Source organism: Gossypium raimondii, chromosome 6, assembly GCF_025698545.1.
Source record: "Gossypium raimondii isolate GPD5lz chromosome 6, ASM2569854v1, whole genome shotgun sequence".
Lineage (NCBI taxonomy): Eukaryota > Viridiplantae > Streptophyta > Magnoliopsida > Malvales > Malvaceae > Gossypium > Gossypium raimondii.
Genome location: NC_068570.1, coordinates 4,920,487 through 4,992,575, shown reverse-complemented (window position 1 = coordinate 4,992,575; position 72,089 = coordinate 4,920,487). Strand labels below are relative to the sequence as shown.

General features: G+C 32.3%; 3 protein-coding genes, 3 long non-coding RNA genes and 2 pseudogenes across 7 annotated transcripts; 4 read left to right on the top strand and 4 right to left on the bottom strand.

Annotated features, from left to right (window-relative positions):
• Positions 1-1,210: 1,210 nt before the first annotated feature.
• LOC105773820 (beta-1,3-galactosyltransferase 7) lies at positions 1,211-4,992 on the bottom strand. Of its 2 annotated transcripts, none has more exons than XM_012595961.2 (11): positions 4,691-4,992; positions 4,403-4,499; positions 4,247-4,305; positions 3,928-4,148; positions 3,777-3,840; positions 3,154-3,226; positions 2,945-3,065; positions 2,744-2,831; positions 2,506-2,631; positions 2,029-2,138; positions 1,211-1,849 (listed from the first exon to the last, which is right to left on the bottom strand). In XM_012595961.2, the coding sequence occupies exons 1-11, from the start codon at positions 4,783-4,785 to the stop codon at positions 1,701-1,703; spliced, it is 1,203 nt and encodes a 400-aa protein (XP_012451415.1). In that variant the 5' UTR covers positions 4,786-4,992; the 3' UTR covers positions 1,211-1,700. The 2 variants fall into 2 exon arrangements, with proteins under 2 accessions (XP_012451415.1, XP_012451416.1); XM_012595962.2 differs by having other exon boundaries at positions 3,928-4,139.
• A 9,508-nt stretch (positions 4,993-14,500) lies between these two features.
• Positions 14,501-17,642, top strand: LOC105772959 (probable eukaryotic translation initiation factor 5-1). Its single transcript, XM_052632363.1, has 2 exons — positions 14,501-14,664; positions 15,756-17,642. Exon 2 carries the CDS (start codon positions 16,074-16,076, stop codon positions 17,409-17,411), a length of 1,338 nt encoding a protein of 445 aa, XP_052488323.1. The 5' UTR covers positions 14,501-14,664; positions 15,756-16,073; the 3' UTR covers positions 17,412-17,642.
• A 10,838-nt stretch (positions 17,643-28,480) lies between these two features.
• On the top strand, positions 28,481-28,995 carry LOC105773738 (uncharacterized). The gene is made up of 3 exons (XR_001127137.2): positions 28,481-28,545; positions 28,807-28,859; positions 28,948-28,995. It is a non-coding gene; the product is annotated as an uncharacterized LOC105773738 (long non-coding RNA).
• Positions 28,996-36,939: 7,944 nt separating this feature from the next.
• On the top strand, positions 36,940-38,100 carry LOC105773739 (uncharacterized). Its single transcript, XR_001127141.2, has 2 exons — positions 36,940-37,384; positions 37,527-38,100. It is a non-coding gene; the product is annotated as an uncharacterized LOC105773739 (long non-coding RNA).
• Positions 38,101-39,253: 1,153 nt separating this feature from the next.
• LOC105771688 (dof zinc finger protein DOF5.4-like) lies at positions 39,254-41,637 on the bottom strand (annotated as a pseudogene).
• A 5,834-nt stretch (positions 41,638-47,471) lies between these two features.
• Positions 47,472-49,742, bottom strand: LOC105771687 (double-stranded RNA-binding protein 4). The gene is given in 5 exon segments (XM_012593095.2): positions 47,472-47,809; positions 47,938-48,148; positions 49,097-49,286; positions 49,288-49,357; positions 49,661-49,742. Coding segments are annotated over 5 exon segments (891 nt in total).
• Positions 49,743-63,344: 13,602 nt separating this feature from the next.
• On the bottom strand, positions 63,345-69,010 carry LOC105785127 (double-stranded RNA-binding protein 4-like; annotated as a pseudogene).
• On the top strand, positions 66,546-67,528 carry LOC105772284 (uncharacterized). Its single transcript, XR_001126678.2, has 3 exons — positions 66,546-66,962; positions 67,065-67,105; positions 67,250-67,528. It is a non-coding gene; the product is annotated as an uncharacterized LOC105772284 (long non-coding RNA).
• Positions 69,011-72,089: the final 3,079 nt, after the last annotated feature.

The window sequence follows — 72,089 nt, the reverse complement described above, 5'->3', positions numbered from 1 at the left end:
AAACTTCAAAGTATAGGTTTCTGAAACCATAAGGTGACCTTGGTTTCGAGGGTTTAAAATATCGTATCCTAACATGCTGGGTGTGATATTCCTTCAGAACAAGAGAATCTTAAATTTCAATCCATGTTATTCAAATTTTTTTTAAGGATCGTATTTTTTAAAACTCTTCAAAGTTTTCAATCTTCGACATTAAGACACTAATTAATTAACTAGGTACCAATTTTTGGCCGTTACAAGGGTGCTAATCCTTCCTCGTACGCAACCGACTCCCGAACCTGTTTCTTTGAATTTCGCAGACCAAAAGCATTGTTTTGATAAATCTAAACTGTTTATTAAAAACAATCGTTTTACGAGGTGACCCGATCACACCTCATCAAAAAAGATTGGTGGTGACTCCCATTTTCGTTTTATTTTCAAAATCCAAGTCGACATCGTTTTATCAAAAAAATGGTGTCAACAATGGGACCAAACCAACTCGTGAAATAATTTATTATTCTAAAATACTTTCAAAACAAAATTAAATTAAGAAGTCGATAAAGCACCACCCACTTTTCAAGAGAAATTGTTGGTGGCCAATGAAATTCTAATGATGATAGTCACCATCATTTGTCCATCACAACTTGCAAAGAGAGAGAGAGACGTTGGTGGGAAGGACAAAAAGGCAGCTGCCACCCGACTGGAGGTTGGCCCTACCACTAGACAAAAAAAAAACAAACGGTTTGGAGAAAAAAAGAGAACAATTTTTTTTTGGACAGTACATTATTTGAATGCACTTATAACTTAGGCTCTAAATATTAAACTTGGATTATCTCGAATGATTAGGTACGATGTATTCTTGATGCTCTCAATTGTAATTTTTCTCTTTTTACTGAAAATGAGATAAAAATACGAAAATCATGTAGTAAGGTTTAGATTATCATTTACTCTCTTTACTCAAAAAATGAACAAATTAATCTCTGTATATTAGATAAAAAAATCAATTTTTCTGTTAAAATTTAGTCCTTATACATCAGCATAACATATGCGTGGTACGTCTCTATTTAGTTATTCCATTAACTACACCAGTTTTCAATAATAAAACTAATTTATCTATATTTTTAACAGAAAAGACCAAATATAATTTAACTCCTAGAAAAAACCCTATATGGGACTAAACACACACACAAAAATGGCACATACAATTAGAAAAAAAATTATTGATACAATGATGTAAAGTTCTCAACTGTCTGCCTTCCATATAAATAACAAGCGTGTAACATTGCAAGATCAGCATATCACTTGCAGCCTATTTTACAAACCTTTCTCTATAAATATAACCACATACATTAGGGTTTTCCTTTTGGAGTTTGGACCACCATTTTTGCACCTCTTAAAATTACAACATTACCTTAATAATTCTAAAGTATAAATACAATCATCTCTCCTATCAAACCCAAAAATGAAAAGAATGGGAATATACGTTGAAATGCTACTATCATAATATGCTTTTCTGATTAAAAAAAGTGATTTCTATCTTTAATCTCCATTTCTTTCCAATACGATTTCCTGCAAATGTTGTTGGAGATGGGTTTGCAGATATGTATTGAAACCAGATGCAATGTTTTTCTCCTACTTCGCTGGACGAAATCTGCTTTCTCGATCATCAAACCACGAATGTTTGATCTTGTTTACAACAAGAAAAGCTTAGTATCCGAACTAATTTAGAGTAAAGTGTTCCAAACCGCATCATCTCCTTCACCACACCTTTTGTGAACGGTTTTGAGCTTCTCAACAGATTTGCAGATTCCACTGCAGCTCCAGTCGAAAGATGCAACACAGACATTACCTGCTTGTGCCTTCCACTCACAATCTGTGGAACAGGAAACAAACAAAGAGTTAAAACAGGAAGAAGACCGAAATAGCAAAGAGCGTTAAGCTTTGACTAAATCCAAATGAAATTATCGTATTAAGCATTAATTGAGATTTAGGATTGAGGTAAGAGTTTTTGGCATGTAGATATGTAGTTTGACACAAGATTTAAAGCATTACCTGGAGGAGTCCCACAGCACATATTCCTATCATCTATGTGCTCAACCTCAAGGCCAATAAACCATGCCCCGAGGGACACATCTTCATTAGCATACTTATGCAATATAGGCCTGCAATCATTCAGAATCACTCGGCATATTAGCGATACCTCTTTTAAAAGATTATTATCAGGGACAGAAACCGGAAGAGTAAAGGATATAAATTTGACCAGCATTTTAATAAGCTTGGGAATTTTAATGGACTTATGCAAGATTACAAAAGATTAACTCTATGCTTAAAGTGATAAACAAGGGCTAATTAAATAAACTGAAAGAAAAATTGAAGACAGAGAGAAAACTTAAGTCAAGGGGATGATTGCCAGGCATTGCCAAATGGGCACAAATAAAAGGACTATGAAAATTAAATCAGAACCCTCAATTGGCAAAGTAAATATAAACAAAGAACAGGCTAGTCCAAGACAAAAATCAAAGATCTTACTGGTTTATGGAGATGTATGTTGCTAGCTCCTTTGAAATTGCATATATCTGACCAGTTGCATGCCGGAAGTATTTGTTACCCTCTTCTCCAAATTTCCAGTACTCTGGTTCATGGTACTTAACATTCCTAATGAACATAAAGGAAAGGAACAGAAGTTATATAACAAATTTGCAGGAGGGAGCAAAGCAAATTGAAAAAGTAATATTATGAACAATAAAAAGGTCATGGGGAAAATTACTTGCTAGAAAGAACTGGTCCAGATTTCATGCACCCTATATAGACTCGGGGCTTGGAACGGTGACGGCCAAGGGTAGTAGCTAGCATACCTATGAGAAAATAAGCATAAGAAATTCATCATACAAAACAACCGAATTTTTTCTTTATTATTATGATGGTGTGATAAAATGTTTAAGATAAAGAAAAGAGATGGAAAACCAACCAAGATTAACATGGACATCATCATCCACCTTGACATAGAACTCAGCATCCCATTTTGCAACTGCAGTAGAAAAGAAAATTTTTGTTTTTGCTGATAACTCGTGATATCCTTCAACATGCTCCTGCATTTTAAGATTGAAACTAGATATCAGTAAGAAATGCTTGAATATCTCGCAAGAATATCCAAAAATTATAGGGGTGCTTTCTAACCAGTCTAAAAAAATCCTTATGCTGAGCCTCCTCCGAATCAATAGCTCGATCTAAAATGCTGTTGGATGTTGCACTGGATCAAACAACGTATATACAACTTATGTTAGTTCAAATATGTACTTTATATTTATCCCATGCTGATCACAGTGTAACAAATGTCATTTGCTTAACATTGCCATTTCTTTGGTTAAACAAATTTCAGTTCGAACTAAAGTTTTATCGGAAAAAGTACCATGGAGGTCCCTGTACTAGGAGTTAGAATGCATTTTGCCCTCTCTACTCAAAAATGGCAAATTAGTCCCTATATTTAGATCAAAGAAAAAACTGGTATTTTCTGTTACAAATTTCATCTTTTGTTCTATTAAAAACCAGAGTGACTAATAGAATAACCAAAAAATGACAACTGGCATGCCAGGTGACCTCATGCTAAGGTACAAGGGACCAGTTTTTAGCAGGAAAGTTAGAGGAAATTTTTAACCAATGACCAATTTACTCTTTGATTTAATGTATAGGGACTAATTTACCCATTTTTTGAGTATAAGTGTCAAAATACAATCCGACTTCTAAGTACAATGGCCTCCATGTCACTTTTACCAAGCTTTCTCTTGCGTGAAATGGTTTACCTATGGCCGATCATGAAACGAATGACGATCCCCTTCTCACGCTCCAATTGAATAAGCTTTTCCCCTACTCAAACATTAACATACGAATTCATTAAATACTAGCAAACTAATTGATATTAAAACCTCAAAAGGTTATGGAAAAATATGGAACCTTGTGGCATCCAAGTCTCCCGGACAGAATCGCGCCGTCGCCTACTACTAAAAGCAGTATTGATTCCAATGACCATGAACACCTTCTTCCTAGGTGGACCATCACGAGTCAAGGTTGAAACAACTTTAGATGCCTCCCCATTGTCCATTTCCTGAGAACTACGAGAGGCAGCTAACTGCATCTCTAGCATTGCAACCGACTTGTCTAGAGATCTGTAAGGCCTCATGAAAGATCATAATTTTTTACAAACAAATTAGCTAAAAAGTAAAAACACAGGTTAATCTTAACTGAAATAACAAGAACCCAATTCTGTACTCACTGAATTGCTTCATGGGTTTTCAAAACTTCACCCATTACATCATTATCTTGTCCAGGCGTCTGTGTAAACATGGTAAAAAACCTTCCTTTTAGAAATACAAATTTCGTTTTCAAAAAAGTAAAAGTAAACAAGAACCAAAAGAAAAAGAACACATACTTTCTTAGTATCGCAATCACCGGAGACAATCTGCAACTCCTGCTCACGTCGGCGTTGTGATAAAAGTTGACCGTTGGATTCAGGTGGTACCCACAACCTGTAACCAAAATCCAATGGCTAGAAATAAATCAAAAAAGAAGAAGAGAAAAACTCCATCCCAACAATTAGAGAGGAAAAACAAACACTGACCCAGTTCATCAATCTATCCAAAGAAAAGAAAAACACAAGAAATGAAATGAAATTTGAAAAACCAAAAAAATTTATATATATAGAGAGAGAGGGGGAGACCTGTTACTGAAGAGAATCCCAAGAGTGAAGAAGGAGAGACAGATGAATGGGATCCAATTAAGGGAGATCTTCTTGGGACTACGTTGCGGCTTCATGGCCGAGAGGGGAGAGAGAGGCGGAGCTGTAGATAATGTAAAAAAGAAACTGAGATATTCAATATTTGAAACGAAGAAGAAGATTCAAAGCTTTTATAGTTGTGTTAGGCTTGTCAAAGTTCATTTCATAAAGGGTGACTGGATTGGATGAATGGAAAATCGTAAGACTGTTACGCGCGTTGGACCGTCAAAAAGAATGAGGGAAAACAAAAATTAGGCATTAAACAAAGGGAAACTTGCCGCATTAGTATTTATTAAGGTTTTCAACATTGAACTTTCCGTCGTGCTTTGGCCCCCTCCGTGGAACTCACGTGCACGCCAGTCACGCCACCTGTCTTCAATCAAACACTGTACATGGCCCGACTTGTTTTCTCCTTGGATTTTAACCCGAATCCTGTTGATTTTTCTTTTCATCCATCACCACAGTTTTTGCAAAAAATTCCCAATTTTTCTGACACTTTATTTATTGTTTATGATTTAATTTGATTTCCAAATTTTGTCTGATTTTTGTAAATAATAATTTCAAATCATTTTTATTTTATAAAACAAATTAAGTTATATAAATTATAAAATATATTACAATATTAAAAATAGTTTGATTGGACTCGGGTTTGAAAGCTTAAATTTATCTCATATTTTATAAGAGTTTAATTTTTTGTATAATGATTTATTTAGCTCTTCAATTTCATAAAAATTATTTTAACTTTCCATTTATTTTTAATTTTTTAAACTTTTAAACTTGTGTTTTAGTCAAATCACTCCGAATAGATTAAAAGTTAACTTTTTTAACTTTCTTGATGTGATATACGTGGATAACACGTCAACATTCAATTAAATTTTAAAATTATATCATCCACATGAATGCCACATCAACAAAGTTAACAAATATTGATTTTTCCATCTATTTTGAGTGATTTAATAAAAAATACAAGTTCAAAAGTTAAAAGAGTCGAAAAATTAAATGGAAAATTAAAATGATATTTTATAAAATTGAAAGGCAAAAACGTCATTATACTTTTTCCTATCAAAACTTATTTTGACCTAATATTTTTTCCAACTTTCTCAAATATTATGTATAACATATATTTATAAAAAATTATGCTTTGAAGTTTATGATTTTCAAGTTGAAATTTTAACAAATGCTACTATGATTTTAAATTTATTTTAAGTTTAAATTAATTTTATATATTAATCTGTAAAAAATAATTTTTTATTATATATTACTGTTTGATTCCAATCAAAAACTCATAATTTCCGTCTTATATATTTATTTTTTTAGATTTACTAAAATATAAATATATATAAATAAGAAAAGAAATTTATATTATTTTATTGTTGAAAAAGTTATTACGTTAACGGTGGGTTTTAAAGTTCCATTTTTCTTTTACGACAAATTATTAGAGCCACGTGGGGCCACCATCATGTGAAATGACAAGAGTTGTCGTCGCTGTTTCTTTCATTACTAATTAACGGATTTGCTTTTTACTGACAGAAAAAATATAAAAATGTTGGAAATCCACCTTTTAATATTAAATTAATATTAAATAAATAATACAAAAAGTTAAAAAAATAAAACAATCTCTGCAATAAAAAAATAATTTTTTCCCAAAATTATTTGTTATTTTAATCACTAAACGTAATAGTAAAATACCCAAAATTTGTTCTAGAAGGAATTTGAGATATGTGGAGATTGATTATTTATTTATAATCGTGAAATGAATGAAAATAATTTTAATAGAAACGAGACTTCGTTTAACATAATAAAAATAGCATAAGCTAGCAATGAGTAGCTTTGAGCAAAATGAATGTTTAAAGACTTTGTCAGACTTATTATAGCCTATTATATTTTCTGTGTTACATCCCAAAAGTCCCGCCTACCTTCAACGAATTCATTTGCAATTTCTTTGCAATTTAAACACTTTGTCCACTTACCAATTTGCGATATCCTATGATGAATTCGAATTTCCATCCGAAGTTTTAAGAGAGTTTGAGTTAAATCCAATAAATAGGTCCGTTTAAAATATGTGTCGGGTTTGGGTTTTAAATTTATTTTCCAAAAATTTGTAAATGAATCTCGGTGTTTGTGGAAAGCATGTTATCACATCATAACGTTTTCATTCATGTCGTCAACAGTGTAACTAAAGGGGCTGGCAATAGAGGTGTCCATGGGTCGGGCCCAAAAAAAAATTCGGCCCGCTTCCTAGGTCCGGGCCAAGCCTAAAAATTTTGTCCAGGCCCGGCCCGAAAAAAAAATTCTAAGCCCGAGCCCGGCCCAGCCCGACCTATTTTTTAATAAATACCAAAAAATTATTTTAAAAATAAAAAATAAAAAAATTATTTTAAAAATATTTTAAAATATTTTAAAATAAAAAATATTTATTTATTATATATTCGGGCAGAGCCGAGACCGGGCCAAAAAAGTGGTGCTCGAGGCCCGACCCGTTTTTTAAACGGGCCTAGTTTTTTTTGCCCAAACCCATATTTCGGGCCTATATTTTTACTCGAACCCTCCCATATTTCGGGCGGGCCGTCAGGCTGGGTCGGGCCACCCGGCCCATGGACACCTCTAGCTAGCAAGGGCCCCAGTCCAATTTTTTAAAAACTTTTAAATTAGTAAAGATAAAATTACACTTTGGCCCCCTAAAAATGATAAAAATTTGATTTAATTATTTAAAAATTATAAAGACATAGGTTATTTAAATGTTGAAATTGCATTTTTACTATTGTAAAAATTAAAATTTAATTTTGGCACCCTAAAAAAAATTTCTGTCTTCACCCCTGTGTGTCGTCACGACATTGTTTGTCATTGCAACATCAGGAAGTTTCTCGTTGTGACGTCGCCGGCTAACTTTAGTAAGTACCTGCAAACTGTTCGATAAATGCGAGGTACACCCCACAAATTGGTACTCAATTGGCAAAATTAAAAATACTCGAGCATGATGATTGTTACTTTATGCCATAGAGAGAGCTTCGCCACGACCCATAATCTCAATAATAATTCCAACTTCTCAAGTTTACTAATTTCGAATCAAACTTCAATCTAGTTTAAAATAGATTCTATTAAAAACTCGAGTCACATCCTCCTAATTGTGTTGCTTCTTTCTTCTATACCAGTATGATTTTGACATCCTTCAATTTTTAAACCTTATTTGTGATAAAAGTCAAGTTCATGTCAAAACAATTTTCATGGTTGGTTAAAGGAATTAAACTTTTTTCATGTCAAAATTCCTCACTTCAAGCCACAACTCATGGACTTGACTTGAATGGAATTTACTTTTATTTTTTGTTAAATTCTAAGAATAGTCCTTGTATTTATCTATTTCTGTTGGTTTAGTCCCTCCACTTTTATTTGCTCAAAATTAATCTCTTTATGTTTCGATTTGTTCATTTTTAGTTGATCGGTTAACTTATTCCATTAACTATGTTACAAAATTATCTCCTTAACTTTTATAGCTTTTGTCAGTTTGATCTCTACTCTTTTTATTTCTTCTTTAATTATTGAAATTTTAAAAAGTTATAAAATTTTCTCATATGTGATACGTGTCAACTAATTAAAATAGAAAAAATAAATAAAATTTACTATTAATCGTTACTACTAAAGATTTTAAATTGTAATTCTTATCTAGCGACAATAAATATCGTGTATATTAAATAATTTTAAGAATCAAGACTCTCGCACCAAAGAAGGTTGTGAATATCTGGAAAATCAAAGGAAACCATGCAAAAAAAAAGACATGAAGACTTTCTTTCCTTCCTTCTTTCATGATATATATCGTTTTAAAAAAAAAGGAGATGTTAGTTTTGTTTATTAGGGGAAACCATGAGAGTTGAGGGAATATGAAAGAAGTAAAAAGAGTTAGAAAAGAGGGTTTTTCTAAAGTTTATTATCGAGAAAATTAGTGTTTTAATCCTGCAAGAATAAACTCATAATTAATTAAATAGTTAATGAATTCTAATCTAATGGTGATTAATATTAAGTTTTAGTGTTTTTTAATTTCCTATAATTTTTAATAATGAAAGTAAAAATAAAAAGAGTAGGGTCAAATTGACAAAAGTTGTAAAAATTGAAGGGCTACATTTGTGATTATACTTAATTTTTTAACAGAGTTAATGAAATAAGTTGTAAAAGTAGAGGGACCAATTTTAAGCAAATATAAATATAATATTTATTTTTATCCAATTCATTCCGCAAGAAATGGAAAAACAAGTAATCTTATTTTATTTTTTATTACATACAATAAAAATATAATTTAAAATAATTTTAATAACAATTAATTTTAAGCATATTCTAAAATATATGTCACTTATTACACGCCACACAACAGCATGATTTAATTTCACAATCAAATTATTAGTGAAATATAAAAATCAAATAGATTCGTAAAAATAATTAAATGTATTTTATTTAATGCATACAATTGATCCGTGCATCGCACAAGTATACAAACTAATATATATACTAGTTTGTATCATCCCGCCACGCCATAATTAATTGTATCCATAAATTAAGGTACATTAAATATATTTAAAAACGTGTACAATTTATTAGAGAAGTTTAGTTTTATAAAATTTGTTGGTTTACAAATAAAGTTAAAACATTAAAATTAATGTTTTGGCCTACTTTGTAGTATATATTTATATTTGGGTATTTGTAATATATATTTTAAAAATGGCGTAATTTATATAAAAAGTAAATACACAATACTGAAATATAAAAATAAAAAATATTAAATTATAATAAAAGAATAACATATAAAGTTAATAAACATTAAATTAAAACAATATAATTTTTTAAAAGTGTTAAAAATAATGAGTTAGAACTAAAATAATATTAGATTAATCATTTATAAATATGGACAAGTTTAAGTAATATCGAATCAAATTTAAGCAAATATATAATGTATTAATATCATATATATATATATATATATATATATATATATATATATATATAACTTGGCCCATCTTATAAACAACCTTTAGATGCAATTAAAGGTGTTCATGGACCGGGTTTGGGTTAGGCCTAAGTATTATATTAAAATATTTTATGTTTGTCTAAGATTGACCTAGTCTAAAATATGAACTTAAAATTTCGGCCAAACCCATATGCAAAAGACTAACTCAAGCCTATTTTAGGTCCGCCCATATTATTTTTTAATTTTTTAAAATATTTATATTATTTTATTTTAATATTTACTAATTTTATACATTTTTTTTATTTATTGATATTTTTTATATAATCATCTTAACATTATTTTAATGTTTACTTTAGAGTAGTATTATATATTTTGTATATGTTTATTTTTTTAGTGTATTCTAAATAACATAATATATAAAAATAACAAAATATAAAATATTATAAACTTAAAAACGGGTCAGGTCGGTCCTTGAATGTTCAAGCCTGAACCCGACCCATATTTAAATGGGCTTGATTTTTTTGTCTAAACCTATTTTCCAGGCCTAATATTTTTACCTAAACACCTCTAAATTTCGGACGAGCTTTTGAACCTAATTGAGTAACCTGACCCACGAATAGATCTAGATGCAATCCATGAATATACCGACTTAGCCTGGCTATAAGACTCCCAAAGTTTGGGCCATAAATTTCCAACATAAATCTTTTACTAAAGGAATGTCCCATTTTAAAGAATTTGGTATAACAAAGTTGGATTTCCCATTTTAATTTTCAATTTAACTAAGTTTATCCTGAAGACGAAGTAATCAAAGTAAAGCTCTCGTAATAAAATAAACCCTCAGATATATATAGCATCAAATAAAGCTTTTCTTCTAGTCAAAGTATTTTATTATAATATTCTTAACTAATAATAAAAAAGATAAACTATCAAAATAGTCACTTTTTTTGTTTGAAGATATATTTTAGTCACTTATATTTAAAATGTTACATTTTAGTCACTGAGCGTTAATTTCCGTTAACGATGTAACGGTAAGCTAACGTGACATGTTAAATCATCATTTTAAACGAAAATTTTAGGTTAAATTATACAATTGGTCCTATATTTTTTCGTTTTGAGCCATTTAATTTTTTTATATTCTTTGAACTTTCCTCTTTTTTTTTCATTCTCTTCTCCATCTGTTTTCTTCCTTTCTCTATTTCTTTTAATGTAATTTTTCTATACTTCTCATTTGTTAAAACTAGTCCTTATGCTTTTATTTTTTGAACAATTTAATTTTTAATTCTTTATTTTCCTTTTCTTATTCCCTCTAGTTTTCTCTCTTCTCATATTCTTCATTGCGAAACATAATATTTGCCCACCAAATAAGCCAAGTCCTTGTTTCTTTCACATGATTCATAAATTGAATTTCACTCAAAACGAATATCAATCATTCTTAATCAAATCTCGATTTTGAATATAACCTAATTTTGAAACTAAAATTGGATATAACTAATCAATATAAAAATCATATTCTTAATCAAATCTAAACATAAATTGAATTCTTTATATTCAAAACAACTTTTTCCCGTTTCCAAACTTTTACATTAATGTGTAAATTATTTATTTCCCTTTCTTTTAATTTCTAATGAATAAAAGTAAGCGAAACGATAAAATTGATCTAAACCTTGTTGAATATTCCCAAGTGATGCGGAAACCCGGATCTAGACACAAGAGAAACACAAATTAGAATAAAACGAGAATAAATAAAATTAGTTAAATAATAAAAAAAAAGAAAAAAAAGGATAGATTTGCCCTATGGAACCCTTGGTTAACTTGTAACCAAAAACGCCAATGATTGAGCGGCTCCCTACGAAACCCCTAGAAGAAAAACCTCTAGAAACACCGATGAACGGGAAAGAAATTTGAATATTTGTAACTCCAAAATACCCTCGAAAGTAACAAACTCCAAACTAAATAACAAGAGAAGAATCACTCTACTCTAAAAAATTTGCCTCACACAAATTTGGAAGAAAACAAATACTCTCTTTTTATTCGACCTCCCCCAATGTGTAGAAAGCAAGCCTATTTATAGGCAAAATACAAGAGTAATTGAACCCTAATAAAACTCTTTAAAATTATCTAAGAAAATAAATAAATAATAACCTAACCAATAAAATTACTTAACTCATAAGTGATGTGTTCCAACCAATGAGAATTAAGTAAATAATAATAATAAGATACATAAAAGATTAATCCACCAATTTATGGGCTTGCACTATTCCAAGATTGGTCCAGTGAATTGCATTCCCGTATTTGTCAACGTCACGAACATGATGAATTAAATTTGTAGCAACAAAGTCTTGGACAAAAGCATTCATCTTTGATTTTAATTGTCGTGCCTTGCTTCGAGTGATTGGACCACTAGGAAAAACAACCCCTTGAGTGTCACCACCTTGGCTCGTATCACCAAGAAAGCTTGATTGAAAGTTGATTATAGATGAACCAAAGAGAGAAAGGGAGTATGGAACCAAACTGGTTTGGGTAAAGTTGAGGGTAAATTTTGTATGGCGGTCATTTTAGTCATTGAGAGTGTAGAGCTTGTTTGAAGAATCCATGAAACAACGTAGTTTCGAAAGGGCGAGAATGTTGTAAGTAAGATAGATAAGGTGGTCGTGGAGGTTGATTAGGAGGTTAAGGGAACGGGCTCAGGAAACTTTGTTAAGGGTTGACTGCCATAAGTCACAACTAGCGAGGTCTTCAAGTGGGACGAGCTTGCAGACTAGGTCATTGAGAGATATAAACTGGTTCTTTAAAGCGATGATGGATGATGATGTTTTGTAATTGTGGAGTGAGAATATGCGAAAGAAGTTTTATTTTGGTTTCAACTGTCACCTTTTCTTTTTTCACGAACATAAAAAAAGTTTTAACAAATGAAAAACATAAAAAAAAAACTATGTTAAAAGAAACGGAGAAGGGAGGAAAATAGAGGGAGAATCATAAGAGAATGAAAAATAAAGAAAAAAAAGTTAAAAAGAACATAAAAGAAACAAATTAAATTGCTCAAAATGAAAATATATGGGGACTAATTGTATAATTTAACCTAAATTTTTTGTTTGAAATGATGATTTAATGTGCCACGTCAGCTTACCGTTATACCGCTAACGGCAATTAATGGCTCAATAACTAAAATGTTACAACACATTAATGAAAGTGACTAAAACATAACATTTCAAACAGAAGTGACTAAAATCTAACCCGAGATAAACAAAAATGACTATTTTGATAGTTTACCCTAATAAAAATATTTCAATATTTTTCATAATCCGTACATTGAGATATAAAAAATATTTTAATTTTGTAATTATATATATTTTAAATATTTTAATTTACTGCAAATATATTTCAGCTGGTATAATATTTTTTGGAGCAAAACTTTTCAACTATAATATTAAAGTTTAAAATTTAAAATTAAGCGCACTTAATTATCTAATTTATGTGCTGGCATTTGTCTTTTCTAAAATTCTTTATCATCTGATGATTTTTCTTAAAGAATTAAAAATAAAATTAAGATATTTAAAAAAGAGAGTAAAATTTTACTAAAAAACTAAAATAATAATCTGGTGCAGTTTTAAATGCGTGCATCCAGGAGATAATGAGTCAAAATTACAGATTTATTTTAGGAAGAAGAAGTATAATTAAACACGCAAATTTGAAAGCTTCAATTTGATTTTACTTGCGCTGTAGAGTGCCACGTAATTTTTCCTTTTTTCTAAATTTTAATTTTGAATATTCGATGGTTTTTTTTCTGTTGTTTAATTTCCATTTTCACCCTTTAGTATTCCGTTACATTAAAGAAAAAAGTTTGGTACTGATACTGACACTTAAATTTCTAACGTAAATCCTTTTAATTTTTATTATATTTTGCAAATTTTTATATGAGAGAAAAGGATTTAAAATTAAAAAAGGAAAGAAGACAAACTATACCATTATGAAAGCAGTTGGCAAGCTTTCTACAAACATAATAATTTTTAATATTATAATTTTCATTCAAATTTCATATAAGTTTCCGTTAAATTTTGTCACTTTATTTACTTATATAATTTTTTAAAAACAAAATTTAACTAAACCAATTACTTAAAGATTTAACAATCATTTTCCCTACTATTCCAAGATTCTCCTTTTACATCACGTTCTAAATTGACTCTTCTCGATAAGTTTAAATTATACATTACATTGTACTGTTTTGCTCAACTTACTGAAATATTAATGGTGTCCACAAAATTCCAAGATATACTTTAAATAAAGTACATACGGCTTAAATTAAGAATAATTATTTGGTACATTATCTGTGGAGTTTTTTAGACTCCACAAATGGATTGAGAACGCAACACATATTACATTGATTTATATTTATATTTTTACTACACTCTATAGGACACTTGTCATATCATTAACTCATTTGTGAAGTTTAAAAAATCTCCACAAACGGTATATGAAATGATTTTTCTTGAAATATTAAACACATACAAAGTTCGCATTTTCACTTAAGCAGGTTATCTAGTTCTTTAAATAATGGGAAATTTTTTGAACAATAATTTTATTAATTTAACTATAAAATATGAAAGATAGGATTAATTCCTCTTATATATTTTAGGTTTTTTTTTATAAAAATAATATTAAAAAATTAATTAATTATAAAAATTGGAAGCATAAAAGAGAAAAAGAAAACCGTAAATACAAAATAAAAGTAGGGGCAATAATGTAATAAGAAAGTCGGTTCCAGAATATAATAATATATTCGAAAAATAAAAGTTGAAAGATGCTGAGTTTGCCCTAAGCGTCACCATATAAAGCTGCGTGCTTCTCTCTCTTTTCCTCCACAACAAAAATCCGCTATATCTAAAATAAGGTTCCAACCTCTGTTTTTCTTCACAAATTCCCAATCTAATCTCTTCCTCCCCTTCTTTTCCACATCTCATAGAAGGTATGATATCTGTTTCTAATTACTGTTCTTATTTTTTCTTATCGATGAATCTGTTCCATTTCATAGAATATTTTATTCCTATCTGTTGATTTTAATCTCTTGTGTCTTTGTTCTATAGCTGGATTTACTTATTTTTCTGTTTTTGAATCTTTGTAGATCTATATATATATTTTAAGTTCCTATTTGTTTTGATTTAGAATGATCGGATCTATGTAGATTGGTTCTTGTCAGAGCCATTATTTTCTTATTTCTGAACTTGATTTTTAATTTTTTATTTAGATGATTGTAAATCGGATGCTGAATCCTATGATTTTTTTCTATTTATTTTTTATTATTTAACGTTGAATAAAATGTTTAAGTTATTTATTCTGATTTTGTGATATTTAATAATTTTTCATTAATGTTTTGTTGAATTTACCTCGTCTTTAACACTCATTAATATGATTAGGAGGTTTACGGTTTCCTCTTTTTTCTGTTTCTTTTAATCTACCCTTAATATAGCAAATCCTTTTTCCTTTCCACGTTTTTACGGTTTGATTGATGTTAGGAAGCTTGAGAATAACATTTTAATCTTAATTTTGATAGTATCATTTCTTATACTAATATTTTGTGTATATCCCCCAATTGGAGGACCAAATATTGGAATCTGAAGGCATTTAGAAATCATAGGCTTTCGACCTTTAGCAGATATTTAGTTTTTCTACTTTTGGATGTATATATGCAATATTGGAAAACGTAATGCACTTTTCAGGTGTTGATTTTAATGAAATCAACTTTATGTTGATGAGCTGTCTACTGCTTATAGATCGACTGTATGCTCTAACATTTGCCTGGATTGACTGTATGTTTTTAACATCTTAATCACATATTAGAATTTGAAGCCATTTAAGAAACAAAATAGGGTTTTGACCTTTAAGACTTAAGCATATATTGAGTTTGTATGCTTTTGGATGTATACATGTTATATTGGAAATTTTAATGCCGTTCTTAGTTGTTGATTTTATTGGAAGTGACAATGTGGATGAACTTCTACTTATCGTTTTTTATATGTTTTAACATTTGCCTGGATTAATTTGTTTGTTGAATATCAGAGTTGGCAGTTTGCTCTGCTGTGTCGACAGTTTGTCAAAGTGGAGGGCATTAATTTTGAATCATCTTTTATGTCTGAACGGGCCTCTCTCTTTTTATCATCAATTGGTTTGCTCGGTGAATACTGTCCCACTTCTAGAAAAAAGGAAGGTATCTGCATGCATATTGAGGTCAGTAATACAGAAAAATTTGGTTGCCATTTTATGCGACCTATTCCAAGTGCAAGAAAGCAGTCTGGTAAAGGATTTCTTACCACAATTGGAATCACTAGTATCTGATCCCTCCTTTGTGATTAAGTCTGTACCACAAGTTCGATCAAGATGGCTTTGCAGAATATTGGTGCTTCCAACAGTGATGATGCCTTTTATAGGTATAAGATGCCCAAAATGATAACCAAGATTGAAGGACGAGGAAATGGCATCAAGACTAATGTGGTTAACATGGTTGAGATTGCGAAGGCTTTGGCTAGACCTGCTTCTTACCCTGTAAAGTATTTTGGTTGTGAACTGGGAGCCCAATCCAAGTTTGATGAGAAGACTGGAACTTCACTGGTAAATGGTGCCCATGAAACTGCCAAGCTTGCAGGGCTTCTTGAGAACTTCATCAAGAAGTATGTTCAGTGCTATGGTTGTGGGAACCCAGAAACTGAGATAGTTATTACGAAGACGCAGATGATTACTCTTAAATGTGCTGCATGTGGGTTTATTTCTGATGTCGACATGAGAGATAAGCTTACAACTTTCATTCTTAAGAATCCACCTGAGGCAAAGAAGTCATCAAAAGACAAGAAGGCGATGAGGAGGGCTGAAAAGGAAAGACTCAAGGAGGGTGAGGCTGCTGATGAAGAGCTGAAGAAGATCAAAAAAGAGACGAAGAAGAAAGGTTCCACTACTACAACTAAGGTTGCTGCTGCCAAAGGTGGAGTGACCAAGAAGAAAGGTAAACATTCTGATGAAGATCACTCCCCTGAACATAGCCAGGCTGATGAGAATGAACGGGTTGCCAGTGATGACGACGACGACGATGTTCAGTGGCAAACTGATACTTCACTTGCGGCTGCCCAACAACGCATCCAAGAGCAGTTGAGTGCTGTTACTGCTGATATGGTGATGCTTTCTACCGACGAAGAGAAGAAAAAGTCGGTTAAGAAGTCTCCTGAGCCTGAGACCAAGGTTCATGAGAATGGTGTTGGTGCTCATGACAAACTTGTTGATGAGATAAAGGAATACTTCAAGAAGGGATCGTCTCCAAATCAGCTTAAATCCTTCCTAGGTTCACTCACTGGAACCTCCAAAGAAGTCATGGATGCTCAATTTATAGCACTCTTCAATGATGTTGGGAAAGGGTTTGCAAAAGAAGTAACCAAAAAGAAGAACTACATTGCAGCAGCAGTAGCAGCAATCAAAGAAGAGCGATCTCAGTTGGTGCTCCTCAATTCTATCGAGTCTTTTTGCAGCAAGGCCAGCCCCGAGGCAGCAAAGGAGGTGGCGTTGGTTCTTAAAGTGCTGTATGACGATGATATTTTGGAAGAAGAGTTTATCATGGAGTGGTACCAGAAGGGTATAGCTGGTAGCAATAAGGGTTCTCAGATATGGAAGAACCTCAAGCCCTTCATTGAGTGGCTCCAGACTGCCGAGTCTGAATCGGAAGATGAGTGAATCCCGAAGCTCTTCGTATGGTATCTTCACTATGTTAAGCCTCTACTTCTAGTAGCGTCGTCTTCTATTATATGTTTGTGTTTGGCTTTACCGTGTCGTGTTTCCTAGAATAAAAGACAGTGAGCTACATCCCGTACGTGCTCTCTGCTGTTCTGTGGTTTATTATGTTGTGAACTGGTCATTGTTTATTCCCCTAATGTGTTAATTGAGTTTATGTTTTATTTCTTTCTAGTTTTTTTTTTCTTTTTTATGTGATCTTAAACCGTCATTAAGCCTGGTTTAACTTTTCATTTTTTTAATTAATTTTTCCTGATTAAAGCAAAATTTAGAAACTTTACCGAGTAGTGTCTTTTAGTGGGAGAAGATGTATGCTGCTCGAGTGTATATATTGGAGCTAAAAAAGGGGTACTCATGTGGAACCTGATGTACTTGCCTCTGTTGGTTGATTTTCAATTTGGTTCTTCATACAGGTGAGATTCAGCAGTATTAGATACATTGGACCATGAACCTTGTTAGACAACAAAGCACCATACACAAGGTATAGGTGGGGTTCACAAACAATATGTTTTCTCACTTATAAATAGGTAAAACCAAATTTAAAACATCGATTAAGAATTATTATTTTTTTGAAAATGTTATCTACAAGTTTTCTTTCTTTTTAGATGGTGTACTTGTTTAGGATTGGGAAGTCCAAAACCCTCCTATACAGACAAATAAGTGAGGCATACATCGGGGAGAAGTAATTTTTTTCTAAAATATAATTATTCACGTCATATAATTTTACCTTGTGTGTTGACCTGATGGTCAAGATGTTCACCAACCCAAGTATGGCTTGAGTTTGAGTCACGCTAGTTGTCTCTGTGTTGCCTTCCTATTCTAATTTACCGAAAAGACTTTAAAAACCCAACTTTATTAAAAACATATTTGATTTGATAAAGGAGTTTATAAGTAAAACTACAAATAATTCATCTCCGATAAGCTAAAATTAAAATCTATTAAGTCTATGTGTTGGCGTAATAGTTAGGGTGTTTAACGCCTCATGTGTGGCTTAAATTTGGATCGCGCTAATCAATTTCTTCCTATTGTAATTCACAAAAAAAATAAATTAAAACTTACTGAATATAAAATATAACTGATTGAAATCAAAATGTATTCAAACTTAAACTAAGATTAAATCTAAACACAATCTACATATAATAAAATTTAAATTTGAAATAATTCAAAAGAGAACTTACACATAATACTTAAACATAATAATTCGTGCATCAAAATCCCAAAACCCCAACATTATCGATACAAACAAAGCATCATTTACATACTTAAAAATGAAGAAATGATTCATAATTGAGTACTCTGAAAAAAACATACCAAAGTCTGGAAAATGTAAAATGAAAATGCGAGGGACAAATCACATCAATTAAGCAGACGGCATTTTGTGGAATAGTGTTCTCATGACATGGCATTTTATAATTGGAAAACCCAATTTCCATTGTCCTTTCAAGTTAGCATTCATTTTACTTTAAAAACTCAAAACGCGAAATTTACAATTAAGTCTCTCATAATTCTTCACCTATTCAATTTGGTCTTAATTCATCTATTTTATTTAGTTTTTAGATCATTCTACCTTTAAAATATTTGCACTATTAGTCCTTCAACTTTTCATATTTACACTTTAACCTCTCAAATTTTGAGGGCAACAAAATTTTTCTTACTTTTACAATTTTGTCATTTCTTGAATTAATATATCATAATATACTTCCCAATGTTGACATAATTCAAAATTTTCCTTTTTGTCACTTTATGTCATTGTTTTACTATATCAAGGATAATATCTTACTTTCTTACTGTAGTAATGTTCGGGGTATTACAAATTGTTCCTTCTGTTAACAATTTCATTCATTTTACTATTAAAAACTAGTTTATGTATATCAACATAAGGTATACATGACGTACACCGGTTAGACTTGATCTTGGGCTGGTGCAAAATTTTAGGCCATTCTGTAAGCTCGAGCTTGAAAAATAGGTCTAAAATTTTGCTCAAGTTCAACCTAGATAAAAATGCTGAACCCGAACCTAGCCCACATTAATTTTTTTATATGAAAACAAATTTAACAATGTAATACATCAAATGCACTAAAAACATTAAAATAAATATTCTCCAACAAATTGAAAATACATTAAAAAAATTATACTTAAATAACACTAAGATAGTTGCAACTTAGCAAGCCAATGCCTCCAAAATAGTAGCAAAATTAACAATAAAATAAGAGTTATACAATATCCAAACAATAATAACAAAATAGTAGTAATATAATAGTAAAATGACAGTAAAACAACAACAAAAAAAAATTAGCCAGATTGGGACCGAGTCGAGCTCAGGCCAAAAAAACTTACCTGAGGCTCAGTCCGTTTCGAAAGCATACATTATTTTTGGTCTAAGCCCATTTTTCAGGCCTATATTTTTGTCCAACCCTCTTGCTTTTCGGGTTGGCCTTCAAGCCTAGATGGATGACCCGATCCATGATCAAGTCTAACGTCAATTTTTAATAGTAGAAATAGATAAAATCTTTAACACAAAAGACCAATTTACTTTTAATTTAATATATAGATATTAATTTACCTATTTTACAAGTAAAGGGACAAAATATAATTTAGGTGAGATTTTATGATAATTTTACCATAAAAATACTTTAAAATAGATGATGAAATCAAATATTAATTATATATCAACATGACCATCTTGATGAAGCAATTTCAAATGAAAATTAGTTGATGATTTAAATTGGATATTATTGAAGATGGCACTTGTAATAACTGAAGGATAATCGAAATGAAGTAAAATAAACAAGTAAATCAGAGTATTATTCCACTTATCTTTCACTCTTAGGCTGTTTAGTCTTGGGCTTTACATATATCTTAAAGTATTTTTATAGTGAGTTCACTTGGTCATATAATACAGAGATTTTATTTTTGCATGAAATTTCTTTTAAAATTATAGAAATATAAATACTATGTATTTGTGTAATTAAACAAATTATTTATATGTAATTTTGTCAATTTATTGTTCATGTCATGAAAAATAGCAAACTAATTTTGTCAATTTATATAGGTGAATATAAAATATAATGACTTATTTGAATAAGCTATTAAACTTTATGGAACCATTTAATATATAAACCATATAAATTAACTTTTTTATTTCTTTTAATTTTGCAAGGAAATGACTTAATTAAACCCATCACATCCAAAAATCCCTTGGCTAAATTGTCACAAAACTAAAGCCATCTAAACTCTAATTCTGCCATCGGATTACTTTAATAGTAGACTTGGTCATCGGCGAGTCGATGCAAAATTTTAGGCTTGCCTTTTAGGTTTAATTTGATCTGAAAAAATGAACTTATAATTTTATTCAAATTCGATCCATATTAAAAATGATAAACTCGAGCTTGATTCGGCCCGATCGTAATAAATTTTTTAGCTACTTTTTATATAAAAATAAATTTAAAAAATATAATACACTAAAAATATTAAAATAAATATTTACCAAACAAATTAAAAAAACAAACATTATTTTTTGTACCCTTAATCAAATCAAGTCCATGTTATCAGTGACCCTCAATCTTCTCCCTTCATTAAACATCTGCAAAACTGCAACAAGCTACTATCATTTCCCTTCCCTGTTATCAAACACCTTAGCTTGTCATCCACAAAAAAAAAAAAAGAAAAAAAGAAACAATGGGTGTTCCATCTTTTTATCGTTGGTTAGTGAATAAGTATCCTAACATAAGGGTAAAAGCCATTAAAGAACATATACATGGTCATTGTGTCGATACAAGCTCTTTAAATCTAAATGGTATTGAGTTTGATAACCTTTATCTTGATATGATCAATCGTATCATTCATCCTGAAGATCAGGTATGATCATCCATGTATATATTTCTCAAAATCTCACATACATGCACATATAAAAAAAGTGTTTGCTTTGTGTTTGTTTAAATGCAGTCTGTAATACGTCCAAGTGCATATGAAGATGTATTCACCAGTATCTTTGAATACATTGTTAGACCGAGGAAGCTGTTATATATGGCAATTGGTAAAGCTTTTTTTATTTTTGAATAAAGTTGGATAAATAGTGGTAAAAGCGTGGAGGCCTTACTCGTTCTACTAAAAATGAGGTAAATTAGTCCCTTAGATAAAAGAGTAGAGTAGCACGACACACAACACGTCATTGTTATTACTCTCCGGTTATTTTGTCAGCAAAACTATTTTTTAATAGTAAAAATGGATGAAATTTTTAGTGGTAAGGATTGATTTGCTTTTGATCTAACATTCAGCGACTAATTTGCTCAATTTTTTGATAGTGTTAAGTATAGATAAAGAGTCTGTTACATTGTTAGTAGCTGTTAGTTTAGTATCTGGTAAATTGTTATGCAAAACAGTTATGAGGTTAGTAGTTTATGAGGTTAGTAGTCAGTTACTCAAGGTACTCTATAAGTACTATACCGTTAATAAAGAAGAGATGTAACTCAGAATATTCATTCAATCACAATACAGTTTTATTAATTTTACCTCAGTTCTTTACAGATAGAGAAGACAAAATGCAATTTGACTCCTAGTATAGAGCCTCCATGGTACTTTTACCAATAAATAGTATATTAGAAGTTGATCTTATTGGATTTTGTAGATGGTGTAGCTCCACGAGCTAAGATGAATCAACAGAGATCAAGAGGGTTTGGCGCAGCGAACAACGATGAGATTGTCGTTTGTTTGTTTTTATAATGGTTTGATTTCATAGAATCTAGATATGGTTTACAAGTTTGTGTTCATTGTAGGAACCTGAAGAGGATTGATTACGGAAGCAATTTGAGATGGAAGGGAAACTGGTATTTTCGAAAGAGGAGTGGGAAGTTTTTGATTCAAATGTCATTACACCAGGAACAGGGTTTATGTATAGGTTGTCTAAGAAGCCTGAAGATTATATTGAGTCACGAATGAATGGTGATTCAAGCTGGAAGGGAATCCAGGTTTGAATTTAATGTCCTAGTCCTACTTGCATTCATGCATGCATGTGTGTGTATGTACGTATGAATGAACTGAATTTGTCATTCACGCTGGAAGCGAATTCCAGTTTGAATTTAATGCCAACTGGGGGTTGGATTTTGACGATCCGCGATCCACATCTGGATATTGTGTCTATTTTGGTCACACTCCTGTGTTGTGGTGTTCCAAGAAACAACCAGTAGTTTCCCGATCCACGGCTGAAGCCGAGTATAGGAGTCTTGCTGCGGTTACTAGTGATGTCATTTGGTTACTTTCGTTGCTTAAAGAGCTTCATATTGTGTCTACTGATATTCCTAATATCTGGTGTGACAGTTCGAGTGCCGTTGCTGTTGCGGCTAATCCTGGGTTACACTCAAAATTCAAACATGTCGAGCTCGATTTGTTTTTTGTTCGTGAAAAAGTTGTTGATGGCTCAGTTGTAGTTGGTGAAGTTCCTGCATGTGATCACGTTGCTGATGTTTTTACCAAGCTACTTTCGGTCTCATTGTTTACTCGTTTTCGACATTTTCTTCGGGTCTTACCCATTGGGAAGATGGATGAATGTTAAGGATAAGTATTTGTTAGTAAGGGTCAGCTGAGTTAGTTAGTAAGTTGTTATGGAGCGGTTATTTTCTACGACTCTATAAATACCTTAGGCTTAATGTACAGAAGCAGATTAGGAATGATAAAATACATTGTAATTCTTTGTCAATTTCTTAGTAAATAAAATTCAAAGTTATCTGTACTCTTTCACATACATACATACATACATACATACATACATATGTTCTAGAATTAGTATTGCTACGTGATGAGAGATCCATTAAAATGTTAGGTATTATCCCTACTATTATGCTCCATTTTCATCAGACATGAAGGGTCTTTCTCAAGTGAGTGTAAAGTTCCAGAAGGGTCAGCCTTTTAAGCCCTTTGATAAACTAATGAGTGTATTGCCACCCAGAAGGTATACCCTATTACCTCTTCTTATTTGGATACTAACTTCCGATATTTCGGTTTTCGTAATATGTTATTGGTTTTATGCAGTGCTCATGCACTTCCGAAACTGTATGCAAAACTTATCACCGATGCCGATTCCCAAATTATTGACTTCTATCCTACAGGTTAGTCTCGTTTTCTGGGTTATGGATCGTGTGGTGCTGGTATAAGTGTTCCTATTACAGATTCACAACATGTTTTCTCTTTTCTTACCCTACATTTTTCTTAGATCTCGAAATCGACACGGATGGAAAGCGCCATGCATGGCAGGTTGGTTGCTCAAAACATATGTCCTTGCCAATATGGTTCCCATTATTATAGAATCAGTTATTAATGCATGAATTTTTTGCATGAACTCTTCTTGTTAAGGGCATATGCAAGCTTCCCTTTGTCGATGAGGAACAGCTTTTATCGGAGACACTAAGACTTGAGAAGGAATTGACGGTGAGACTTTATTTCATCTATAGAACTCGGTTCGTGAACTTATATATATTATATGCATTCAATGAGATGGCATTTTACAATATCTTCAGCAGGAAGAAACTGAAAGAAATGCAGTGAAAAGTGATCAACTCTTTGTACCAAGCACTTTAGGATCAAAGATTTTAACACTTTTGCCTGATAATCAAAAGCTGCATAAAGGTTGGTCCGTCACGTTGTTTCATTTCATGTTTTAGCTATATTATTTATCTGACCGTTCATCGTACCTAATGTAGTGGTGTTGTTAGAGGATATGTATCATCGTCACCTATCATGTAAGCCGGTTCGAAACTATGCATGCAGAAATCATGGAAAGGTTGGATTTCATATCGTTTTTTTTACATCACAGGTCGTTGCCGTTCAAGATCCCTATCGGAAAACTACATATCCCACGCCCTCTAGAGGGTGTTGAATATCCTGAAAAGGTAATATAAACATCCTAAATCTTCTTCAAAAATTATTTACTCGATAATAATCATTGTAACATTTATATCGTATATAGGCCATAATGGAAGCTGATATTCAAAAAACCCAGCTATGGCATGTAGGGGTGAGCAAAATTCGATTCGACTCTAAAAAATCGAAAAAAAATTCGAATTTCGAGTTAAACGAATCGAGTTATTCGAATCAACTCGAATTTTTTTTCGAATTTCGAGTTCGAATCGAGTTGAGTTTTCGAATTCAAATAACTCGAATAATTCGAATAATTCGAATATCAAACTATAATATTTTACAGTTTTACCCTAAACTCTCAAACTTTTTTACTTTTCCCTCAAAACTTTTACTCCTTCCCACTTTTCCCCCAAAACTTTTACTCCCCTCCCCTCCCAACCCCCCAATCTACCCAAAATCTATTTCCCACCAAAATTTTACTCTTCCATTCATTTTTTTTCAAAATTTTACTCTCAAAAACCCTCAAAACTTTTTATTTTCCCCCAAAATTTTTACTCCCTCCCACTTTTCCCCTAAAACTTTTATTCTCTTCCCATCCCACCTCCCATCTACCCCAAACCCTCCCTCCAATTTTTTTAATATTTTCCCTCCAAAATTTTACTCCCCCTATTTACTTTCCCTCAAACTTTTATTCCCCAAAACTTTTTATTTTCCCCCTAAACTTTTACTTCTCACCCTTTACTCTCAAATAAAAAATCAAAATTATCCAAAAAAAATCACTAAACATAAATAGTAATAATTTTATTTATATATACTATTTATATTATTAAATTAAATTTCACATTTTATATTATTTATATTATTGAATTGTTTAGTCATATTGAATATTTATATTAAAATTGAATTCTTAATTATGCCATAAAATATTCGTGTTAAAATTTTATATTGGTATCAATTTCAAATTTTATTTTTAAAATAAATTTTATTAAAAATCATATTTTATATTTAATATATTTTAATTCCAAAATACATAGTGACAAGAATCCGGAGATAATTGAAACAACTAAGCAAACAAATAAGCTAACCAGTATATACAAAATTAATAAATAAATTATGAGGTAATGAAAGTTAATAAAAAATTTGATTAAGGTGGACAAATTTTATTACGATGGGTGACAATAGTTACAAGGACCCAAAATTATTTTTTAAAATTTAACTCAAACAAATATATTCGATTCGATTCGATTCGAATTCCATCTCACTCGACTCGATTCGAGAAAACTTCAAATAAAGTTAGGATGATAAAATGAGATTCGAAAACTCGATTAACTCGAAAATTTTCGATTCGATTCGATTCGATTCGATCAAATGCTCACCCCTAATGGCATGAATACCTTGGAACCAGACCGCCTTATAACAGGTTCGAGTTAATCCAAAAAACCAGAAATGATCTTCACCCATCGAACCAGACATCAAATACAAGGTTGCCATGGAACCCAAGGTTTGACACGTGCAAAGTGGGTGTTGTTGGTTCAAGCTCAAACATGGCTAAAGCCATTGACAATAAGAAAGGGAACTAAAATTTAACATGTTGCAGTTCAACAAACATTTATGGAAATGAGGTAAATATTGTAGTTATTTTTTAAAAATAACATTATATCTTTGTTCGAGCTTTGGCCTATTTCCAGGGGCGGAGTTGAAATTTTTTTGTAAGGGGATTGAAATTAAATTAAAATTTTATCATTTTTAGGGGGTCAAAGTGTAATTTTACTTTTATTAATTTAAAATTTTTAAAAGGCTTAAATAGAGAATTTTTCATTTTAGAGGGACCGAGCCCCTGCCAATCCCTTTGAATTCGCCTCTGTCTGCTTTTGTAATTCACCAAAAAAGGAAAGAAAAGTGATATAGGAATGAAAAGTATATTGAATATAGTTTTTTCAAGTTTTAGAATTAAAATTCAAAAATTGTGTTAAATATTGAATTAAATTTGAATAATTATGTTTATATTACTTGTTAGGATCACTAACCATTCTATTAATGCAGATGATATCAGTTACACCATGCATGTTCAAATTCCAAAAATTTATCATGGATGAAGAAGAAAAAATTGCTTTGAAGACAAAGAAAAAATTTCAGTGGAAGAAAAGTCGAAATCAATAATTACGATTATTGATTTGGGTATAAACGTGAATCATGAATGTTTTGAAGATAAGTACATATTCCTATTTTGGAATCCAACCACTTGAATATTCCATTTAAAAGGTATGTATTTTGATTCAGTTATTACTAATTTAATTTTTATAATAAAAATGATGATTAAATTGATATTTAATGCAAAAAGATTGTGGCTATTGAAAATTACACCAAAGGAAAGATGTTAACTAAAGCGACAGGATTTGTTGATTTCAATTTTCCGGAAGACCTCAATGGTCATGACACTGCATGTGCTTCCATTGCTGCTGGAGCTTTAATAGAACTAAAATGGCTCAAAGATATTTCTGGAATTTTCAATTCTAAAATACAAAGAGCAAACCCATTTGCCAAAATAGCATCCTACAAAGTTTTTGGTGATAAAGTGATAGTTGGTAAAAGTGTTGAAGTTTTAAAAAATTCTTTGCTTGATGCTATGAAGAAAGTTACTTTGGATAAGGTGGATGTAATAATGGTATCTTTGAACACTGATGATTTGTCAAATATTTCTTCGTATCTATGTGATCTAGTTAATATGGGAGGATATTTGGAAATGAAAGAAAATGTAGTTGTTTGTACATCTTCGTGTAATCATGGTCACGATTATTACACTCTATTGGGAGGGTTAGCTCCTTTGGGTTATTGAGGTCGGATCATGTAATTCTGGTGGAAGATTCATAACACAAGTTGAGCTAGGAGGTGGAACACAAATCAAGGTACATCATCATTATCTAATTAAATTACTAGCTTAATGATAAGGTACTAACTTATTATATATTTTTTAATTTAGGGGTTCGGTTCATTTATGGATAAAGATGTAGATTATTGCGAACTAATTCATTGGTCCGAGTATGTGTTCTATAAATTTCTATTTAGATTATATTGTAATTTTAATATTGGTATATAACAATTACGCTAACAAAATATTTGTTTATATGTTAAAAGCGCTGTTAAAGCTGTAGGAACAAGCAAAGGAAAAGAAGTTGAATCCAAAGCTGAAACATCTCAGCTACAAAAGAAAAGAATGGAGATTCGAAAAGATGTGAAGGGGAAAATTATTTATGGTGATGGGGAAATAAAAGGAAGAATAAAAGAGCTTTTAAATGCAAATGTTGCTGGAATATTGTGCTCATCTCAGATACATGATTATCAATCATATGAGCTTCATAGACCTGTTGTTTACGTGACGAAAAAAGATCGCATTAAAATTCAGAAGTATATAGACAATAGTAACAGAAGGTATACTTTTTAAGATTGTTTCATTATTTTGGATAATTTATATGTATGTCTATTAAATATTAATATTTTTTATCATATTATTTTTCACGAGAAAAAAAAAGTAAAATTTATTAAACTGTTAATGAGGAGCAAGATGGAGACCTTTGTAAAGTTAGCCTCATATCTGGAAAAGGCCCAAATCCATATGATCCGTATGTACTAAAGGTAATTATATCTTTTTTTATCTCTTGATAGAATACATAATTTATTGTGTTCATACAAATGATATTTTGGTTTCTACTTTCGCAGCTTGATATATGTGCTCCAGGATAAGATATTTTATGTGCTAACAAATAAGATGCTCAAAATATGTATGCTCATTACTAGGTGATGAGTGACACTTCAATGGTTAATGCAGTTGTTGCTAGCATGCTATCCTACATTAAGACATTTCACAAGGATTGGGGGATAGCAAGAATTAAAGTAGCTATAATAACTAGTGATAATTGAACATTTATTTCCCATCCATTAGTTTTATTAAAACCTTTTTAACTATTACAAGTTTGTTGGTGTGAAATTTTCTTTTATTCTTATGGAGCTTTGAGACAAACTTTCCAATATCCTTGAAGGAATTGGTCTTATAGAAAAGAAACTCAAGAACAGAATTCAGTGGAAGTGTGATCTGCATCCTTGCTAATCTACTTATTGGCATTGAACGGTTTCCTACTTAAGAAAACACCCAAATCTTTTAGTTAATGTCAGGGGGCTTGATGTCTCGAGGCCAGGGGAGGTTGATGAGAATGTTGCTACTTTGCAGGTATGCTTTGTGAAACTGGGAACAAATTGTTAATGAAATTCAAATCCTTTAATGATTGTGCTTCAGCTGTTATGGTTTGATCTGTGTACTGTTTTCACCTTGCAGCCTTGTGCTACTTTGCTTATCGGAATACAGCTTTGTCGAGTCATATTAATTTACGTGACTAATAATACAATACATGAACATGGCGGATTAAACATCTTGTGTTTTGTATCAGTTAAGTTTGTAGTGGAAGCTTCATAACGGTAACATTCCTTGCAGGCAGAGGTTGAAAACCTTCATAATCAGGAACACAGATTAGATGGACAAATAAGGTTAAAGCGATTACGGCTTCTGTTATTCTTACCTCAGTTAAATCGATTTCGTTTGCTAAAGTATTACCGATTTTTCTATACCGTACAGAGAGATGCAAGAAAGATTGAGGGACCTAAGTGAAGACAAAAATTAATAACAAGTAAATCTTTACTTACCCTCGAGATATTATTTTTACATTTTTTGCATGATTTCAGAAGAGTATTGCCTTTTTGTTACCAAGGAAGATATCAAGAGCTTACCTTGTTTCCAGGTTTTTTTTTATTGCTTGAATGTTTCATTAATGTTTTCGAGTTGGTATAAGGTCGCCTGGCATTGCTAATGCCGTTGCTAGGGATGCTTTCTACTTTCGGTTGTTAACTATTTGTTTTTGTTGCCTTGTTTAGAACGAAATGTTGATTGCCACTAAAGCTCCGCACGGAACCACTTTGGAAGTCCTTGATCCTGACGAGGTATTCTCAAAGGCTTGAAGAATTAATGTACAGTTTACATGTCCATGCTCGATCATAATTGCAAACCCTTCTTTTTATAGCAGGATGATGATTCTCTCTAAAGGAGATACCGGATTGTCCTTAGAAGCTCAATGGGTCCTATAGATGATTACCTTGTCAGGTAACCACGGCTTCTTGTCGATTAAAGTTTGGTATGATATAAATCTTGTCGTATAGCATGATAAATGTTCGTTCTAGCACTAAAGCTGTAAACTTTCCTGATAATTCCTCTTATCTCACTGTGCTATTCTAGTGAAATTGAGGAGAAAATTGAAGATATACAAGGTGTTGGTCTGCCATCAAACTTATCGTCTACTTCTGTTGAAATTGGCCAACCATGTCATTGCTTGAAGTGCATGCGACTTGATGACATGTCAAAGACGATACTTGCTGTATGATGGGTTTTCTCTTTAGTTTCTTTGTTAAGCTACTTAGTTGAAAATGAACTAAGTTGGTATTGTTTTGATGTTTTTAGGTGCTGATTGACATAATCAGCTTGTGTGCAAGTTTTTCTTTTTAGTTTCTTTGTTGATTAAACTACTTGGAAATGAACAAGCTGATGACATCTTGATATGTTTAGGTGTTGAATGACTAGTTTAGGTGGTTTGTTTGTGTACAAGCAATGTTTTTAAAGTTACTAGGCTACTTAGTGGTAGTAGGTAGTAATAACTGATGTAGTTGGCTATAAATGTATTGTTTCTCTTATTGAAAAATTAAGCATATCAGTTGTGAAACTCAGATTGCTTCCTTCTTTGCACGCTTGTGAGCAAGTAAATTGTTTTGTTTCTTCCTCCTTTGTTTCGTTTTGTTCTTTTCTAAGAGTCACGCCATTGTTCTTTCTTTTTCTTTTTTTCTCTTCATAACCGAGAGCTTATGCTCTTGATGCTTTATGTTTCGCTTCTTTGTTTGAAGAGCTTATGCTCTTAGTGTTTCATTGTTTGGTTGTTGCCATTGTTCCAACAAATGGTATCGAGCCAAAGTCTTAAGGGACCATTGATTTTGCTTCCCCTGCTCAACATCGGCTCAAACTTATAAGACCCCAAACAAGCTTGAATAAGCTGAAGGAGGAGTTTCAAGGAAAGGTGTGAGCTTTCCAAATGTGCAAGCTTAGCAAAGTGCGAGCCTGTTGAAGACACCTGTTGAAGACAATATGCAAAGATGTGAGTCTGTCAAAGGTGTGAGTTCAGCAACATGTGAAAGCTCAATGTGTGTTGTATAGTTGCAAGCCTATTGAAGACAATAAGCAAAGTGTGAGCCTATCGAATTGCAAGCCAAAATGGCAGAATGAAGGCAAGCAAACTATACTCACGAACTATTTGTGCAAGAAGAAGCAAAGAAACAAGGCAAGATGTGTTGTCAACCAAGGCTGTGAAGGAGGAGAAGACTCCATTTGGTGAACAAATCTTTGACACAAAGGACTGGGATAGTCAAGTGTGTAAGTCAGATTTGTTTGTGAATGAAGCCTGTTGACACTATTTTTTGGATGAAAAATGGGGTCGACTTGGGTTTTGAAAAATGAAATGGGAGTCGACACCAATCCTTTTTTATGAGGTGTGATTGGATCACCTCGAAAAGTGGTTGTTTTTAATAAACGGTTTGATTTTATTAAAGCAACAAGTTTGGTCCACGAAATTCAGAAAAACGGGTTTGGGAGTCGGTTACGCATGAGGAAGGATTAGCACCCTCGATACGACCAAAATTGGTACCTAGTTGATTACTTAATGTCTTAATGTCGAAAATTGAGAACTTTGGAGAATTTTAAAAATACGATCATTTTATTAAAACGTTGAAAATTTTCAAGAAAAATGAGATATTTCACGTTATTCGGGAAAGATAATCATATCCAGTAAGTTAGGACACAATGTCTCGAATTCCCGATACGCGAATAAAAAATGCTTATTTAAAGATATTTAATTATATTGGATTTAAAAAGGGATCACGACCAGTAAGTTAGGACACGATCCTTTTTTAATTCCCGATATTGTTTAAAACTTGAGTTTGAAAAAAAATTCGTGTAATAAAGTTTAAAAGAATATTCAATTGTTTAAATCAAATGAAGAAATCGCAACCCAATACTTTAGGGCACAATTTCTCAAAATATTGAACATTGAATATTGCATTTATTTCGAAAAATCCTCGTCTCGAGAAAATAACGTGTCACATCCAATGCGTTAGGATACAACGTATTGAATTCTTGATAACGAGCTTTTTATCATTTTTTAAAAGAGTAATCTCGATTATTTAGGTTCAACGAAGAAAATCGGAACCCAATACGTTAGGGCTCAATTCTCTAGAAGATCCCAAATACCGAGTATTACTTATATTTTTAAAATTTTCCGTTTTTGATAAATCCGAGTAAAAGTAGGTGTAAAATAACAATAATGATGCAATGTAAATAAAATGAAACAAATAAACAATAAACAATAAAAAATAATCATACGGGCAAAATAACAAATAATATGAAACTAAAGTAAGAAAATAAACAATAATAGACATATGAAAAATGAACAAAATTAACACAATCATAAAAATACAAAAGATATATAAATACGTATATATATGTATAAAATTATGAAAATATGGAAAATATATGCATGTATACATTTTGAAATTATTATACATGAAAATTATGTAAGTATGTATATATGAAAATTAAAACGTATATATAGGACATACATAATATAAAGTATAAAATATAATATATATTAGGGAAGTATGTAACACCCCTTAACCCTAAACCGTCGCCGGAATAGGGTTACAGAGCATTACCGGATATATCAGATAACTTATAACTAGTTTAAACATCATTCTACAACCGTAATAACAAAACTTTTATACTTAACCTATACATCACCTAGGTACATGCCACATTATCAAACAAAGGTACATCAATAAAGTTTCTCTGAGGTCGGGCCGACCGATAATCGACTTTCTACTAACTCGCATGACGAAACAACTCAGACGCTGAGTATAGGAATACTCAGTGGTATTACCATAATTCAAATTAATAACATTAATCGATAAATTATACACATTTAAATTTATGTCTACAATTATTCATTAATTATCTCGTACTTTAAATTAACTTGATAATTAATAATAATAAGCAATATTTCAATCTTATACTTAATTGTATTCATACCTTATTTCACTATCTAAATTTTTTGGATTTTTCAACAACAACAATTATAATAACTAATTTTATAAAATTGTATTCAAATTAACTCATACACTATTTCTTAATTCAATTTATACCATTAATTTTTCAATAAACATTTAATACATTAAATCAACTTGTTTCAACAACAACAACAATAATAATAACTATCTTTTAATTCAATTTGTTCATTATAATCAATTTACACTAAAATCTTTTAACACTCAATTTATTCATTAAATTCATAAATAAATTTCAATACATTGTATTCAATTAAATTCACATATTATTTCACTATTTCAAATCATTTTATTTTCACTTCTCATTCCTCAACAATAGCTATTTTAATTTGCTTTTATTCACTTAGATTTTTTTTCTTACATTATCTCATACTACCAAAACCACTTCATGAACTATATCATTATCTATTTCTTGAACCCATGGTTTATACATTTCATTTTCTATATCTCAATTTAATATCTCTTTTCGATTCATATTCAAGATCATTCAATAAAATTTATATTATCAAAATTATTCATTTGCCCCTATTAACTTGACTCGGACTCTGACAGATACGCGGATTCCACCCAAACACACCAGAATATCCAACCAAAACACACCCGAAATAAATATAAATCCTCTATAACACACCAATATATCATATCCTCCCAAACACACCAATAAGACATTAAATGCCTCTTCGGATCAACCGAAGCATATAATAACATAATCATATTCTCGGCCGAGCTACAAATCTCCTCATCACATCACAAATCCTATGGCATGCCATTTGTAACCAATCTAGTCCGATAAGTTAATAGGGTATTCGAATCACATTTCAATTCAATCACTTTCTCATACTTTCAATTCCAATTTAATCACAATTTAATTCAATACATTTTTCACCTTCCAATCAGTATACCATCAATTGCTCATACATATTCATACTTCATTTTAATTTCAAATTCACATACAATTCAATATCATTTAATTCAATATCGATATTCACCTTATTTTTATTTACTAAACATATTATTCAAATTTCAACAATTGCTATTAATAAATTCAATATCAATATTTATTTATCATTTAATTCAATCATGATACTTACTTCAATTTGCTTATCATGTATATTAATTTAAATTTTAACAATTAATAATTAAATTCAAATTATGGTAATACTAACCGTAAATTTTCTCGAGTCACTCCTTGTTCACCTTCTCCTTTCCTTTCTCGGACAATGACTCTTGCATGACATTAGCTACGTAATTAAACAATTAAAAATTATTAATACACAATTTCATTAAAATATTTCCTTTTATACCTAAACTTTACCCAAATTCCAATTTAATCCCTTATCAATACTAATTTTATTTTCCCATTCTAACTCTATATTCTCTCTTAATTCTTACTATAAATTCACTTTAACTCTTCATTTTCACCATAAATCCCTAATTTCAAAATTCTCTCAATTTAGTCCCTATTATTTCAAAGCCTATAATTTATTTTACAAATCAACCTTTTACTAACTTCTAACTTGAAATTTAATCAATTTAACCCCTAATTCTTTCATTTATTCAACATAATCAATGTCTAGAAATATAATAACTTCCCAAATTTCAACATAAATCCAATAATACTTTGTTCTAGGATACCAAAACTCAAAAATTATAAGAAAATGACTTAATTTAACTTACCAATTGAGCTTGGAATCTTGAAATCCCAAATTTTCTTCCTTTGCTTCCCCTTTTCTTTTTCTTTCCTTTCTCCCCTGTTTTCGTTTGCCTATTCTATTTCCATTTCTCTTTTTCCATCTTTTTATTTCTTTTATTTAGTTAGTTTAATATAATAACAATAAAATAATAATATAATATTACTTACTTAAATAATAAGGAAATATGTAATCATTACTAATATGTATGTATTTCATTTTTCCACATGTCATCATATACACCATGCATTTATCAACAATTTTGTTTATTTGAAATATAATAATATAATATAATTAATATAATTTACAATATAATGAAATAATAATATACTTAAAAAAATCTCAGATTTTATCATGCATATGCCGCCTCATTTATGGGACTTGGCATATTTACTTATTTAGTCCTTTTAACTTTTCTTTAATCTATTATTTAACTTTTACCCTATTGTAATTTAGTCCTTTTAATCAATTAACCATCAAAACATTAAAATTTCTTAATGAAACTTTAATACTACCTAATGACACTCCGTAAATATTTATAAAAATATTTACGGCTCATTTTATAATATCGAGGTCTCGATACCTCATTTTCGACCCAATTTACCTAATAATTTCTTGTAAATCACAAAATCACTAATTCAAAAATATTTCTAAAATTACGCTTAACTTATAATTATTAATTAATAATTTTTTCTAACTTTTCATTGAATTTAGTGATCTCAAATCACTACTCGACACTACTAAAAATTGGGTTGTTACAAAGTATATAAATACATAAATATGTACATAAATAATAATAAAGGGATAAATGTATGCTTATATATATATCCTAAAATATGTATGTATATTAAGATAATAAAATGCATGCATATATACATAGATCATAAAATATAGATATGTATATATATATATATATATATATATATATATATATATATATGTATATGTATATGTTTTAAAATATGTATGTAATAACAAAATACATTAATACGTATATAGGATACAACATATAGAATATAAATATATAATGTACAAATATTTGATTGTAATATCAATAATAATATAATAATAATATTATTAATTAATTAAAAATAAAATAGCAAGCTTAAAGGGCTAAATCGAATTAAAAGGCAGAAATTTGGGGCGGATTCGAAATAAATAAAAAAGGAGAGATTGATTTGAATGCGCGAATAACATAGAGGGGCTGGAAGGGAAAATTTCCCTTCTCCTCTAAAACACACAGCTTCATTGAGGACCAAATCGAGAAAAAAATGGAATTTTGTGGCAAAATTGAAAAATAAAAACAAAATAGGATCCAATCGTAAACAGCCTCAAAAGGGCGCAAATAACCCCTTTTATCCAGAAACACGCGGATCCTAGGCGGTTCGGGTCGGGTCGGTCCGATCCATGTCAAAACGACGTCGTTTTGATATCCTATATATTCAAAAAAATTTCCAAAAAATTTCATTTCCCCCCTTTCCCAAAAAAAATCCGAAAATGCTCTCTCCTCCCCCTTTCTTCTCCCCAGAATCCGGCCAACAATCTGGCCGAGAGCCATCAGACGGCCATGGCACGGTCATCGGCGCTGCATCATTGCATACAATGGCAAGGAACTGAAAAGTTTCCTCTTTTTCTCTTCAACGCGCTCCCCGCCACCGACGAAGGTAAAAATCTTTCCTTTTTATTCTTTTTTTGTATTTTTGTATATTTTTAAAATAAAAACAAAAATAAATAGAGTAAAAAGAAGTAAAAATTAAAAGAAACCTTTAGATCGAAATCGGTAACCACCTTTTTTCTGTTTCTATTTCTTTTCCTTCAAAATCTCGTAGAAAAAAAGGATCCCCTTTTTTACATTGGTTGTTATGGCTTTATAGCCATGTTTACAATATTTTGATCTATTATATTTTTTTACTTGTCATTTCTTTCTCTGATTTTACAGGCAAGTGGGTGGAGTCGGTGATGGCAGAGACGTGACGTGCGGCACGGCGATGGCAGAGGGCAAGTGGGCTAGGTGCGGCAGCTAGGGTTAGGGGCTAGGTTTTTTCTGAAAATGTTTTAAGTGTTTGGGTTAGGGTTTGCTTGTGATTGGGCTAAGGGTGTTTGGGACTATTGGGCTAGTAGTTGGGCTTTGGGTCTGTTTTGGGTTATGGGTTGTAATTGGGTAGTGGGTTAATTGGGTTAAAATTTTGTAAATGGGCCATTTTTGTTTTGTTGGCATAGGCCGGGCGAAATTGAGCTTGTACAAAGCAAAGGTTGAAAATGAATTGGTCAGCTTGAAACAAAGCATCTAAGGGCTGTCAAGTTCAAAAAACTTGATGAATGACTGGTATTTGCAGCATGGAGTCCAATGAGGAGTGTTGAAATTGGCCAACCATGCTGCTGTTTGAAGTGCATGCAGCTTGATGACATGCTGCAGCACGTATACTTGCTGTAACAGCAAGGTTTTCTCTTTAGTTTCTTTGTTAAGCTTCTTAGTTGAAAATGAACTAAGTTGGTATTGTTTTGATGTTTTTAGGTGCTGATTGACATAATCAGCTTGTGTGCAAGTTTTTCTTTTTAGTTTCTTTGTTGATTAAACTACTTGGAAATGAACAAGCTGATGACAACTTGACATGTTTAGGTGTTGAATGACTAGTTTAGGTGGTTTGTTTGTGTACAAGCAATGTTTTTAAAGCTACTAGGCTACTTAGTGGTAGTAGGTAGTAATAACTGATGTAGTTGGCTATAAATGTATTGTTTCTCTTATTGAAAAATTAAGCATATCAGTTGTGAAACTCTGATTGCTTCCTTGCTGCACGTTTGTGAGCAAGTAAATTGTTTTTGTTTCTTCCTCCTTTGTTTTCTGTTTTGTTCTTTTTCTAAAAGCTGCTGCCATTGTTCTTTCTTTTTCTTTTTTCTGCCTGTTAATCGAGAGCTTATGCTCTTGATGCTTTGTGTTTCTGCTTGCTGTTTGAAGAGCTTATGCTCTTAGTGTTTCATTGTTCGGTTGTTGCTGCCATTGTTCCAACAACTTCAGGCTAGGATGAGAACCCAGCAGCAAGTATGGTAACGGAAGAGAGTAGAGAGGTCGAAACACAGGGCCAATATATTAATGGAATGTGCTCAGATCATCATGTCTCACAGGACTTTATAAGTGGGATCATGAAGATTGTTCCCTCAGATCTTGATGTAAGATCAGAAAACAAACACGTTGTCTTTCAGATATCATATTCCTTTGATCGTCTCAAAATACTCATACGATGACGTTTTTAATCCATACACTCTTCCAATAAATCGGTAACGAGTACTCATTCCTGATTTCTTTACGCAGAATGATGCTGATTATTGCCTTTTATCGGATCCTAGTGTTAGCATCACCGACATATGGCGAACCGAATGTATATATCCTCTCTATGGAGACACACTCAGATACATTAAACTATTTTCTTTAGCTCATTATTTTGCATATTCCCGACTCTTTCGACTATATAGCTGGCATCGAATTGAACAATTTTGATACACTTCAATACACTGGCACGGCTGCTGGTAGCACGACACAGCCCCAAACGCCTCCATTAAATGCGGCTGAAATACCGCCTCCAGGTAATTCAACCGGCAGGTAAAGAGTCATTGGCTTTATATTTCCCGTTGAGATCGTTCCTTATACTTTGAATACTTCGAATAGGAAGTAGGTAGCACAAATGCACAATCATTGTACAGTTAATACAAATGATCTAACATAGGTAAGGTCATAATATTTTCACTGGCATAAAGACATCATGTGATGTCAAACAAATGATCTGATGGTACCTTGTTTTTACTGTATTGTGCTATAAAGTTTTTTTCTTTTTGTTTTGCAAATATTGAAATTCAAGTTTTAGAGGTGATTTTGGATAGGATCGTAAGTGAATCGTGCTTGAATGAATGAACATCTGTTCATGTTTGTTTATTTTTATGTTTGTTCGTGTTTGTTAAAAATATCAAAATTTTGTATATGTTCATGTTCATTTGTTTAAGTTAAACGAAATGTTCGCGAATATATTCATAAACATACACGAACAATAAACAAACATATATCTTATTATTTTAGATATAAATATTAATAATTATATTATAAATAAAATAAGCACACAAATAATAATTTTATGGGTAAATTACAAATCCAATTATAAGTATTTTTCTTGTCATCTAACTATTCAATTGTCTTTTTGGTCACAAATTGGTTAACATAAAAATCTAAACATTCAGAACTCAAAAATCCAAGATAATTAGGTGATCAAAAAAATAAAATTAGATAGTTGAGTGATCATTTTGAAACTTTGCATAACTGGATGGTAAAAATGAAATTTATTAATGGTTGGACGATTGTTAATGTAGTTTACCTTAATTTTATTAATATATAATAATCGAACAAATCACGTTTGGTTCATTTAAGAAACGAGACTTAAAGTTTTGATCATATTTATTTATTTAATTTGATAATCGACAATTTTTATTCAAAATGAATTTTATGCTTTTCAAAGTTAAAAATTAAAAATAAAAAAATATTATAGTACCTATTTAAAGAAAAGAATTAAGTAATTTGCAAAATATCAGAATGTTACTCATTTTGTTCCATCTACTCAAAAAATGGATAAATTAGTCCATGTATATTAGATCAAGAATAAGTTGGTTTTTTCTGTTAAAAATTTTATGCATTTGTATTGTTAAAAACTGACTTGGTTGATAGAATAACCAGATAGTGACACATAACGTGCCATATGTACCTCATGTGGATGTCTAAGAATTTATTTTTAACTGTAGAAATGCTCATGAAAATTTTAACAAAAGGACCAGTTTGTTTTTTATTTAATATAAATTTGAGCAGAATGAGCAAAATACAATTCAACTTCTAAAACAGGGACCTTGATAGTACTTTTATCTAATTTGATATATGTTTTGTATATTCGTATTATGTCTTTACTTTTAATGTTATCTTTTGTTATTATTTAGATATATTTTAATATTCTACCCTTACTATGTCAAAGAATTATTAGTTAAAAGATATAATTTACGGGAGATAGAATGTAGGAGGATCTTGATCAGCCTACTGATTTTGATCCCAATACGTCTGATCACCATTAGAAAGATCAAGCAACGTCGTCCCTTGACCTCCACTCCCTTCCCAATCCAACGGTCCAAATCCTCCACAATCTCCACCCTTAGATCTATTATCCAAATTTGCTAACTCAATCTCTACCGTTGGATCAAGCAATCCCATTGTGAGTTCCTCCACTCCCGTGAGGCCGTGCTCACCATTTTTGGCTGCTGTTGCAGTTGCTGCCATTGTCCTTGCTCACTGAATACATTACCGAAACCAAACGGCACCGTTTTATTGTTCGACCAAGTGATCAAGCTCGTAAAACTCTCCATCTCCGTAAACCCTAAATCATTAGGACTTTCGTAAAATTTCGAAATCGCTTACGTTTATCAAGCTCGAATGAGACGTTACCGCCGGCGCCGCTTCGGCGGTGCTGCCGCCGGAGTCATTATTATTATTCGTCGCTGGTACGTTAAAATTGGTTGCGGTAAGACTGGAACTCTCGCTGCTGGAATGAGTATTCTCTTTAAGTTGATTACAGTGTTGCTGCTGGAGGAGCTGTGGCTGTACAGCGGTGGCGGCGACTGTGATGGTTGCGGATGGTTTGATTTTCGAGTGCCTGGCTTTACGACAACCGCCGCCGACGGGGAAGTTTCGAAGTACGCCACCTTTCGTCCAGTAACGACGACAGCTCTTACAGAAATAACGTGGCCGAGAGAGGTTGTAGCTGTTGTAGTAACAGAATTTTGTATTGAGAGAGTCGCAGCGGGGACACTCGAGTGCTTGGTGGTTCTGCGGCCGTAACCTGCCGTAACAGACTCCTCCGCCGCCGCTGAATATATGGCCACCTCCGATCGAGTGGGTGTCTTGCACTGCTCACAACTTTCGCTCCAAAAAAATGAAAACTCAATTTGTTGAATAAAGCACAGAAGAATTTGAGCTATTGTCTTTGCAAATATTGTTTTGCAAATATCTTCTAGAAATAAAACGGTATACAATTACCAAATTAACCCTCTTTCGTAAACGAAATTACATGTACGTGCTTAGGGTCGTGGCTTAATTTTTAACTACTTAGATTCAAGCTAAATAAATCATGTGAAATCATATTTAGTTGATTTATGTTTCTAAATAAACTCTTTTATAAATATTTTAAATAAAATTATTTGATTCATTATAATAATGTAAAATTAAATTAATTCATTTAATAATTAAAGTATTATAATTGCGTTTTAATTCGATTGGTATTAATATTATTTAAAGATTGAGAGAAATTATGAGTAATTTTAAGTACTTTATAAAAAATCAAAGCAACTACTTTCACTACTACTAAATTAGCATATATATATTATAGGGCGTGAAATCCAAAATTTAATTAACTATTTGAACTGAATTGAATTTAAAAATCAACCAATATATTGATTCAAACATGAAATTAGTTGAATCCATCATTTAAAAAAAATTAAAAATTATTTAAAATATATAATTTAACTATGAACTGAATCCCATTATTAAAACAATCGCAACGAGTCACTGTATCAGCTTTCACGTTAAGTATTTTGTGTCAATGACACATTAAAGAATGGGAAAATTACTTTGTTGACATTTTTCAACTTCCAAATTGCCTGCTCATAAATGGCTCATTTCCTAACCATGCATTATTTTCTCACTTTAATGTATTCAGACGTCAAAGTTTTAAACACACACACAAAAATCAATTAAATTGTAACACCCCCTAACTTTAAACCGTCGTCGGAATAGGGTTACGAGGTAACGGATAATTTACAAATAATTCTTAAATAAATAACAAACATATTATAATATAATCATAAATTCATATAAATTTTTGCTAATTGACTTCACTCATTTTTTAAAAAAAAATTCAATATGACCCATTTATAAATATTTAACCTTGCCTACAATTTCAAATTGCAACCAATTCAAAATCAATATCACAATCCATACAATTTCATATTCAAATACACCTAAACATATCCTAAACATCAACTTAGTAATTTACTAAATAAACATTCGCATATATTGTTTAAATTAATAAACTTCATTCATTCTATTTCAACTTGTTACCAAATATACCAAATATGTTATGATAATTCTATTTCCATTTCATTAAACCAAGTATCAAAATATCATTTTAGTATCAATTTCAACCAAAAGCATAAGACATTTTCAAGTGACCAATATAACACCTAAGTACATGTCACTTTACCAAAAGAAAGATTACTTCACTAAATTTTGTGCTGGAGTCGGGATCGCTCAGGATGTTGAACCGGAACCTTGATTTCTACTAACCTGCGCACGGAAACAGCCGTACACTGAGTATACATATACTCAGTGGTATTACCATAATTCAAATTATAATATAATAACCAAGTAAATTAAATCATATAACTTTAAAATTTACCAAACTAATTCATTTATATAACTTTCCATTTTTCAATATTTACAATTCAATTTAGCTTTTCATTAGTTAACATCATATACTTTCTCATTGAACCATTATTTATCTCGTGAATATTTAGTTCATGCTTTCTATTCACATTTTCATATTCAATTCACATTCCACTATCACGTTTTTTTTTTCCAATGGTTCAACTGATTCATTTCGTTCGATTCGACTTTTCATTTAATTACCCTTATTAACAGACTCGGACTTTGGCGGATACACGGATCCAACCAAACACACCAAATTGGCACTCAGTGCCTCATCGGATAGTTAGAAGCAAAGTTGACACTAGAGGTGCTCATGGGCCGGGCTGGACCCATAAAAAAATTTCGGCCCGGCCCGGGAAAAAAATCATAAGCCCGGGCCCGGCCCGGCCCAATTTTATTTTAAAAATTTTAAAAAATTAAAAAAGTATTTTAAAATATTTTAAAATTAAAAAAAATTTAAAAAAAGTATTTTAAAAATATTTTAAAATTTAAAAAAATTAAAAAAATATTTTAAAATTAAAAAAAAATTAAAAAAGTATGTAAAAAATATTTTAAAATTTTAAAAAATAAATGTAACAGCCCGATTCTGGGCCTAGTCGGAATAGTGGTTTCGGGACCACAAATCCGACGAGGGAAAATATGGTTATTATTATATTTTTATGGTCTACAGTTTCACGGAAAATTTTAGTAAAAATTTCGTTCGAAAATTTCGACGTTTGGGCACTCAATTTAGTCAAAAGGACTAAATTGTAAATAGTGCAAAAGTTGAGTTCTACATCTTAGGGGTGTCTAATTGTTATGAAATTTTAAATTGGAGGTCTTTATGTGGTAATTAGACCATTAATTAGTTGATGGACAAAAATAGACATAAGAAATGGGTGAAATAGATTTTTTTTTAAATGGGGGCATTTTAGTCATTTGGTTATTAAATAGAATTAAATGGGAAAAAGATGGCAAAATATGCTCATCTTCTTCATGGTGAACGAAATCAGCAAGGGGAAGCCATATTTAGGGTTTTAAGCTTTCAAGCTCCATAGTAAGTGATTCTAAGCCCGCTTTTAATGTTCTTCGTATTTTGGAGTCCCTAACTTGGTTTAGCTTATTCTACCATTAATTCGTGTTAGGGTTCATATTTGGAAAAATATCCATAGGTGAAATGTGTTTATTTTGCTGTTTTATGGTGGAATATGAAGCTAGAGATTATGTTAAACAACTTTTGCTAAGCAATTTTAAGCTTAAAACGGGTAAATAGACATAATCGGTAAAATAATTAATATTCAAAAGTATGTGTTGGAGTGGGAATTTGATGTTGCCATAGAAGGAAAAATGTTCAGCATGTTATAAAACTTAAGAATAAGTGATGAAGTTTAATTTCCGAGCTTGGGGACAAAAGTGTAATTATGCAAAAGTTTGGGGCAAAATTGTAATTTTCAAAAGTTGGGTGGTGGATTATTTTAATAAATGTGAATAATAAACGAGTTAAATTTGCTATTATAGATCAAGAAAGACGTGAAGAGTATATCAAACGGGAAAAGAAAAGATAGTGGAGTAAAGTGCAAAATTACGATATTTTACACCGAGGTAAGTAAACACGTGACTTAATGTATTATTTTGATATTATTTGATATATGTTGGGATTTATTTGGAATTAAAATAAATGTTTGGCAATATCCTAAAATGTTGTTAAATCGGAAAGGTGATAAAGGGTTGCAATATATGGGTTATGGGTTGAACACTCGAATAAGCGGAGTATGTTGTATATAAAAGGGGTTGCTGTGTGCTGATTCCCCGATTTATGGGTGGTGCTATGTGCGTGATCCACCATATCTTTGAAATGTGAAAGGGGGTTGCTATGTGCTGATTCCCCCGAGGGGTTGCTAAGTGCTGATTCCCCGATTTCATTGGTGGTACTAAGTGCGATATCCACCATATCTTTGAAATGAAAAGGGGGGTTGCTATGTGCTGATTCCCCCGAGGGGTTGCTAAGTACTGATTCCCCGATTCATTGGTGGTGCTAAGTGCGATATCCACCATATCTTTGAAATAAAAAGGGGGTTGCTATGTCTGATTCCCAGGGGTTGCTAAGTCTTGATTCCCGATTCATGGTGGTGCTAAGTGGGATCCACCAATAACGGCTAACATTCCGAGTGTTCAACGAAAAAGTGTGGAAGATGAATATTGCCATATGGTGGAAAATTTTATGGGGTAAATATTGAGTTGAATACTAAATCGACCCATGTATGAGATGGGAGAAAATATCAAAAACGCAAAAGGAACGATTTAATTATAAACTGTGTTGAACAACAGCAATTGGGTAACTTTGAAAAAATCACCATAAATGGTGGAAAATGAATGGGAAGCTGAATAATATATGACATTGAAGTTGAATGTATCTATTCTCATATGAAAGAAATAGAATAAGCAAAGAAGTTGTATTTTTGGAGATATCTGAATTTTACTGAAACAGGGCTGGATTGATTTCGAGATCCCCTGTTCTAACTTTGGAAAATTACCAAAAATTGAAAAAAAATAATTATGGCATGAAATTTATATCCCTGGAATCCTTATTGAGTGTATTTTTATTAGAAACAAGGGAAACCATTTTTCAAATTTTGTACAGAGAGTTAAGTGAATTTTAGTAAGATAGGGTCAGAACTGTTTTTGGAGTCCCCTGTTCTGAGTTTAGAAAATAATTACAAATTGTACAAAAATGGTTATGAGTTGAAATTTACATGCTTAGATTCCTTAATGAGTCTATTTTCTGTAGGAACAAGTGGGAATAGCATATGAAAATCCTATAATGAGAAAAGTTATTTTTAGTAACAAGAGGGCAGAATAGTCGAATGGTGAAACAGGGGAGACTTTAACTAATAAACTGTACTAATTGGCTGAACCAAAAATTCTAAAAATTTTATGGTAGGAATATATATGAGTCTAGTTTCAAGGAAAATTTACGGAGTTAAATTTTGAGTTCTGTAGCTCAATTTATAATTAATTTAGTGACCGCTGCGCAATTGGACAGCTTTGCTGTAAATAGTAAAAATAAATTTTCAAACCTAGTTTTTATGCTCCGAATTGGTAAGATAAGCTAAGTAATGCCTCGTGCTCGACTCCGGAAACGGTCTCGGGTAAGGGGTGTTACATTTTGTTGTTGTAATGGCCCAAATTTGAGGTTATCGGAACAGTGGTTTCGGGACCACAAATCCGATGAGAAAAATTTTATTTTTTTTATATTTTTATGGTCTACAATTTCACAAAATAATTTCGTGAAAATTTCGTTCGAAAATTTCGACGTTTGGGCACTCAATTTAGCCAAAAAGACTAAATTATAAAAAGTGCAAAAGTTTAGTTCTACATGTTAGAGGTGTCCAATTGTTATGAAACTTTAAATTAGAGGTCCTTATATGGTAATTATACCATTGGTAACTTGGTAGACAAAAATGGACATGAGATAAGTGAAATAGAAAATTTTTAAGTTAGGGGCAATTTGGTAATCTAGTAATTAAAATGAATTAAAAGGGAAAATTTACGGAACTCAATTTGGAGCCCTGTAGCTCCAGATAAAAATAAATTAGCGACTATGACGCAGAAAAACAACTTGCTGGAAATTGCCTAAACAATAAAGTTATTCATGAATAAGTTTATATTTTGGTGTAGTTATGGGAGTAATTACTTATTTATCATGTGTTTACTTACTAAGCTATATGCTTACTCGATTTTATTTTTCTCTTGGTTATAGTGACTTCCAACAACTCGGAAATTGGAACGAAGTCAGACAATCATCTACACTATCCTTCACATTTGGGGTATTTTACTACTAGTGTTCCGAAATTTTATGGCATGTATAGACAATTTATGTAATGTGGGATCATGTAAATATATGTTATGGTTCCCTTTTAAATGTAGTGTTTATTAATAGTTAAACTATATGTGTGTTTATACAAATGAAATTGGTTGGTATATTGGAATGTGTTCTAAATTTGCAGGAGGTTTAAGCAAAAATAAGTAGGAATGCTGTCGAAATTTTTTAAAAATTTAGTAATACCTCATACTCTGTTCCGGTAAGGAATACGGGTAAGGGGTGTTACAATAAATATATTTATTATATCGGGCCGGGCCGGGCCGGGCCTGGGCCGAAAAAGTGGTGCCCTATGCCCGGCCCGTTTTCTAAACGGGCCTCGTTTTTTTGCCCAAGCCCATATTTCGGGCCTATGTTTTTACCCAAACCCTCCCATATTTCGGGCGGGCCGTCGAATGCTTCTCTGTTTGTTCTTTATTTCTTTTATAATTTACTTGCTTTATTTTATTTGTTAGCTTAACATATATTACTATATTTTTAATATCTATTAAATATTTAATTATATATTCACATTTGTACACCATCAATACCATACAATTGTCATATACTTAATTTATTTATCAAATAAAAATCTCATAAAATAATTATTTAATTAATAATTATCTTTTACTTAATTTTCAAGTAAATAAATAAATATAATACAAATGTATATATTCTCATTATTACAATTGTCACTACTTAATTTGTTTATTATACAAAAATCTCACAATTTAATTATTTATCTCATAAATATTTTTAATTTAATTTAATAATAATAAATATCTATTTACTAATTAAATAAAAATATTACAAATATACATACTTAAATTAATACACTTGGCAAAATCATAATTAATTATCAACTAAAAATCTTATACTAATTATTTAATTATTAAATATCTTTTAATTTAGTAATAATAGATAATAAATAATAAATATCTTATACTTAATTAATAAGAAAATTAAATCTATAAACTACAATTGTATACATATTTTAATTACACATGTATTATTTTATCACCATCAATTTGTCAAAATCATAACTTATTTATCTTATAATATAGTTATTTTAAATTAATTTAATATAATTTATAACTAAAATAATATATTTGTATCTTAGATTTTTGTTTTAATATTTGCCGCCTCATATTCCAAATATGGCTTAATTGCCCATTTGATCCTTTATGATTTCTTTTAATCTATAATTCAACTTTTACACCTTATTCTATTTAGTCCTTTTTCCTAATTATTCTTAACTAGGCTAAATTCACCTAATTAAAACCTAATTAAGCACTCAACTAAGCTCATAATTACTTCTAATAATTATTTATGACTCTGTTTACTAAGACGGAGGCCCTATAACTCACTTTTTCGGTGCTTGTGAATTTTAGGTCATCACATAAATTACGATACAGTATGAACACATTGACATTGCAGAAATAAGTGGAAATTTTGATGAAATTGATCTTGCATTTATTGCTTGAGTGAACAAGTAAACTGATGGTGTGTTTGTGAGTGTGTAGCACATTAGCGGGTTTTTTACATAAACAAATTAAATAAAGAATTATATACTGAAATAGGTTGTCAGCTGGATTATTTACGGAAATGGTATGTTTTCTTTATTCGTGCCTATCTGACAGGAGCAACTCAATTTTTTATATTAAAATATATAATTTAGAGTATATTAAAAGAAATAATCTAAAAAAACTAATAAGAAAATGTTAAACATCTGCAAATTAACACTGCTTGTGGAGTAAAAAGATTCATTACTAGTGCACCAAAAACAATCTCATAAATTGTCTTAGTGTATGAAAAGACACCAAAGCTCATCATTAGACACGCAGAAAACTCTTTCAGAAGAACGACACAAAACAAGGTCAGACACCACATTGAAGATGACAAACCAAAGCTTACTGAGTATTAGTATTCCCTTTAGCCCTTTTCTTCATCTTGCGTTTTATTTTTGAAGAACTTTCACCAACATCTGAACCAAGCACAAAAGCAATTGGAAGATCAACGAGAATCTTGAAATCATGGCGTGGATTTTTAGCTCCAGAGCTTGGGTGGGTAGTATTTGGAACATGGTTAGTGACTGCATTAGTTTCAACCTCTGTATTGTTATGATTCAGTCTGTTTGCCCCAGCAAGTGTAGTGTCAAAATTGGAATCCTTGGCTTTATTCAAGGCATCATAAAGTTTAGCTTTGGATTTTATGATCTCTAAAACAACAGTCCCGTACCTATCGTCAGCTGCATTAGTGATCCAACAAAGAGATGAGAATTTATCCAGCTAATAAGTGGCTTGAAATCAGGGTATGTTTACACGCGTGCATACACATATATATGTTTGAATTTTTTAAATAGAAAAACAAAGATACCAAGAAGTGATTGTATGACGACACGTGCAGCTAATTGTTCAGCTTCCTTCTTGTTTCTACCAGTTTCCCCTCTATAAGTCGCACCATTGAAAATTAAAGTAGACACAAAAAGGGGGAGCACTCCTCCTGACTGAATGGTATTGTATGTTGGCATTTCTAGATTCATCTTCACCACAAATTCATTTAAGATAGACTTGCAAAATATCGTATCCTAGAGCACGAGCAACCAAAAGTTTAGCAAACCCCAAAGCAATTATCATACTTCATTTGATATGCAAGTCCGATATACCTATTTAAGAATCCTTAGTTATAGAAAACATTTTCATTTCCTATTCTCATTTACACTTTAATGCCTCATTTGGTTATCTAATGTATTTAACATAACGAATCGCTTAATTACCACGTAAGTATTAAAATAGTTAGTCAAAACATTAAGAATAATTAGTATAAGTTTATACTTGAAATAAGAAGGGTGAGTAAAACTCTTGTAAAAAAAGATCACTTCAAAATAAGTAAAAGAATTTCCTTCCTTTCGCTCAAAACAAGTCATGAGTGTGGCTAAAGATTACCGAGAAAAGTTAATTTATTGCTAACTCATGCACCAAAAAGTGTTGAAAAAATAATACTTTTTTCTAAATGTAGAAAAAATAGAAAGACAAGGGAGATAAATATATTTAAAAATCCAAAAACTAGTTAAAAGTTTATGTCATTTCTAGTAGTGGTTCAATACAATTGAAAATTGCAAAGCAAAGATTTCAAAATTTAAATTGATAATTGAGATAGAAAATGGAAAACATTTTTAAAAACTAAACGATGCTTTTTCTATTCTCCATTCCTTCTATTTGGCTTTCAATAGGGCACATCTTTACTTATTTGCACTCTTCATAGTGTCATCCTCAAGTTTGTATACTCAAAAACAAATTTCCAATATATTTTCTACTAAATAGCAAAAGAATACTACAGCGCCAAAAAATTTGCATAATTAGGGTAAAAATTGCATAATATCAAAATAAATAAACCTCTTTAAACTGTGTCCTCGCTAAGATATATAATATAAGGAAAACAAATACCTACTAATTTGACTAGTAAGTTTCAAGACAAGCAAACAGTTATGAATAAACGTAAAACATTTAAATGAAGATGTAAGAATGCAACAAACCTCACAAATGAGAGGACAGCCTTCATCCTTTAACTTCTTTGATATACACTCCAGTGCATGTTTGGCAATATCCTGTTCGGCTGCTTTTATATTAGAAAAGGTGGTCTCAGAAGTATATGTTACACCATCAACTAACACACTTGACCGAAATCTGGGCGTATGCATCGATCCTTCATTAACATTTGATACATGGAAGTCAGATGGATGATCGTTGAGCAAACTCCTGTAACCTATTCTTATGCATAAAGGATTCAAGAGGCCCTAAACAAAATCAAGCAATAACTAGTAAGGGATGTCGACTTTCAAATAAAAAAAAAAGAAAAAGACGATAAAAATATAGCTTACAAGCGAGCCAAAGAAAAAAATTGATCTGCGTAACATGATCTCAACCATAGAAAGATCATAGAGAAAAATTATGAACACACAAGAAACATTAAAGGTGCATGACAGAAGTTCACATGATAGTCAAACTCTTAAGCATACATTAAATAACAAAACGTGTGTCTTCATTTTCAATCATAATAGAAATAAAACAATAAAAGAAAATTGAAATCTAATACTTACTGGAAGGAAGTGAATGAGGCAAACGACAAGCTGCAGGCGGCACATTTGAAGACGCAACAGCCAGTGCTGAAGGATTCTCCATTTTATGGTTTTTTTTCTTTCTTTACTTGATTAGCCTTCTAGAAAGATAGTTGATTTTAGAGCATCTGCTGCTCAAATAGATACAAAAGATGGGTAAAGCAACCAAAAACAACTTTTTTATAAGACTCCACACACCCTGTCTGTATGAAAAACACAAACTTTGCGGAACCGTTTAACCTAATCGACCGTGGTGAGGATTCGGCGGATCATCCACGTCAAGCTAGGATTTGGGAAGGACATTCACGAGAGTGAGGTGAGTTTGAAGAGAAGGTGGATTTTGGTGCTATAACTGGTGAGCATGGGAATTGCGTTGCTGAGCGAAGGGCAGAGAGAAATCTCGCCATGCGTTACGAATTTGATGGCAGGCACAATTCTGAAAATTTAAAAGCCAAAATGTGCTGAAGGATTGTCCATTTTATGGAATTTTTTTTCTTTCTTTACTTGATTAGCCTTCTAGGAAGATAGTTGATTCTAGAGCATCTACTGCTCAAATAAATACAAAAGATGGGTAAAGCAACCAATAACAACTTTTTTATAAGACTCCACACACGCTGCCTGTATGAAAAAAACAAACTTTGCGCAACCGTTTAACCTAATCGACCGTGGTGAGGATTCTTCGGATCATCCACGTCACGCTATGATTTGGGAAGGACATTCACGAGAGTGAGGTGAGTTTGAAGAGAGGGTGGATTTTGGTGCTATAACTGGTGAGCATGGGAATTACGTTGCTGAGCGGAGGGCAGAGAGGAATCTCGCCATGCGTCACGAATTGGATGGCTGGCACAATTCTTAAAATATAAAAGCCAAAATGTGCTGAAGGACTCTCCATTTTACGGAAATTTTTTTTCTTTCTTTACTTGATTAGCTTTCTAGGAAGATAGTTGATTCTAGAGCATCTGCTGCTCAAATAGATACAAAAGATGGTTAAAGCAACCAATAACAGCTTTTTAATAAGACTCCACACATGCTGCCAGTACGAAAAAAAATTTTACGGAACTGTTTAACCTAATTGACCGTGGTGAGGATCCGAAGAATCATCCACGTCACGCTAGGATTTGGGATGGACATTCACGAGAGTGAGGTCACTTTGAATAGAGGGTGGATTTTTGTGCTATAACTGGTGAGCATAAGAATTGCGTTGCTGAGCGGAGGGCAGAGAAGAATCTCGCCATGCGTCACGAATTTGATGGCAGGCACAATTCTGAAAATATAAAAGCCAAAATGTGCTGAAGGATTCTCCATTTTATGGAATTTTTTTCTTTCTTTACTTGATTAGCCTTCTAGGAAGATAGTTGATTCTAGTGTAACACCCCTTACCCGAGACCGTTGCCGGAATCGAGTACGAGATGTCATCCAATTTAACTTACCAATTCGGAGCATAAAAATTTGCTTTTAAAATTAAATTCACTGTTCACAGCAAAACTGTCTACCTGTATAACTGTCACTAATTTAATTATAACTCGAGTTACAGAACTCAAAATTTAAATCCGTAAATTTTCCCTGAAACTAGACTCATATTACTACTTACCATAAATTTTTCAGAATTTTTGACTTGGCCAATTAGTACAGTTTATTCATTAAAGTATCCCCTGTTTCACAGCTCGACAGATCTGACCTCTCGGCACCAAAAATCAATTATCTCTTTGTACAGAATACATATAAGGTTATCGTTTTTTCTTTTGAAAATAGACTCACTAAGAAATCTACACATATAAATTATGACCCATAATTCTTTCTGTACAATTTATAATGATTTTCTAAAGTCAGAACAGGGACTTCAAAACCATTCTGACCCTGTCTCACTAAAATTCAAATATCTCAAAATACAGAATTCCTTTTCCTACATCGTTTCTTTCATATAAAAATAGACTTGATAAGCTTTAATTCCATATATAATTCACTCTCTAATTCCATTTCTACTATTTATGGTGAATTTTACATTCACGTCACTGCTGCTGTCAAAGAAACTGCTTCTTTGAATTAGTTACCATTTACACATACATAATACCAAAACATAATCTTTACTAACCATTTCAATAGCTAATCTTAGCCATATCATTTGAACATGCTCAAAATGATTAAGACTCTATACATGCCATAGTTCAAACATTTTGAAAAGCACATAATACCGAGATGGCTATGATAGTGTGATACGAGCTCCGACGGTCCACTATTCGATCAAGTTCAAATCACTATAAAACAAAGGAAAGAAAGAGATGTGTAAGCTATAAATAGCTTAGTAAGTTACATGTAAACAATAATTACTCATTTAATAATTAACACTTTTAACATATAACTAATCAAAACATTTCTTAGCAATTTCAATCACTTACACATGCACAATCTTACCAATTCACTTGCATATACATTTTCACACTTAACATTTCATATTCACTTTAATTCATTATTAATCCCGTTGAACAGTTGGAATATACACGGATACGTAGAGATTTAGCACATAAGTGCCACACTGATATGTAGCCGGTTACCATCGATATGTAGCCGGCTACCACTGAAATGTACCGAAGCTACCACTGATCAATAACACTGGAAATGTCCACGGGCCTGCTTACACAAGCTGTCAGGTGTCTGCAACACATGCTAGATCACCCAAGACCGGGACTCACTGTAACACTGTAACACTCAGAACATCTGGTCTCTAGTGACATGTCACTTGTATCCAATTCTATTCCTAAGTTCAACCGAATTTACACTTAACACTTTATTACTTGAATAATTCATGAACAATTTTCCTTCCACATTCAATATTAATTCACATATCAAATATAATTCACAGTTTATACAAATATAACTATTATTTACATATAACTTACCTCGGATGCAAAACGACTATTTTTGTAATTTAGTCGATAACTTTCTCTTTTCCCGATCACTTCCACTATTTCTTCTTTCTTGATCTATATTAACACAATTTAATACATTTTATCAACATTTCATTCAAATACAATTCATACACAACATTTTGGCAAATTTACATTTTTCCCAAAACTTTTCAAAATTCCACTTTTGTCCCTAAGCTCGTAAAAATAAAATTCACTAAATTTTTAAATTTCAAACTTCACTAAATCATATTTCATGCTCATAACAGCCCTCAATTTCACAAAATCACAACTTTATGCACACTTTACCATCTTTCACAATTTAGCCCTTTTCAACATTTTCATCAAAATTCATCTAGTAAAACTTGTAATTAACACTTCAAACATTCATTATCTAACATCACTAATCAATTTACAATTATATCATGAATGGGTCAATTTTAAACTTTAATTTCATTTAAATTAAATGGTAGAAACATGAAATTCAAGCTTCAATAAGCATAAAAATACGAAAATAATCAAAAACGGGGCAAGAAATCACTTACAATTGAGCTTAGGAAGTTCAAGAACCCTAGCTATGGTGACATGAATTTTTTTGGCAGCAAACGTCTGATTTTAAGAAGATGAACACTTGTTTTCATCTTTATTTTGTCTTTATTCAATTTGGACAAAATGCCCTTGACCCATTACTTAGATATTTTCTAGAAATACCCTTTTGTGTCCATAACACTAATTCATGGTCTAATTGCCACATAAACACTTCCAATTTCATGCAATAATTCAATTAAGTCATTTAATCACTAATTAGACACACTTTGTATTTTTCTCAATTTAGTCCTAAAATTCAATTAAGCACTAAAGCATTAAAATTTTCTATCCATATTTTCACACAATATTTCAATCAATCAGTAACTAATAAAATTTATAAAATTAAACTATTTCACTTGGATTTGTGGTTACGAAACCACTATTCGATTAGGCCCTATTTCGGCTATCACAATTCTCCCCTTAGGGATTTTCGTCCCCGAAAATCTTACCAATGAATAAGTTGGGATACTGTTTCCTCATAGCCTCCTCGGTTTCCCATGTTGCCTCTTCCATCCCATGTCGTTGCCATAACACTTTCACTAAAGCAATTTCTTTGTTTCTCAACTGTTTCACTTCTCGTGCCAAGATTCAATCGGTTTTCTTCGTATGTCATATCCGATCAATTTCCACTTCATCGGTGAAATCACATGTGATGGGTCCGATCGATATCGCCTCAACATAGAAACATGAAACACATTATGAATTCTTTCCAATTCGGGGTAAAGACAATCGATAAGCCATGGACCAATTCTTTCTATCACTTCATACGGACCAATAAATCTTGGACTTAATTTACCTTTACGGCCAAATCTCGAATTTTCTTCTATGGAGACACTTTCGAAATACTTTATCACCCACTTGAAACTCAATCTCTTTTCTTTTCAAATCCGATACGACTTCACGATCCGATGCGACTTTCAAACAATCACGGATTATCTTCACTTTTCTTGATTTCTTTTACCAAATCGACTCCATGTAACGATTTTCATTAAGTTCATCCAATATAATGGAGTCCGACACTTTCGTCCATACAACGCTTCATAAGGTGCCATTTTATGCTGGATTGATAACTATTATTGTATGCAAACTCCACCAAAGGTAGATATCTTTCCCAATTACCTTCAAATTCCAATACACAACATCTCAACATATCTTGAGCACTTGAATTACTCTTTCAGATCGTCCATCGGTTTGGGGTGAAATGTTGTACTAAAATTCAATTTAGTACCCAATGCCTCTTGTAATTTCTTCCAAAACCTTGAAGTAAACCGTGGATCTCTATCGATATAATAGACGCAGCACACCATGTAATCGAACTATCTCAAAGAATATACAATTCACTAACTTGTCAAGTGAAAAACTCATTCATGACAGAATGAAATGAGCTGACTTAGTCAATCGATCAACTATTACCCAAATTGAGTCTTTCTTTTTCGGTGACAATGGCAATCCGGAAACAAAATCCATAGTAATTCTATCCCACTTCCACTCGGGCACCATAATAGGTTGAAGTAACCCTGAAGGTACTTGGTGTTCAGCTTTTACTTGTTGGCACACAAAACACTTTGTCACATACTCAGAGATATCCCGTTTCATACCCGGCCACCAATATAATTTCTTTAAATCATTGTACATTTTTACACTACCGGGGTGAACTGCCAAGCGACTATCATGTGCTTCCTGCAAAATTTTCTGAATTAAATCAACATTTTTCGGAACACATATTCTGTCATGAAACATTAAACATCCATCTGAATCAATCCGAAAATCAGAATTATCGCCCACTGCACACTGAGTCTTTTTTCTTTGTAATTCATTATCCACTTTCTGAGCCTCATAAATTTCTTGAAGAAACAATGGACTAGCTTTTAACTCTGCAAGCAATGATCCATCTTCAGTCAATGTTAATCTTGTATTCAAAGCTCTCAAAGCAAAGAGAGACTTTCTGCTCAAAGCATCAGCAACTATATTGGCTTTTCCCGGATGATAATCTATTACAAGTTCATAATCTTTCATCAATTCCAACCATCTTCGCTGCCGCAAATTCAGATCTTTTTGTGTCATAACATATTTTAAACTTTTATGATCTGTAAAAACATGACATTTCTCACCATATAAATAATGACGCCAAATCTTCAAAGCAAAGACAATAGCAGCCAACTCTAAATCATGGGTAGGATAACTTCGTTCATGCGGTTTCAATTGTCGAGAAGCATACGCTATCACTTTTCCTTCTTGCATCAATACACATCCAAGCCCATTTAATGACGCGTCACTATAAACAACAAATTCCTTTCCTGACTCAGGTTGCACTAACACTGGTGCCTCAGTTAAACACTTCTTTAATTTCTCAAAACTTTGTTGACACTCCTCAGTCCATTCGAACTTAACATCTTTTCTCTTTTGATCAATGAAACGCTGACTCACATACTTCTTTCGGAATTCTTCTTGAAAGAAATCCCATGTAACTTTCTCTTTAGGCACCACTGACACTAAAGTTTTCCACCAATTATAAGCTGAATCCTCAACAATGAGATAGCACATTTGAGACTTTCTTCTGGAGTACAAGATAATTCATCCAACACTCTGATGGTATTATCAAGCCAGAACTCTGCTCTTTCAGGATCATCATTTACATTAGCTCGGAACTCTTCGGCTCCATACTTTCGAATTTTGTCCACTGGAGGCTTTGACAATCTTAACACTTCAGTTTGTTGAGGAGCTATGGGAACAGCTTGAGGAATAGGAGGGGGCGGAGGAGGTTGAGCATTAGGATTAGTTCTAACAAACTCAGTGTACCAATTGTTCATCATTTGGAGAAAAGCTTCTCGAGCCTCATCTCCTTGACCCTGAGTCTCAAATCGACTTTCAACAGGCACATTACTTTGAGCATCATCAGCTGTATCTCGGTTAGAATCCATTACTAAAAAAAAACATTTTAAGATGTCAGGAGTCGTCACACTATCATTATTCAATTATGGCATGTATAGATAGTCTATTACACTCGCTACGTTAGTCCGAGAATCGACTAAACCGTAGCTCTGATACCACTAAATGTAACACCCCTTACCCGAGACCGTTGCCGGAATCGAGTACGAGATGTCATCCAATTTAACTTACCAATTCGGAGCATAAAAATTTGCTTTTAAAATTAAATTCACTGTTCACAGCAAAACTGTCTACCTGTATAACTGTCACTAATTTAATTATAACTCGAGTTACAGAACTCAAAATTTAAATCCGTAAATTTTCCCTGAAACTAGACTCATATTACTACTTACCATAAATTTTTCAGAATTTTGACTTGGCCAATTAGTACAGTTTATTCATTAAAGTATCCCTGTTTCACAGCTCGACAGATCTGACCTCTCGGCACTAAAAATCAATTATCTCTTTGTACAGAATACATATAAGGTTATCGTTTTTTTCATTTGAAAATAGACTCACTAAGAAATCTACACATATAAATTATGACCCATAATTCTTTCTGTACAATTTATAATGATTTTCTAAAGTCAGAACAGGGACTTCAAAACCATTCTGACCCTGTCTCACTAAAATTCAAATATCTCAAAATACAGAATTCCTTTTCCTACATCGTTTCTTTCATATAAAAATAGACTTGATAAGCTTTAATTCCATATATAATTCACTCTCTAATTCCATTTCTACTATTTATGGTGAATTTTTACATTCACGTCACTGCTGCTGTCAAAGAAACTGCTTCTTTGAATTAGTTACCATTTACACATACATAATACCAAAACATAATCTTTACTAACCATTTCAATAGCTAATCTTAGCCATATCATTTGAACATGCTCAAAATGATTAAGACTCTATACATGCCATAGTTCAAACATTTTGAAAAGCACATAATACCGAGATGGCTATGATAGTGTGATACTGAGCTCCGACGGTCCACTATTCGATCAAGTTCAAATCACTATAAAACAAAGGAAAGAAAGAGATGTGTAGCTATAAATAGCTTAGTAAGTTACATGTAAACAATAATTACTCATTTAATAATTAACACTTTTAACATATAACTAATCAAAACATTTCTTAGCAATTTCAATCACTTACACATGCACAATCTTACCAATTCACTTGCATATACATTTTCACACTTAACATTTCATATTAACTTTAATTCATTATTAATCCCGTTGAACAGTTGGAATATACACGGATACGTAGAGATTTAGCACATAAGTGCCACAATCGATATGTAGCCGGTTACCATCGATATGTAGCCGGGCTACCACCGAAATGTACCAAGCTACCACCGATCAATAACACTGAAATGTCCACGGGCTGCTTACAAAGTCGTCGGTGTCTGCAACACATGCTAGATCACCCAGCACCGGGACTCACTGTAACAATCAGAACAATCTTTAATATCTTGGTCTCTAGTGACATGTCACTTGTATCCAATTCTATTCCTAAGTTCAACCGAATTTACACTTAACACTTTATTACTTGAATAATTCATGAACAATTTTCCTTCCACATTCAATATTAATTCACATATCAAATATAATTCACAGTTTATACAAATATAACTATTATTTACATATAACTTACCTCGGATGCAAAACGACTATTTTTGTAATTTAGTCGATAACTTTCTCTTTCCCGATCACTTCCACTATTTCTTCTTTCTTGATCTATATTAACACAATTTAATACATTTTATCAACATTTCATTCAAATACAATTCATACACAACATTTTGGCAAATTTACATTTTTCCCTAAACTTTTCAAAATTCCACTTTTGTCCCTAAGCTCGTAAAAATAAAATTCACTAAATTTTAAATTTCAAACTTCACTAAATCATATTTCATGCTCATAACAGCCCTCAATTTCACAAAATCACAACTTTATGCACACTTTACCATCTTTCACAATTTAGCCCTTTTCAACATTTTCATCAAAATTCATCTAGTAAAACTTGTAATTAACACTTCAAACATTCATTATCTAACATCACTAATCAATTTACAATTATATCATGAATGGGTCAATTTTTAAACTTTAATTTCATTTAAATTAAATGGTAGAAACATGAAATTCAAGCTTCAATAAGCATAAAATACGAAAATAATCAAAAGCGGGCAAGAAATCACTTACAATTGAGCTTAGGAAGTTCAAGAACCCTAGCTATGGTGACATGAATTTTTTGGCAGCAAACGTCTGATTTTAAGAAGATGAACACTTGTTTTCATCTTTATTTTGTCTTTATTCAATTTGGACAAAATGCCCTTGACCCATTACTTAGATATTTTCTAGAAATACCCTTTGTGTCCATAACACTAATTCATGGTCTAATTGCCACATAAACACTTCCAATTTCATGCAATAATTCAATTAAGTCATTTAATCACTAATTAGACACACTTTGTATTTTTCTCAATTTAGTCCTAAAAATTCAATTAAGCACTAAAGCATTAAAATTTTCTATCCATATTTTCACACAATATTTCAATCAATCAGTAACTAATAAAAATTTATAAAATTAAACTATTTCACTTCGGATTTGTGGTTACGAAACCACTATTCCGATTAGGCCCTATTTCGGGCTATCACATCTAGAGCATCTGCTGCTCAAATAGAATCAGAAGATGGGTAAAGCAACCAATAACAACTTTTTAATAAGACTCCACACACGCTGCCTGTATGAAAAAAAACTTTGCGGAACTGTTTAACCTAATCGACCGTGGTGAGTATTTGACAAATCATCCACGTCACGCTAGGATTTGGGATGGACATTCACGAGAGTGAGGTGAGTTTGAAGAGAGGGTGGATTTTGGTGCTATAACTGGTGAGCATGGGAAATGCGTTGCTGAGCGGAGGGCAGAGAGGAATCTCGCCATGCGTCACGAATTGGATGGCAGGCACAATTCTTAAAATATAAAAGCCAAAATGTGCTGAAGGATTCTACATTTTATAGAATTTTTTCTTTTTTTCCTTACTTGATTAGCCTTCTAGGAAGATAGTCGATTCTAAAGCATCTGCTGCTCAAATAGATACAAAAGATGGGTAAAGCAACCAATAACATCATTTTTATAAGACTCCACACACGCTGCCTGTATGAAAAAAAACTTTGCAAAACCTTTTAACCTAATCGACCATGGTGTGGATTCGGCGGATCATCCACGTCACGCTAAGATTTGGGATGGGCATTCACGAGAGTGAGATGAGTTTGAAGAGAGGGTGGATTTTGGTGCTATAACTGGTGAGCATGGGAATTGCGTTGCTGAGGGGAGGGCGGAGAGGAATCTCGCCATGCGTCACGAATTGGATGGCAGGCACAATTCTGAAGATATAAAAGCCAAAATGTGCAGAAGGATTCTCCATTTTATGGAAATTTTTTTCTTTCTTTACTTGATTAGCCTTCTAGGAAGATAGTTGATTTTAGAGCATCTACTACTCAAATAGATACAAAAGATGTGTAAAGCAACCAAAAATATCTTTTTTATAAGACTCCACACACGCTACCTGTATGAAAAAAAAACTTTGGGGAACCGTTTAACCTAATCGACCATGGTGAGGATTCGGCGGATCATCCACGTCAAGCTAGGATTTGGGATGGACATTCACGAGAGTGAGGTCACTTTGAATAGAGGGTGGATTTTTGTGCTATAACTGGTGAGCATAAAAATTGCGTTGCTGAGCGAAGGGCAGAGAGGAATCTCGCCATGCGTCACGAATTTGATGACAGGCACAATTCTGAAAATATAAAAGCCAAAATGTGCTGAAGGATTCTCCATTTTATGGAATTTTTTTCTTTCGTTACTTGATTAGCCTTCTAGGAAGATAGTCGATTCTAAAGTATATGCTGCTCAAATAGATACAAAAGATGGGTAAAGCAACCAATAACATCATTTTTATAAGACTCCACACACGCTGTCTGTAACTAAAACACAAACTTTTCGGAACCGTTTAACCTAATCGACCGTGGTGAGGATTCGACGGATCATCCACGTCACGCTAGGATTTGGGATGGACATTCACGAGAGTGAGGTGAGTTTGAAGAGAGGGTGGATTTTGGTGCTTTAATTGGCGAGCATGGGAATTGCGTTGCTGAGCGGAGGGCAGAGAGGAATCTCGCCATGCGTCACGAATTGGATGGCAGGAATAATTCTGAAAATTTAAAAACCAAATTGTGCTGAAGGATTCTCCATTTTATGGAATTTTTTTCTTTCTTTACTTGATTAGCCTTCTAGGAAGATAGTTGATTTTAGAGCATCTGCTACTCAAATAGATACAAAAGATTGGTAAAGTAACCAAAAACAGCTTTTTTATAAGACTCCACACAAGCTGCCTATATGAAAAAAATAAACTTTGCGAAACCGTTTAACCTAATCGACCGTGGTGAGGATTCGGCAGATCATGGCTGTTTTACCCAAATAACCCAAAAAAATATTATATTTACAAAAATAACACAAGTTTAAAAATAATCACCAAAATAACCTAAAATGAACAGTACCCACTCTTTTTTTGCACCAATGATTGGCTAATCATTGTGTCAGACTTAAAAATTATTTTTGGGTTACGGCACATCAATGGCGGAACCCATGTATTTTTTAAATTGTATAATCTTGAAATACGGATATCTGAAAAAGAAAAAACAAAAAAAAAATTTGGGTCTTGGCTCATCAATGGCCGCACCCAATACACAAGAAAAAAAATTATTTTTTTCGTGTCGAATCGGATAAAAATACGAAAAAAATTTTAAAAATTTTTTGGGTGTTAATGTCAATGGCGGCACCAAGTACAATACTGAGACACAAAAAAAATTTATTTTTTTTTAATGTCGAATCGATAAAAATCTGAAAAAAATTTTTGGTCTTGGCTTTGTCAATGGCGGCACCGATACTGATACAAAGAAAAAATTATTTTTTCATGTCGAATCGAGATAAAAATCGAAAAAATAAATAAAAATTTTTCTTTGTCTTTGTCTCTTGGGTGCCGCCATTGACAAAGCCAAAGACCCAAAATTTTTTTATTTTTTCAATTTTTTATCTGATTCTAACACTAAAAAATATTTTTTTTCTTTGTATCGTAATCGGTGCCGCCATTGAAGACTAGCACCAAATTTTTTTATTTTTCGTATTTTTTGTCGATTCGACACGAAAATAAAATAAAATTTTTTTTCGTATCAGTAATCTGGTGCCGACCATTGATGAAGCCAAAGACCCAAAAAATTTTTTTAAATTTTTTCGTATTTTTTATCTAATTCGACACGAAAAAATAAAAAAATTTTGTCTCAGTATCGGTGCCGCCATTGACAGCCAGCACCCAAAAATTTTTTTTTTTTCTTTTCAGATATCCGTATTTCAAGATTACACAATTTTTAAAAAAATACATGGGTTCCGCCATTGACAGCCGTAACCCAAAAATAATTTTTATGTCTGACACAATGATTAGCCAATCATTGGTACAAAAAAAGAGTGGGTACTGTTCATTTTAGGTTATTTTGGTGATTGTTTTTAAACTTGGGTTATTTTTGTAAATATAATATTTTTTGGGGTTATTTGGGTAAAACAGCCGCGGATCATCCATGTCACGCTAGGATTTTGGAAGGACATTCACGAGTGTGAGGTGAGTTTGAAGAGAGGGTGGATTTTGGTGCTATAACTTGTGAGTATGGGAATTGCGTTGCTGAACGGAGGGAAGAGAGGAATCTCGCCATGCGTCATGAATTGGATGGCAGGAATAATTCTGAAAATATAAAAGCCAAAATGTGCTTAAGGATTCTCCATTTTATGGAATTTTTTCTTTTTTTCTTTACTTGATTAGCCTTCTAGAAAGATAGATGATTCTAGAGCATCTGCTGCTCAAATAGATACAAAAGATGGGTAAAGCAACCAATAACAGCATTTTTATAAGACTCTACACAAGCTGCCTGTATGAAAAAAAAAACTTTGTGAAACCGTTTAACCTAATCGACCGTGGTGTGGATTCGGCAGATCATCCATGTCACGCTAATATTTGGGATGGACATTCACGAGAGTGAGATGAGTTTGAAGAGAGGGTGGATTTTGGTGCTATAACTGGTGATCATGAGAATTGCGTTGCTGAGCGGAGGGCAGAGAGGAATCTCGCCATGCGTCACGAATTGGATGGCAGGCACAATTCTGAAAATATAAAAGCCATAATGTGCTGAATGATTCTCCATTTTATGGAATTTTTTTTCTTTCTTTACTTGATTAACCTTCTAGAAAGGTAGTTGATTCTAGAGCATCTGCTGCTCAAATAGATACAAAAGATAGGTAAAGCAACTAAAAACAACTTTTTTATAAGACTCTACACACGCTGCCTGTATGAAAAAAAAAACTTTACGGAACCGTTTAACCTAATCGACCGTGGTGAGGATTCGGCGGCTCATCCACGTCACGCTAGGATTTGGAAACGACATTCACGAGTGTGAGGTGAGTTTGAAGAGAGGGTGGATTTTGGTGCTATAACTGGTGAGCATGGGAATTGCGTTGCTGAGTGGAGGGCAGAGAGGAATCTCGCCATGCGTCACGAATTGGATGGCAGGCACATTTTATACAATATAAAAGCCAAAATGTGCTGAAGGATTCTTCATTTTATAGAATTTTTTTTCTTTACTTGATTAGCCTTCTAGGAAGATAGTTGATTCTAGAGCATCTGCTGCTCAAATAGATACAAAAGATGGGTAAAGCAACCAAAAACAGTTTTTTTATAAGACTCCACACACACTGCCTGTATGAAAAAAAACAAATTTTGCTGACGGTGTGTTTGTGAGTGTGTGGCACATTAGCGGGTTTTTTCCATAAATAAATTAAATAAAGAATTATATATATAAATAGGTTGTCAGCTAGATTATTTACGGAAATGGTATATTTTTGTTAGTCGCGCCTATCTGACAGGCGCAACTCAATTTTTTATATTAAAATATATAATTTAGGGTATTCTAAAAGAAATAATCTAAAAAAAACTAATAAGAAAATGTTAAACATCTGCAAATTAACACTATTTATGGAGTAAAAAGATTCACTACTAGTGCACGAAAAACAGTCTCATAAATTGTCTTAGTGTATGAAAAGACACCAAAGCTCATCATTAGACACGCAGAAAACTCTTTCAGAAGAACGACACAAAACCAGGTCAGACACCACATTGAAGATGACAAACCAAAGCTTACTGAGTATTAGTATTCCCTTTAGCCCTTTTCTTTATCTTGCGTTTTATTTTTGAAGAACTTTCACCAACATCTGAACCAAGCACAAAAGCAATTGGAAGATCAACGCGAATCTTGAACTCATGGCGTGGATGTTTAGCTCCAGAGCTTGGGTGGGTAGTATTTGGGACATGGTTATTGACTGCATTATTTTCAACCTCTGTATTGTTATGATTCAGTCTGTTTGCCCCAACAAGTGTAGTGTCAAAACTGGAATCCTTGGCTCTATTCAAGGCATCATAAAGTTTAGCTTTGGATTTTATGATCTTTGAAACAACAGTCCCGTACCTATCGTCAGCTGCATTAGTGATCCAACAAAGAGATGAGAATTTATCCAGCTAATAAGTGGCTTGAAATCAGGGTATGTTTACACGCGTGCATACACATATATATGTTTGAATTTTTAAAATAGAAAAAGAAAGATACCAAGAAGTGATTGTATGACGACACATGCAGTTATTGTTCAGCTTCCTTCTTGTTTCTACCAGTTTCCCCTCTATAAGTCGCACTATTGAAAACTAAAGCAGACAGAAAAAGGGGAAGCACTCCTCCTGACTGAATGGTATTGTATGTTGGCATTTCTAGATTCATCTTCACCACAAATTCATTTAAGATAGACTTGCAAAATACTGTATCCTAGAGCACGAGCAACCAAAAGTTTAACAAACCCCAAAGCAATTATCATACTTCTGTTTGATATGCAAGTATGATATACCTATTTAAGAATCCTTAGTTATAGAAAACATTTTTCATTTCCTATTCTCATTTACACTTTAATGCCTCATTTGGTTATCTAATGTATTTAACATAACGAATCGCTTAATTACCACGTAAGTATTAAAATAGTTAGTCAAAACATTAAGAATAATTAGTATAAGTTTATACTTGAAATAAGAAGGGTGAGTAAAACTCTTGTAAAAAAGATCACTTCAAAATAAGTAAAAGAATTTCCTTCCTTTTGCTAAAAACAAGTCATTAGTGTGGCAAAAATTACCGAGCAAAGTTAATTTATTGCTAACTCATGCACCAAAAGTGTTGAAAAATAATACTTTTTCTAAATGTAGAAAAATAGAAAGATCAAGGAGATAAATATATTTGAAAATCCAAAACTAGGTAGAAGTTTATGTCATTTCTAGTAGTGGTTCAATACAATTGAAAATTGCAAAGCAAAGATTTCCAAATTTAAATTGATAATTGAGATAGAAAATGGAAAAAAAATTTAAAAACTAAACGATGCTTTTTCTTTTCTTCATTCCTTCTATTTGGCTTTCAATAGGGCACATCTTTACTTATTTGCACATCCTCAAGTTTGTATACTCAAAAACAAATTTCCAATATATTTTCTACTAAACAGCAAAAGAATACTACAGCGTCGAAAAATCTGCATAACTAGGGTAAAAAATGCATAATATCAAAATAAATAAACCTTTTTAAACTGTGTCCTCGCTAAGATATATAATATAAGGAAAACAAATACCTACAAATTTGACTAGTAAGTTTCAAGACAAGCAAACAGTTATGAATAAACGCAAAACATTTAAATGAAGATGTAAGAATGCAACAAACCTCACGAATGAGAGGACAGCCTTCATCCTTTAACTTTTTTTATATATGTAGCGACCTAAAATTTGGGCACGGGTGCTAGTCGAAGTAATTATTACAAATTTGAAAACGAAGTTTCGATTTTATTTAAAAAGGGAATCGCCACCGATCTTTTTTTCTAGGTATGATCGGACACCTAATAAATTCTCTTTTTTTTAAAAAAAAAAAAAAGAAAAATTATTTTTCAAATTTAAAAAAAGAGTCGGCTTTAGGTCCACATCAAAATCCAGAGAAAATTAGGGTTCGGGAGTCAGTTACGCGCGAGGAAGGTATTAGCACCCTCGCGACACCCAAAATTGGTATCTCGTTAAACGTGTGTTGTCTTAATTTTCAAAAATACGAGTTCAACTTAACATTTAATCGTGATCTAATTGAAACATCAGATTTTTTTTAAAACACGAGAATTTTGAAGCACGGAAATTCTTGAAACACGAAATTTTTTTGAAAATACGAAAATTTGTGAAACACGAGAATTTTTATTTTTTTAAAACACGAAAAATTTTGAAGCACGAAAATTCTTGAAACACGAAATTTTTTGATAATACGAAAATTTGTGAAACACGAGAATTTTTTTAAAACACGAAAAATTTTGAAAACGCGAAAAGTCGAAAATTTTTGAAATACGAGGAATTTTTTTTTAAAAACACGAAAATTTCTAAGACACTAAAATTTTTGAAAACACATGATTTTTTTGAAACACGGAAATTTTTTGAAAACACGGAAATTTTTGAAACACGAAGTTTTTTTTAAAACACGAAAATTTTTGAAAAACAGGATTTTTTGAAACACAAAAATTTTTGAAACACGAAATTTTTTTAAAAAACCGAATATAAAACACGAGAAATTTTATTATTATTTTTGAAACACGAGAAATTTTGAGAACATGAAAATTTTGGTACACGATTATTTTTTTTAAATACCGTATTTGACACGAATCAATTATATTCACCCCTACAAGGCAATGAAACCATCGAATTAGTGTTAAATCAAATCAATTTAATATTTAATCGGGATTCTAATAAAACACGAGAATTTTTATTAAAATTTATTTATTATTATTTTAAAAAAACATGAGAATTTTTGAATATTTTCGTTTTTTTAAAAGGTCGTCCCGTATTTAACACGAGCCATCGATATTCACCCAACATAGCGATGAATTCGATGACTTAATATTAAATCGGTTCGTTGCCTTATGCATTAAAATAAATTTTCTATTCTAAAAATGAAATTATTTAAATTTAAAATTACAAAATGAAATAAGCAGAATAATATGAATGCCATAAAAATACTAATTGAATTAAAATGAGATAATATTCAAATGATTGGGCTAAATTTAAAAAAATTAAGAATTTACCAATAGCGCAAATTTATGGGCTTGAAATTTGGGCCTTTCTGTTTTTAGGCCTGCTGCAAATTGGGCCTGGATTACTGCTGCTGGGCCAGATCCGGGTCGGGTTAGGCGGGTCGATTCTGCTGACTGGCCTGCTGCACTGCTTGGCGGACTGGGCCTACTGGGCTACTGCCGAATCTGGGCCTGCTGGCTGGCCTACTGCACTAGGGCTGCTGGGTCTGGCGGTTTGGGCCTGCTGGCTAGCGGGCTGGCCTGCTGCTTGGGCTTCTGTGGCCTGCTTCTTTTTTTTTTTTTCTATAATGGCCTGCTTTTTTCCTTTTATTTTTATTTTTTCTTTCTCTTTTCTTCTTTTCTTCTTCTTTAAAACCCTAGCCAGCGCTCATTTCTACCCTTTCGCCCACTGCCGCCGTCGACTGCTCTGTTTGGTGGCGCGGTGGTCCCGGCGTTCTTCCCTCCTCCTTTCTCTTCCCCTTTTTTTCTTCTCCCTTTTGTTTTCTCTCTTTTCTTCTCTTCTCCCCTTTCCTTTTCTTTTCTTTCTCTTTTGAAAGCTCGAAAGCTAGAGGCGACACCGCCCCTTCCAATCTGCCATTTGTCGCTCAATCTTCCTCCGCCTTAGGTGGCCGTGGTAAAGGGCCGAAATTTCTTCCTATTTCCTTATTTTGCTACTGTCTTGTTTGCCTCTTTTTTTTATATATTCTTTTCTTTTTTGGTTGATTGGGGCTTATAGGTGGTGGTACGGCAGTTACGGTGGTCGTAGGCATGGTGGCGGTGAGCATGGGATCGGTCGAATTTGAGTGTTTTTTCTTGAAATTTTTCTGCTGTTTTTATTTTTTCTTTGGCTGCCCCCCTTTTTTCCTCTTCAATTTTACTTTTTAATGCCTCAATTTTTGTCCTCTTCCTTCTTGTTTTCAGGTGGCAGCAGAGGAGGGGAAGTAAGGCCGATTGGGGGTGTCAGGCGGTGTACGCAAGAACGCAGATTGGGGGCGGCTTGTCATGCCCAGAAGGACCAAAATGTAACGGGTGCAAAGTTTCTGGGGAAACATGCAATTTTAGGAAAATATGGGGCCAAATGTAATTTTTAGAAGGTTTAGGGGTCAAAGTGCTATTTTAAGAAAGTTTAAGGGTTGAAATGTAATTTTAAAAAAGTTTGGGGTCAAAATGTAAATTTCAAAAGTACAGGGTTAAAATGTAATTTTTATTTTTACATTTTTTCAAAATTTTATTATTACTATTTTATTAATATTTAAAACAAAAATTAAAATTGAGCTAAAATAAACCCAAAATTTAGTCCTAATGGGCCCAGTCATCGGGCCCATATGAGACCAGCCCGACCCGAAACCTGACCCGGGCAAAATTCAGTGATTACAATATACACTCCAGTGCATGTTTGGCAACATCCTGTTCGACTGCTTTTATATTAGAAAAGGTGCTCTCAGAAGTATATGTTACACCATCAACTAACACACTTGACCGAAACTGGGGCGCATGCACTGATCCTTCATTAACAGTTTGAAACAGTGGAAGCTGTATGGATGATCGTTGAGCAAACTCCTGTAACCTATTCTTATGCATAAGGGATTCAGGAGGTCCTAAACAAAGTCAAGCATGAAATAGTAAGGGAGGCCGACTTTCAAATAAAGAAAAAAAAGAAAAAGACGATAAAAATATAGCTTACAAGCGAAAGAAAGAAAAAAAATTGATCTGTGTAACATGATCTCAACCATAGAAAGATCATAGAGAAAAATTATGAACACACAAGAAACATTAAAGCTGCATGACAGAAGTTCACATGATAGTCAAGCTCTTAAGCATAAATTTAATAACAATCATAATAGAAATAAAACCATAATCCAATGTGAGAAATGCAAAAATATCATATTCCAAAAGGACATTTTAAAGTGCCAAACAATGACAATTTTAATGTAACATCATACAACCCAGTTGGACATAGAACTATCTTATATCATTAAAGCTACAATAACCCTTAATAATACTGTCATTATACATTTCAAACATATTAGATAAATTATTGAAGGTATGATTATGGAACGAGGAAGACGGCAGGCTACAAGAAAAGTTCCTGCCGCTACTACAGTGGCGGCAAGTGTAAGAAGCAATATATGAGTAGGTTCCTCCATGGCATTAGGCAACCATACATAAATGTTGTCAAGGGTGCAAGGAGCACTCTGGGAGCTAGAAACCTTATATTGCCTTAGGCGTAGGGTGCAAAAAATGTGTTATCTTAAGTTAAATAATACGCGACTTTGAAATGTAAAACACACATTTCAAAATAATTTCCCCTTTTCTTTTTTCCTTTTTCGTATTTTTATCATTTGTTTACAGCTCATTAAGTCTAAAACCCTAGAAAATTCGAAGCCCCCAAAACCATATAAGAACACTAAAATACCATAAATCAAATTCAATCAAAAATTCCTTTCAAACGCATATAAGAGAAAGCAATTACATCTAAAGCACACCTAAAAAATAATTGTACGTATGAAGCAAAAATTCACTTTCTACTACCAAAAAGAAAATTCAAATCTAATACTTAGTGGAAGGAAGTGAATGAGGTAAACGGCAAGCTAAAGGCGGCACATTGGAAGAAGCAACAACTGGTGCTGAAGGTTGATCAACGAGTTCGGGTTGAGTAAAATGTGCTGAAGGATTCTCCATTTTATGGATTTTTCTTTCTTTCTTTACTTGATTAGCCTTCTAGAAATATAGTTGATTCTAAATGTTATAAATGCTAGAAAGATAGTTCCTTTACTTTGTGAACAAAATATATAGAACCCGTAACACTCAAAAGCAAAACTCAAAGGTATTAAAGTTTCAGTTTCAAATAATCCTAACTTTCCCGGAGCAAGGGTGTCTGTCATTGTCTCTGTTTTTTTTTCACTGTCATACTTGTATGAACTAAAAATAGAAAATCTGATTTAATTGAAATTACTAATTTAAGGTAAAGTTAATCAACAGTCCCAAAATTTTATTTAACAATACATATTCTAAAGCCAGCACCAGTACATGGAAAAAAAAATTTGGTGATGGCCTGTTAATGGCCGACACCAGTAAACGAAAAGAATTTATTTTTTGAGTGCTGGCTTGTCAATAGCAGAAACCAGTACACGAAAAAAAAATTTTAGGTGCTAGCCTGTCAATGGGCAGCACCAGTACATGAAAAAAAATTTTGGGTGCTGGCGTGTCATTATTATTATTACAGTTTTGAGTCATTTTTGTAAGACTCTTAGGCTTTAAGGTACAGAAAAAAGAACAAAATATAAAAGCCAAAGAAAGAGTAGGTAGTGGGAGTATTTTGAGTTTCGAAAGACTAAAAAGGCAAGGATTATCATATTTTTCCAACTTTGTGAACAAAAGATATAGAACCCGTAACACTCTAAAGCAAAGATCAAAGGTATCAAAGTTTCAGTTTCAGATAATCCTAACTTTCCCTGAGCAAGGGTGTCTGTCATTGTCTCTGTTTTTTGTTCACTGTCATACCTATATGAACTAAAAGTAGAAAATTTGATTTAATTAAAATTACTAATTTAAGGTAAAATTCATCAACAGTCCTTTAATTTTATTTAACATTACATATTCTAAAGCCAGCACCAGTACACGGAAATTTTTATTTTTTGGTGCTGGCCTGTGGATGGCAGGCACCAGTACACATAATTTTTTTTGAGTACTAGCCTATCAATTGTAGAAACCAGTACACGAAAAAAGAATTTTAGGTGCTAGCCTGTAAATGGCCAGCACCAGTACAAGAAAAAAAATTTTGGGTGGTGGCGGGTTATTATTATTTTTACAGTTTTAAGCCATTTTTGTAAGACTCTTAGGCTTTAAGGTGTAGAAAAAAGAAGAAAATATAAAAACGAAAGAAAGAGTAAGTAGTGGGAGTGTTTTGAGTTTCGAAATACTAAAAAGACAATGATGATCATATTTTCCCAACTTAGTAAACAAAAGATATAGAACCCGTAAAACTCAAAAGCATAGCTCAAAGGTATCAAAGTTTCAGTTTTAGTTTCAAATAATCCTAACTTTCCCGGAGCAAGGGTGTCCACCATTGTCTCCGTTTTTTGTTCACTGTCATACCTGTATGAACTAAAAACAGAAAATCTGATTTAATTGAAATTACTAATTTAAGGTAAACTTCATCAACAGTTCCTAAAATTTATTTAACATTACATATTCTAGAGCTAGCACCAGTACACGGAAAAAAAAAATTTGGTGCTTGCCTGTTAATTGCCGGCACCAGTAAACGAAAATAATTTTTTTTGAGTGCTGGCTTGTCAATAGCAGAAACCAGTACACGAAAAAAAATTTTAGGTGCTGGCCAGTTAATGGGCGGCACCAGTACATGGAAAAAAAATTTGGGTGCTGGCGTGTCATGATTATTATTACAGTTTTGAGTCATTTTTGTAAGACTCTTAGGCTTTAAGGTGCAGAAAAAAGAAGAAAATATAAAAGCCAAAGAAAGAGTAGGTAATAGGAGTGTTTTGAGTTTCGAAAGACTAAAAAGGCAAGGATAATCATATTTTTCCAATTTTGTGAACAAAAGATATAGAACCCTTAACACTCAAAAGCAAAGCTCAAATGTATCAAAGTTTCAGTTTCAGATAATCCTAACTTTCCCGGAGCAAGGGTGTCTATCATTGTCTCTGTTTTTTGTTCACTGTCATACCTGTATGAACTAAAAATAGAAGATCTAATTTAATTGGAATTATTATTTTAAGGTAAAGTTCATCAACAGTCCCTAAATTTTATTTAACATTACATATTCTAAAGCCAGCACCAGTACACGAAATTTTTTTTTTTTTGGTGCTGGCCTGTGGATGGCAGGCACCAGTACACAAAAATTTTTTTTGAGTGTTGGCCTATCAATTGTAGAAACCAGTACACGAAAAAAAAAATTAGGTGCTGGCTTGTAATTGGCCAGCACCAGTACAAGAAACAAAATTTTGGGTGGTGACGAGTTATTATTATTTTTACAGTTTTAAGCCATTTTTGTAATACTCTTAGGCTTTAAGGAGTAGAAAAAAGAAGAAAATATAAGAGCCAAAGAAAGAGTAGGTACTAGGAGTGTTTTGAGTTTCGAAAGACTAAAAAGACAAGGATAATCATATTTTCCCAACTTAGTAAACAAAAGATATAAAAACTTGTAACACTCAAAAGCATAGCTCAAAGTTATCAAAGTTTCAGTTTCAGTTTCAAATAATCCTAACTTTCCCGGAGCAAGGGTGTCTTTCATTATCTCTATTTTTTGTTCACTGTCATACCAATATGAACTAAAATTAGAAAATATGATTTAATTGAAATTACTAATTTAAAGTGAAGTTCATCAACAGTCCCTAAATTTTATTTAACATTACATATTCTAAAGCCAGCACCAAGATTACGGAAAAAACTTTTTTTCTTGGCTGTGGATGGCCGATACTGACTCTAATTTTTTTTGAGTGCTGGCATATCAATTGCAGAAACCAGTACACGAAAAAAAATTTAGGTGCTGCCCTATAAATGGCTGGCAACAGTACAAGAAAAAAAAATTTGGGTGCTGCCGGTTATAATTATTTTTACAGTTTAAGCTATTTTTTTAAGACTCTTAGCCTTAAAGGTGTAGAAAAAACAAGAAAATATAAAAGCCAAAAAAAGAGTAGGTATAAGAGTGTTTTGAGTTTTGAAAGACTAAAAAGACAAAGATAATCATATTTTCCTATATTAGTAAATAAAAGATATAGAACCAATAACACTCAAAAGG

What these genes read in the sequence shown, in the direction of transcription:
- LOC105773820 (XM_012595961.2), bottom strand. Translation starts at nt 4,785, where the DNA reads ATGAAGCCGCAACGTAGTCCCAAGAAGATCTCCCTTAATTGGATCCCA. An exon ending in AAAACCCATGAAGCAATTCA is followed by an intron (nt 4,149 to 4,246) that starts GTGAGTACAGAA and finishes ATCTTTCATGAG; the next exon opens with GCCTTACAGATCTCTAGACA. An exon ending in GTGCTGTGGGACTCCTCCAG is followed by an intron (nt 1,850 to 2,028) that starts GTAATGCTTTAA and finishes CCTGTTCCACAG; the next exon opens with ATTGTGAGTGGAAGGCACAA.
- LOC105772959 (XM_052632363.1), top strand. Translation starts at nt 16,074, where the DNA reads ATGGCTTTGCAGAATATTGGTGCTTCCAACAGTGATGATGCCTTTTAT.